Source organism: Olea europaea, chromosome 10, assembly GCF_002742605.1.
Source record: "Olea europaea var. sylvestris chromosome 10, O_europaea_v1, whole genome shotgun sequence".
Classification (NCBI taxonomy): Eukaryota; Viridiplantae; Streptophyta; class Magnoliopsida; order Lamiales; family Oleaceae; genus Olea; species Olea europaea.
Genome location: NC_036246.1, coordinates 20802420 through 20874508, shown reverse-complemented (window position 1 = coordinate 20874508; position 72089 = coordinate 20802420). Strand labels below are relative to the sequence as shown.

Below are 72089 nucleotides of genomic sequence, written 5' to 3'. Positions count from 1 at the left end.
TTTATTCACGACATCAATCCATTTTTAAGAATTATTCCTTTGCATTGCATGATGAAAGTTGATTGATCAAATCTTCTTTCATCAATACATTACCATCCTTATTTTCTTAGAGAAAGACTATAAAATGATTTGAATTGTCCTTTTCTTTAGTGGATTTCCTTGATGATATTTGTTCTTGAGGTTGTTCATTTTTTTTAAACAATCTTTTGATTGTGTACGAGAGATTTTATAATATTGTTTGAATCTGAAATTGTTTCTTAAACAAGATCTGGAGTAAGAATTTGTCCTTATTCCAGATCATAGTCAATTAAAATGGAAGGAATATTTAAATGTTCCTCTTCAAAGACAAAATCTCTAACTTTATCTCCCCCCATAAGCTATACATCCTCAAAGAATTGGGCAATTTTCGTTTCAAAAACTAACTTTGCAGTGGGATAATAAAACTTGTAACCCCTTGAAAGTTGTTTTACTTGGAACTTTATTGTGTATTCAAGCTGCAGTCTTTTGCGCTTATCCCCAAAGAGATTCTGGCAAGATGGAATGACTAATCATACTCCTTACCATATCTTTAAGTGTTTTGTTTCGTCTTTCAATAACACCGTTTATACTAGGAAAACCTAACATGGTGTATTGTGGACAATTCCACATTTCTCTAGGAATATAGGAAAAGGTCTTGAACATTGTTCTCCTGATTCGGCATATCTGGTATAGTATTCACTACAACGATCAGATCTAACGTGTTTTATTTTTTTGCCAAGTTAGTTTTCAACTTCAATCTTATAAGTCTTGAACATGTCCAGTGATTAAGATTTCTCATGAATGAGATATAGGTAGTTATAGTGAGAATAATTGTCTATAAATGTAATAAATAACTGTTAACCATTCCAAGAAGCCGAAGGAAATGGTGCATAGATATCCGTATGAATTTGTTCTAAGACATCTGAAGTTCTATTGGCACTTAATCTCTTTAAGTTTGTTTGTTTCCCCCCAATATGATTAACATAAACACTTGAGTCTGAAAACTTAAGAAAATCAAGAATTCATTCTGACATAAGATTTTTCATTCTCTTTTGAGATATGTGACCTAATCACTTATATCATAACGAAGCAGAATTCTCACCCATTAATTTATGTTTAATACTACGTGAATTTACATGTAAGGCTTCTTTATAAGATGCAACATATTAACCAAATATAGGTTATCATAACCGTATAAAAAAGTAGTACCGACAATATTTGAATTAAGAAAAAGACTAAACTTACTATTTTCAATTGAACAAAAGTAACCGAATTCGTCTAATGTAGAAACAGAAACCAAATTTCATCCAAAAGGACGGTACTGCAAATGTCTCTTTTAAATCCAAATAATAGCCTAAAAGTTCTTATAGCTTCAACTTTAACTAATTTGCCATCACCCCCAAATAGATGGATCTTTTAGCACTATTTGGCTTTCGACAGTTTAGGTAACCCCACATAGACACGCTTATGTAAGTAGTGACAACAAAATTTATCTACCAAATATTTCTTGGTATAAAACTAAATTAATCTCAGACCATACCAAAATGAGAAGTGTACTTGACTTTACACACCAAGCATTGTGTTTAGTACACTTTCTCTTCATGTATCCCAAAATTTCACAAAAGTAACAGCAAGATGATTTATCTTTTTCAGGCGTTTGCTTTTTTTTTTTTTTTTGAATCGAACTGGATGCATCTTTCTTATTCTTTAACTTATCTTTAGAGGTACTTGCCAAGTGAGTACTTCCAATTCTCTCTTGCTTTAAACTTTCTTCTTCTTACACGCAATATGAAATGAGCTCACTAAGACTCCACTTTCCATTTTGACAATTGTAATTGACCATAAATTAATCGAATTGTTTAGGAAGAGAAATCAAAATCATATGCACGAACAAGTTGTCAGCTAGCCCAAACTTTAATGCTGTTGATTTTGAAACAAGATAGACACATCCAAAATGTGCTCACTATTTTAGTTAGCCTTATAATTTAGTAAATCAAGTTTTCTACAAGCATACTAGTTTCGACCTTATTGTCTTTTCACAAAGCATTTTGTAATATTTTTTTATTTTTTGGTAGTTACCTTATTGAGCAGAGTGTCCCTAAATGTTGCCGGAATTTTATACTTCATGATCATAAGACTTATGTACTTTGAACGATATATTACCGGAACCCTTATCCGTAAGAGTAGTGGATAGTTTAGTTCTTAAAATAAAGTTTAAATTCCTATCGCCAAGAACGATACAAACATTCTCTTTCCAGACCTTAAACTTTAGTTCAATCACATATTTTAAATAACTATTGACAGATATTATAGAAGTGGATGAATTAACCGAATAGAGAACCTAAACCTAAATAACATGTTCACATGAAAATTCATATTGGACTATCAATAATTCAAATAGTGGTGGGCCTCATCACAAGAGATCGAGTATAAATATTGATATTTAGTCTTTGGACAGAAATATTAACTTGTAAGTGATGCTCTTAGTATAGTAATCAAATAAAGTCTATCTTTGGACTCGCTCTACATTCACATAATGGAAAACTTTACAATTTTCACATATTTATTATCACAAGTGTGAAATAATTCTGTCAAATATTGACCTTTCTTTCGACTAGTGAATATTCGCATGAATTACATACACACCACCTTTTTAATATTCCAAGTAAATTAATTTAGGTAAGAGAGGTTACTTTGGTAACATGTTATTTCAACTCATCTGTTTTAGAAAATTAGTAATTTGAAAGAAACTTAAAATACCAAGATTTGAAATCCTTTTATTTTTTTTATTTTTTTGTTTTAAATTTAAAACAAAATAAAAAAATTAAAAACCTGCACAAACAGGCGCTACAGTGCCCAAGATTGAGCGATGCAACGCCTATCATCTGGGCATTGTGTGCGCCTAGTAGTTTGCTAGGCATTGCAGCACGAGGCAAACAAAATAAAAAAATTAAAAACCTGCACAAACAGGCGCTACAACGCCCAAGATTGAGCGATGCAACGCCCACCATCTGGTCGCAGTGTACGCCTAGTAGTTTACTGGGCATTGCAATGCCTGGGCTCATGCCCTGCCTTTTTTTCAATCACGGTGATGTAGCATCGCGTTTGGGCACCCCAGTGCTGCAGTGATTCTTTGATGCCGAAAAAATTAACTTGAGCCCAGAAATTTAGATGTATTGGGTTTGAAATTCACATCCAATTTTTTTTTTTTTTTTTTTATATGAACGTTAATTATGAATTTCAACATTAAAATTCTTTCTTGAATAATTCTGAATCAAAATTTATGGCTAAAAATTCATATTCCGAGGTAGTTAGATTTTGAAGCTCTTATGGGATGATTTTTAATATCTCTTTCGATTTTTGATTCTTTTGATAGGGAATTATTAGTGAGTTCAAAATCCCGAAATCTGAGGACCCCAATTCTGATAAATACCAGTTCCAATGGCTTTATACAAATGGTTTACTTGGAGTTATCTTTTCATTTGGCCTTCTCTACACTTCCTTAAAAAGCAGAAGAGCCAGATCATGGTGGTATGGCACAGGTTTGTGGTGTTAACCTTTTGTTGATTCGTTTAGAGCTAAATAAAATCTAGAATCTGAAATGTCACAACAATTTCTGAAACAGGTTGGCTTAGAAGCTTTATTGCAGACTATGGGGTGCCTCTAATGGTCTTAGCGTGGACAACAATGTCATTTGGCATATCGAAAAATGTTCCATCCGGCATTCCTAGAAGGCTTTTTAGTCCCCTTCCATGGCAATCTGTATCTATATACCATTGGACCGTAATTAAGGTACACCAAATAGTATACAAATGTAAATGAATAATGCTCCTTGAACAGGGGCTTTTGACAGGGATGGGGTAAATGAGGTGGAGCGCCAGCACCTAACTGGATTTTATTTTTTATTTTTTCAAACTGTCCAATTATGTTTTGACACATGTTCTCCTTGTTTTTGAATCTGTCATTGAGTCTGTCATGGTAACAAGTTTGAATGAAAATATCCTATTCATAAAGTGCATGTTACGTACATGTTACTTGACAAGAATGTCCATTACAATGGATGCGATTATAGTTTCTTTTTCTTCCTTACTACTGTCCAGTACTCCATAATACACCTTTCTAAATAAGCCAAAACTGTTTGGGTAACTATATTTCGAGTTATGGTAAACTATTCACTTTCTCATGCCAAATGTGCAGGATATGGGGAAGGTTCCAACAATCTATATCTTTGCAGCCATTGTCCCGGCTGTAATGATAGCCGGACTCTATTTTTTCGATCATAGTGTTGCATCGCAATTAGCACAACAAAAGGAATTCAATATTAAGAACCCCTCTGCCTATCATTATGACATCTTGTTGCTTGGATTTATGGTATGCCATAGTTTATTTTTCTCACTGATTCCCTTTATTTCAATTTAAACTCATCAAGTCTCATAAGTACTTGTATTGGTATGATGTTCTTAGACTTTGTTTTGCGGTTTGATTGGATTGCCTCCTTCAAATGGAGTCTTGCCACAATCTCCAATGCATACAAAAAGCCTAGCAGTTCTTAAAAGACAGGTTTGTGTGCCAAACAGAAGACAAACTATGTTCTGCGGTAATGTGACTTTTCAGATGCCTAAAATCCTAATTTTGGTTAGCAGTTGATTCGAAGGAAGATGATTGAAAGTGCTAAGGAAAGTATAAACCGTAAAGCTTCCGATTCTGAAATCTATGGTGAGATGCAAGCCGTTTTCATAGAGATAGACAAACCTCCAATTAATGTAAGTCTCCACTTGAATTTAATCCTGATTCAGGTAAAGTTACTGTTCAAATCCTTCGAAAATGATATTGAGGTATCTTATTGCAGGCAACTTCAGTGGTTAAAGAGCTGGAAAATTTGAAAGAGGCAGTAACGAAAAATGAAAACGGAGAACAAACAAAGGAAAAATTTGATCCCGAAAAACATATTGATGACTACTTGCCAGTTCGCGTAAATGAGCAAAGAGTGAGCAATCTGCTGCAATCATTACTTGTTGCAGCATCAGTATGTGCCATGCCTGTGATTAAGTTGATACCAAAATCAGTTCTTTGGGGCTATTTTGCCTATATGGCTATTGACAGCCTCCCTGGAAATCAATTCTGGGAAAGGATTTTGCTTCTCTTCATTGCCCCAAACCGTTGTTACAAGTAAGTTCAAATTCATATTGCTCATTGAATTCATGCCGTAGAATTATAGTTTCAATGATTGATAGGTAATACAAATTTATTTATTTTTTCATTTTTTTCAGTACCTTGTTGAGTTGTTTGATTATTTTGGCAGGGTTCTTGAGGGAGTTCATGCTTCATTTGTGGAGTCAGTGCCATTCAGATATATTGCAATCTTCACAATGTTTCAGATTGTATATTTACTTTTATGCTTAGGAGTGACTTGGATTCCTGTAGCTGGAATTCTCTTTCCATTGCCTTTTTTCCTTCTTTTAAGCATAAGACAACATTTTCTCCCCAAGCTGTTTAAGGCTCATCATCTGCGTGAGCTCGACGCTGCCGAGTACGAGGAAATAGAAGGAGCTCCACATCATTCTCGAAGTCTTTCTTTCACTGTACGTATGCCTAAACGTTAATATTTTTCACAACAATGATGATAAGAAGGAGAATAATCAACCAAGCCAAGAATAGGAAATAAAATGACACACAAATCAGCATAATTCGACAAAACACAATCTAAATCGTACATCCATAAGCATAGACGACAAAAGTATTAGAATCAGGCCACAACTCGTGCCCGGATAGGATACATAAGAACTGAACTGATTTACAGCTTATTAACTATGTTTTTATCAGGAAAATGAGGGAACTCATGTTGGGAATGAAGGTGAAGAGAAAATTTGTGATGCTGAGATATTGGATGAACTGACAACCAGTAGAGGAGAACTGAAGCTGAGAACAGTGAGTTTCAGAGAGGAAAAAATCCCTCAGGTATTAAAAACTAATAGAATATTCTTTAGTTCATGATGAAATGCCATGCACAAAATATTCCAAAGACAATACATGTACATATGCCCAATGAATTAATGAGGAACCAATTTTAAGCCCCGGTTTGATTCCCATTCTTTTGCCACAAAAAAGAAAAATATGAACGTTATCCATCATATCAAATTAATATATTTGACTTTTTATCTCTTGTGTGGGTCCCGTAATGGCTATATTTTTCATTCTCATATTTAGGAAAAAGGGTACCAAACTGGGCCTAAGTAAAAACATAATTTAATGAAACTGAAAAGAATATTGGCTAAAGATTTTTGGAGTTTATGATTTGCAGGTTCATCCAAAGGTCGAAGAAACAGATTAAAAGGGGAACACTTTTAGGATGGCCAAACTTCAATGATGAAACCACTTATGTTTGTTAAAATTGTATTGTACTTTGTGTTCTATCTACTGTACCTGTATTTTGCTCCGTAGAGTCGTACTGTTTTTGTCAGTTATAGTTGTACGGACATGTCGTTGACATTTTAGATCAGTCATGTCTTTAGCTGATGTGTGCAACTCTAGTCAGTCCTAGTACAAATAGTGACACACTTAGATTCATATATAATTAACTCAATTTTAGTAAAATTCTCAGTGAGATTCTTCCAAGTTCTTTCTGATGCAGCAACAAATCTCGAGTGCACATTTACACAAGTTCTGTGACTTCACTACGATCGTCGAAGAGTCATGACTTCAACTTCAGCACCATCTTTATATTGAGTTTGTTATATAACCTTTTAACTTGCTTGAGAATCATGCATTTTATTTTGTTTGTTTCGTGTTTTGATCTTCTTGCCATTTGAACTTCATGTGGAAGTGTTAAAACACCAATTCCAACATTCATCGTAAGGGACCTTGAAAACTAAATTGAATCAATGACATTGAACTTCTCAACAATTCTTCTTGCGTCTCTCTTGTTCGTTTTGGCATTTACACCATTCGGATGTCAACACTATATGGAACCTTTTCATCCCTTTTGTGTTGGTTTGGGCGAGGATTACGAGGTCCGTCAAGTTTCAACATAATTCAAGACCTTTAGCTCCTGTTTGACAACCATTATTTCAAAATTCTTCATTATACAAACTCATTTTCAACTATACATTCAGATAATAAAATATTTTGCACTTAAACTAAAAAAAAATTCGTACTTCTTGGCCACACATTTTCCAAAAATTCATTTTTCAAAACTATGTTTTAACCAAATAATGGTTGTCAAATAGGGGCGTAGTTTCAAGATTGTTAAATTTATTGTTGTAAATGGTTCAATAAATTAGTGAAGTGGGTTAGCTTTGAGATCAAATTTCAGTAGGACTCTTTATATGCATAAAAGTTATCTACTTGAAACTTGGAAAAGTAGAGAATTTAATTGAAATCATTTTTAAACCAACTTCATCAAAATTTTGGATCATATTAGTTAATTAAATTCTTTTGTACTTAGTAAAATTATTTATAACGGTGCTTTTCTGGAGCAGGCATTTGTTAACCGACTATAATAGATGCATGGTTTCGATCTAAACAAAGTCGTCATTTTTTAAAGGGAGTAGAAATAGTGACTATTGTCCTGAAAATTCTTGTATAGTGGTTGAATGGCCATGAATAAATCTATAAATAGTTTGCGTTTATGCAAGGGCAGACCCACATGGGGTCATGCGGGGTCATTTATAGATTGCATTTATGCAGGGGCAGACTCACATGGGGTCATGTGGGGTCAAATGACCCCACAAAATTTTGCCCCAGCTTATTATTATTATTATTATTTTATTTTATCCTTTACGATCTACTTTGATACACTTGTTACGGGATGTCAAATGAAGTCGAATTATGGCATTTTTAATATTATTTCGAAGTGCTCACGACCTAATTTTTCACTCATTAATGGATTTTGAAGTTGTCAATTATAGCAAAAGTTACGGCGTGTCAAAATAGGCCGTTTGAAATTAGTATTTTGAGAATTTCGATAATATCCTAACTTGTAAAATTTGTCGGCGATCACGTGTTATCCAAATTCACAAATCGTCTATGTCATGTAGAAGCTCGTTTCGAAAACTATATCGTTGTCATATCGAATGGTTCAAACGGATATCGAAAATAGTTAAATATATGTCAAACATACGTCTAAAAAAAGACGTTTAACTCGTATTTTCTTTTAAAAAATTCAATTATTTCATTAATGTTTATAATTTTTGCACGATAAATTTTTCAATATAATTTATATCATTTAATTAGAAAATTTTACATGGAATATGACATAAAAATTATTAGGATCGTTACAAATTAAATGTAATTTAAATTATTTTTGAATTACATTTTCTTTAAATTTGAATTTCATTTACTTCATGGATTGAACTTAAAATTTATTTCAATTCATTTATGAAATGGTAAACAAAACTATACAAGTAGCAAAATTTATTTAATAATATTAATAATGATGTAATTATGCGACGTTTTTATAGTATCAAAATATGTATTAACATATTTCCATTAATATTTTGTTGTTTTTAAAAATATATATATATTTAAATTTTTTACCCCACAACAGCAAAAGTCTGGGTCCGCCCCTGTGTTTATGTCAAAAAAATTACGTCATTTTTAATGCAAATTTTCCAATTTTGAATATCACTTCTCTCTCTATATACTAATACTATTTTTTAAGTACGAAATACAATTTTGAGTTCATTGAACTCTTACTAATTGTTGTGTTGCTTTCTTAAGAGACAGAATTCATTTTATCTTAAAAGACAATTACAATCGGCTTTAAGTAACATAGAAGGGAGTAAATTCATCATAAAGACGCAACGTAGTCAGCACGCTGCAATTAAAATTATGATTATGTTGATTATCATTTTACTCTGTTCAAATCTGTTCCAATAACTACAAGTGGAAGTATCTTTAGATTGTTCGAAGGAGAAAATGATATTCCATATACAAGAATCTTAAGATGATTCTATTATACTTCTACTCCTTATTCATTTATCTTTCAATTGTGAATAAAAAATGGTTACTTCAGTAATCGACTCTCTAATTCGACTGGGGAAATTTTTGAGAAATTGAGTAGGTAGATTTTTAAACATTGACAAAAGAAAATATTATTTTATTTGACAACATTAAATTTGGCGAAAATTGTTGAGGAAGATGCACCTTCATATAAAGAGGATGAAAGTGATGAGAGAAATTGTTCACAGTTGATGCATGGAAGCATTTGGACTTTGTATACGGAAACTATGTACTCAACATATTGGAAAGCACATTAAATAATATGTATTATAATTTGAAGTCTGCGAAAAAACTTTGGAAATATTATATCGAAGATGTTGGCACGCATTAATTCATTGTTGATCATTTTCAGGACCAAATGGTTGACAGCAAGACCATTATCTTCCAAGTTAAGAACTTCAAGTCATACTCATTGATATCTATGCGAAAGAAATATCTCTTGGCGAATTAGCCAAAGTTGCTGCATAGATTGAAAATTTAAAACTTTCATGAAAGTACATCAAGAATTATTTAAAGCATGAATGCAAGAAAGTAAATGAAGTTTGAAGATATCATTGTCTAGTTGATAATAGAAGAAGAGAATTGCAAACGTTCAAAGAGTGATGCATTTTATTCGATGGAATCGAATGCCAATATAGTGGAATGGGGCTCCAAGACTAACAAAAAAGAGGAAGCACGCAGCGAAAGGAAATCTTGTTCTTCAAAAGCTCATAAAAAGTTCAAAAGTAATTGATATAATTGTGGCAAGATGGGACATCGATTCAAGAATTGTCAAAAGCCAAAGAATGTCAAGGGAAAAAATGTCCAGGCTAATATAATGGAACATGAAAACTTTTCTAGCAAGGTACAAGATATGAATCTTTTTGCTATCGTTTCTAAATGTTACTCATTATGGAATGCTACGAAATTGTGGGTGGCTACTGAAGTGACTCGCCATATATGTGCAAACCACTCGATATTCTCTACCTACATGACGATGGATCATGATGGACAACTCTATATGAGAAAATCTTCATCTTTCAAAGTTGAAGAACATAGAAAGATCAAGCTGAAATCGGCTAGTGGAAAGGAGATTACATTGAATGACATTCTTAATTTGCCCGAGATTTGTAAGAATTTAGTATTCGGTTTTCTATTAAGTAAGAACATATTTAGGTCAGTTTTTGTATTGAAAAATATCTTTACAAAAAATGATATGTTTGTAGGAAATTGCTATCCAAATGAGGGGTTATTTAAAATGAATTTAATGACCGTCGTAACTCCATTGATGAATAAAATTACTTCTTCTACTTGCTTGAGTCATTAACATTTGGCATGAATAATTAGGATATCTAAATTTTAATATTTTGTAGATTAATAAAATTAGATTTTTTATATAAGTGTGATTTAGATCCTATTCATAAATACGTATGTGTGGAAGCCAAAATGACTCGTTACACTTTCATTATGTCAAAAAAAGTATTGAAATTCACACTGATATATGTAGTTTAAAGTTTGTTTTTAACTAGAGGTGATAAAAGTTATGATATAACTTTTATTAATGATGGCACACGATATTGCTGAGTATTTATTCATAAGAAAAGATGTTGACAATTGAAGTAATTAAACACTATAATTTAGAGGTTAAGAATCAATTGAGTAAAAATATTAAAGCAATAAGAGTGATATATGTGGTGAGTAGGAATCTCCATTTGAACAATTTTGCTCGGAATATGAAATTGTTCATCAAACAACTATGCCTTATTCTCGTCAATCTAATGATATTGTTGAATGCAAGAATCAAACATTAAAAGAGATGATGAATGTTATGTTGATAAGTTTGTTACTACCATATATTCTTGTGGAAAAAGCATCGCTCTCTGCCAATTACATTCTCAATATATTATCACATCAAAAAATGCACAATGTAGCTTACGAATTATGAAAATATCACAAACCTAACAATAAGTACTTAAACATGTGCAGATGCTTGATTAAGATAGCAATTTCTAAATCTAAAAAAAGTTAAGAACATTATTCAGTCTTAGTAAGAGGGTGAAGGATTAAAAATTTACCCGTGTAAGATATCACATTGTTTGAGGAACCTAGATGTTGTTGGACTAAAGGATCGTCAATAAGGGCATTTTATTGCATTGTAAAATCATATTCAAAGCTTGTGTCATTTGATGATGTCATGTTAAGTGTATGGCTAACCTAATAACGAAAATATCATAACGAGGTTGGAGCATGCTACCATGAGACAAAATATCTTTCTAATGAGATTCAATTCGAAACTCTTTTATGTTCAAGGCTTAATATAGAAATAATTTTAGAGTTTTCCATGACTTAGTTTTTGTCAACAAATAATCCGAAATACCTCGAATTTTTTAGAATAAGTCTGAGTCAAATAGCAATGATTTGAAGCACTATTTTTTTTTTTTTTTTTTTTACACTAATTTGAAAACCTAAGGACTCAATTGTATGGATATGTAAAGTACAACATTTTCAATCCTCACAGGAAAGGGAGAGAAATTTGTCCTCAATTTAAAGCGAGTAAACAGAATTACATACTCGATCTCAAAGATATATAGAGAATTTTACGAAATGCTATTTGATGAGAGTCATATGTACGGGTTGGAGGGAGATATTTCATATCTTCCAAGATCTATCCTACAATATTGGATAAAAAAGTCAAAATTAGTGATTTTAGCCCTCTTGCCACTATCATAAAAAAATGATCATGATTAGAGCGTGACATCTTCACCACATGATTAACCATTCTTGGAATGATAGTTGGCATTCATGATGTTAGCACCTTATTTTCAACCAATTAAAAATCATCAATGATTACCTAAGTGGCAGATAGTCATAACCTAGACCCCTTGATAACTTTGTTTGGCCAACCTCATCAACCAATGAGAAACATTGAGGTCGGAAGGTGGCATGAATTTCTAGCTCAGCATCGTAGCAGATGTGATGCTGAGCTACCAAGTTGACTGATTTCTAGGCCAATAAATGGGGGTAAATGATCTACTCTAGTCAAGTTAGATAGCTAGCTCTTTAGCGCACCTTGGCCTCCATCAACAGGAGCTTTCTTTTTCTAAGCCATCTTGGCGTCATCCTCTGTAACCTTGGAAACATTATACCCTAACATTTCTTTAATTTGGATTTAAAAGATATATATAAGAGAGAGAGAGAGAGAGAGAGAGAGAGAGAGAGAGAGAGAGAGAGAGATGGGGGAAGGAGTGTATACAACTCATTAGTTTGGAGAATCTACTTAAAGAAAACTGTAAATGACGCGGTGGCACGAAATTGTTGAGGAATAGCTCAACTCAAACAAGTTGGAAATCAAGATCGAGAAGGTGCATAACCTTTGGTCCCTATTCGGAGCTCGAATAGCTTCTCCTTAGTATCCAAGGTAACCTTGTAGATATGATTACATATAAAAGGAATGATAACAATCCAAGTTCGAAACGCATCATAATTTTCTAAAGATATGATCAAGATGGACTTACGTAGCTTACTATAATGAATAGAGAAAACATCTCTCATGTTTACTTCAGTTGAATGAAATTACCATTCTCCTTTAATGAAGAAAAAATTGGCCTTTCAACATTTGACTGAGGATGTTGTGTCTAACACTAAGAGCCCTCAATCTTACTCTTTACATTCCCATAGCACTAGCCTAATTTCTTATCATCATCTTTAAAGACATATGAAGAGTTGAATTGATCTATAGCCAATGTTGGAAAACCTAGTCTACACCAACGTAGTGAAGTGTTAAAAAGGTCGTCCATCCATTAGGACAGAGCCGTGTTGGAACTATTTCTCATGCTAAGAGAAATCATAGATAACCCTATGAAATGGCAGTCTCAGCTCAACATTCAAAATAGTACATCAGCTTGATTAGAAAGACTAAGTATAATCATTTCAACAGAGCTTGGTACACTATATTTACTTCTCCAAGATTCTGGCTTCTCTCCATTATGGACGACTTCATATTAGAGCACCCCTATTTTTCATCCAGGGGATTGTTGACCTTACTCTCACCATAATTACCACACCATCCTTATCTCTAAGCCTCCTAAACTTGCTGGGTTATACTCTTCTTCCAAAATGGGAAGCATATTATCAAGGTGGACGGTGTTATGGAGAATCAGCATAAAATCTCATGGACATCAAAATTAGATGAAGCGATAGGAGAAGGTAGGATGGACTCCTCATGTTGATTCACCTAAGAATGAACTCTATACTCATCCGAGCTCATTGTGGCAATGAAGAAAAAGAAAAAAAAGAAAGAAAAGAGGAGATGACAAAGGAAAAGAAAGTACATAGATAGAGAAGTCTTGTTGGGAATTCGCTTATCATGCAGTAGAAAATAAAACAAATTTAAATTCCCATCAAGGATATGCTCTGTGTTCAAGTAGAAATTATGATAGAATTATGCCTTTTGAGAAAATTGCAAACTCCTATGCTTTTCTTTTCTTCCAGCAACCTTGATCCATCATTCACAACTGTAAAATTGTCCAGCTTTCAATGAAATTCCACACAGAGAACAAGATTGTAGAGAACTATGATTTTCTCCTCTTGTGCTAGCAAGAATGATAAAATTCTCTACAAATTGAAAATCCTACCCACTTATTTATATAAGCCCAAATGTGCTTGGCTTGTTTCCTGACCTGGTCCAATATTTAATTTACCCATTTAATTAAATCTGGTCCCTGAATTAATTAAACTAATTAATTAGTTCGAGCATATGAATAAGCAACCCAATTAATTAATTTATCCAATGATTGTTAAGTTTTAATTGACAAATCACAATCTTTCAATTCTCATTTTGTGTACGACCTATCGGATTCCCAATCATGATGTCTAACGACGTAAATTTTTATTTTGATCTAATCAAAATTGATAAATTAAAATACCATTTTAATTTATCATCAATTCACGTTCGCCGTCCCAGATTAACACTAGCAATGTGTCAGGGCAATACATGTTAAGAAAAATGTCAAGTGGTACGACAAAATCAAACTCGTTCATTTACCGTGAAAGTATAATCCTTTCATCAATATGATCCCATCAATTACGAGATATAGATGTTTGTCAATCTTGATTATCGATTATTTAATATAAGTCAAAAACTCATTTTCGACTTAAGAGTACACCTTGGCCAATGATTTTGTTATGGACTTGATTGAATGAAATGTAGATTATAATCTCTTACATCTAAGAGTGACAAATCCTCTATTGGTCATCACAACCTTCATACAATTTTTCACATACACAAACGATGTTGTATTAACGGCTTTTGGTAGAGCAACATCCAATATCGTCAAAGCATGATTGTCCTCATATAAGGCACTATGATGACCTCAAGTCAAAGGACCAATTTCACTACCGAATGTTAGATATTAACCACTGACATTCAGATAGTTATCCATGTGGAATATCTTAGCGGATCTCCAATGTTTTGCTACAATAAAACATTCACATGTTCATTCAAGTGTCATCAAATTTTAATTTGAGAGATCAAATACTTACTTCACAAGTAAGAAATGCCACACGTGATGGTCTATCCGTAATAACGATATCTGTATCTCGTAATTACTTACAGCCACTGATGATTTAAAATTCAATCATATGTAATTTGTATCTCACAATCACAACTCCTTGTGATTAATAAATTACCAAGATTTGAATCTACAGACTCCATTATTTAATTCAAATGTATATTAATTAAATAATAGATCTACTGTAAATCGCATCAACTATTTATTAAAAGTGTTTATGTCCAAAAATGATTGGACTTAGGGCATAACACTTACAGTTTTGACTAACGATCTCGCAAACACAAAATCCCAACTAGAAGATGACACTCGAAGTGGAGCGAAGAAAGAAATCTAGAGAGTAAGGTGAATGAAATGAATAGAAAGAGGGAATAAAAAAAAAAAATGAAAACTCAAGAGGTTCCACCTAGGACATTGGATACAAAGATAGAGGGAAAATAGAAGGCCTGGATATAACCTCCCAAAACTACTTGGTTTTGACAAAAACTTCAATCGGAAGCTTTAAGGGACAATGGAACATGACAATCACTCATTAAAAGACATTTATCACCTATGGAGAGTGTTCAATGCGACTTTTGTCATCTATCTTAAAGACATTCAAATCAATTAGAGGGTAGGAAAAGCTTGAGGTCAGACCTTTGTAAGAAGGAACACTGAACTATTGGAGTCTAACCTAATTACTTTTCAAACTTTCATTTTAGAAGTGAGTATAGAAAACGTCACCATATCTAAGCGAGGTCATTAAAATTCACACGATATGCCAGACACAGCCTTCTGTCATAAAAAGAGATAAAATGATTAAGAATTGGTGAAAGCTGTCCTAGCTTGACATGCTCACCTCAAGATTAACAGTTCTCAAAATGACATGTGACGTTCATGATGTCAGTACCCCATTTTAAAACAATAGAAAATCATCAATGATTACCTATGTCGTAGGTAATTATAACCTAGGCCATCGCTATGACCTAGACCCCATGATGACTTGTTTGACTGACCTCATCAATGAATAAGAAATATTAAGATTGAGTGGTAGCATGGATTTGTAGGTCGACACTATAGAAAATATGACGCTGGACAGTCAAATGCTTGATTTTTGGGCCTATAAATGGGGTAAATGGTCTCTCTCCAAAAGCCAAACTCAATCTACTCTCCATAACACTCCAAACTTCAATCGACAAAATTAGCCTTTGATTCTCATAAATTTCAGCAATTACTACACTAAATTTCTATTAAGTTGGTTGCTACATTATTATAATGATAGACAAAATTGAATTATTTGTATTCTTCATCTAAATTGAGCCATTACACTGAATTATCAAGAATGCTCTTATTGACCTCGCGAATTGGACCTTTTATGTGGCCAATCGAGAGCCACTCCACGTATTACTATACTAAATTTCTATTAAGTTGGTTGCTACATTATTATAATGATAGACAAAATTGAATTATTTGTATTCTTCATCTAAATTGAGCCATTACACTGAATTATCAAGAATGCTCTTATTGACCTCGCGAATTGGACCTTTTATGTGGCCAATCGAGAGCCACTCCACGTGTTTCTCCCTGCGGACAAGAGAAAACGGTCATACGTACATGATCGATACCAGCGAGGTGGTGGCGACCGCATACACTTCGACGATCAAGTCAATGGATGATAACAGGGACGATGTCGTAATTGTGCAAGAGTGGGGGGAGGAGAATATATATTACTTGGTTGTGGAGTGCCCTGAATTAAAAAGATTACATTTATCAGACACCTCACGCCTTTGGTATTTATTGGCAAAGGGCACCGCTAGATTTTGCACACGTTTATGCATCTAACGGCTTGAGGTGTCTGCTCGTAGGCATCAATCAATTTATCAAGATAAGGGGATCTTGAAACAAAGATATATCTTCGAAACTAGTGGCAGAGGGGCCTCTGCACTCCTCTGCCGTATGGTGCCTTGTCTCCTCACACTTCAGTATCAGAGGACGCCTCAGATAATATCACTTAGGGAGTGTCTATGTCTCATAGCACGTCGAATTAAGGTTTGGGTGAGGCGTATATCACTTCAGTGATGCTTCAGATTGACATGTGGCACCTTATCGGAGAATGGCCTGATGCGCCGAAGTGGTTAGTGAGGGGCGTAAAAGTGGTCCCCCAAGTTTAGGAATGAATATTTATATCGTTCGTGGAATTTTTGACCGGTTGTGTATGGTTGTCATTCTAAGTGATTGGCTTGAAGCTTTGCAAAGCTTTCGCAACGCTTCGACCGAGACGCTGACCCACAGGGAATGATGCTTGGGAGATGGCTTGAAGCTGTGTAAAGCTTTTGTAACGCTTCGACGGAGGCGCTGACCCACAAGGGACTACGCGTTGGGAGGGTTGAAGCTTTGTAAAGCTGAGGAGTTCCAATTTGAAGAGTATGGAGTCTTGAATGATGTAACAGCCGTCGCGTGTTTCCAGGAGGACAGTTGGATGTGACACCTATTCCTAAAAAAGTTTGTTGCTGCTAATTATAGCAAATGACTGTTGGAGCTCGAGCAAATGCATTTGGGGATTGTGTGAGAGTTACAGTTAGATCCTAGGCATTGATCAAATCTGAAATTTTGTTTCAACGGTCTAGATTTGAGATGCGATTAACGGCCCAGGTCTACAACGTTTGAATTGGACGGTTAAGGTTGTTCTAAGCTTCCTATAAAAGTTGCACCCTTTTCCATTTGAAGGTTTTTGCTTTGGTAACTTAAAACTCTTGCATTCATATTTCTTTGGCGATTTTCGACGGGTTTTTTTTTACCACTATCACATTTTTCGACCACCGTTTGACGTTCTTCAAGTTTCTCGATGACTTTCGTAGAGTCCATTCGACTTTTCTGGCGAAAAAGCCCATTTTTAATCAACTCTCGTAAGTGTTTCCCAAGTTTTTCACCTTTTTCATCATACAAAATGGCTTCTGAAAGTGGAGGTCTTCTGGGAGGGATTTAGAGGTTGTTAGGATTGTTGAGCCCACTTTGGCCAGTTCGGCTGAAATTAAACATTTGAGGATGACTAGACAGCCCCGTGGACACTTCTATGCATAGGGAAGGCGTCTGATTACCTTTCCAAACTAAAATTCGCCGACCTGGCCAAGCTTAAGACTGAATACAGGATCCTAGATAGTGTAGGTCTGATATTGCTAGACCGGATGAGCGACCCTGCTACCTAAGGCCAGGGTACATGGCTGTTAGTGAGGCCATCCTTAGGGTGGGACTTAGGCTACCCATTCACCCCTCTTTCGATACGTACTTAGGTCCTATAGCCTAGCTCCAACCTAGCTTAACCCAAACTCATGGAGTCAAATGGTGGAGTCGTGGATCCCATGGAAGGAGGCGTCCTACGGGATGAAGATGCCCTTCTCCGTCTTTTAAACTTCATACATTTCTAAGGTAGCTGCGGGGGCAATAAAATGAAGGAGTGGCATTACTTAACTTTTTGGGGAGCCCATACTCCTTTCGTTCTCGACCTGTCGAGCTCAATCAAAGACTAGAAGAGTTCGTGGTGCTGGGCCTCAGGACGGTGGGCTACAATGGAGGGGGACCCCTTGGCACCTCTAATAGCTCCCACCAAATATTTAGCTCTTAGTGAATACTAGAACTTTGGATTTTCATGCATGTTTGTTTACTTGAGTTCGAACTCTAACTCTTGCTTGTTCTTGCAGGTACCCTTCCTCGGTGTGACTTGTCCACTGAGGATTTCGTCACCATCTACATTGTATATCAGCTCTTTCCGAAAAGGACATCATATAATGAGCTGATAAGAAAGAATATCCACTTCGTGACTCACGAACTGATGGCAGCCCAGGGTAAAATTCCAAAGCGACTTCTTTATAGTTGATTTTCAGGCTCATCATACTTTGGTGATAATTTTTGTGATTTACTGCAGATAACCTCAACACGAAGAGACCTTTGAGGCCTGACTTTGTTGCCATCTAAAGGATGATGACCGAGACTAGGGCGCTGAAGAACTCCTCATCGGCCTACAAGAAATATACAAATGATTTGGTGGCTGCGAGTAAGAAGCTCCAACCTATTGGTGGCAAGGAGGAGGAGCTTGAAGTCCTCCGGCTGAAGAAGAAGAAACAAGCAATCGGGTCTTCGAAAGGCCCTACCATGGTGAGGGTCGCCAAACAGGCCATGATCCCAATCGGGATCGCAATAAAGGAAAAGGCGGTCCGACTGCTGGAGGTAACCCTAGCAACTCATCTGCACCTGCTTCTACCATTCCGCCTCCAGTGGCCCATCAACCTTGAGCTCCTAAGCAGGCTAGAACAAAGAGGCCGCACTTCGACAAGGAAGAAGATTTCTTAAGCACTAACTTTGAGGAGCTCGTGAAGAACTGTTGGAGGCTTTGTCTCTTGAGACCGTAGCCTTGACAGTGGTCCACAACAAGTATTGGAGAGATCACTCTGCATCCTACACTGTGGAGGACTTGGTTACAGCCAACAATGTCTGTATCATCCTGGGCCTTGAGTACCAGCGTCCAACTTGAAGGGTCTAGTGAAGGACCTCAGGGCGAAGAATATCGAATTAGCTCAACGACTGGAGGAGAACCCGCACTATAGGAATGCAGTGCGGGATGTAGAGGGTGAGGCATCGGAGGCAGAGAAGAGAAGGTTGGAGACGGAGGGCCAACTGAGGAAGGCAACGCTGATGTAGAGCGACTGAGAAAGGAGCTCCATGAGATGGAGTGCCAGGTGCTGCTCTTATTAGGTGACTTGACCGCGCTAATGAGCACCATCGTCTGGCAACGAAATCTCTAGAGGCCTCGAACAAAGAAAGATCACAGCTGAGGCAATCGGTGGAGGACCAGTTTGAGGAGATCGAATCTCTGAAGGCTTAGGCAAATGTGGTTGGGGAGATAGCGGTTTAGCACTTTATTGATCACTTTGAGGAGCACCCATTGGACGACATGTTTGTCAACTTCTGGACCTCCTGGAATGCCCAAGCGATGTTGGAGCGGCTAAGAGAGGTTCATCCAACCCTGGACATTTCTACACTTGAAGCAGAGTTCGGAAGACCTACTGGAGGTCGGCCAGACGTCACAGCTGCTAACGAGGCTGCTGAGACTCCCCAAGAGGCAGGAGTGGAGGTGGGAGATAGGGCCATAATGCCAATAGAGTAGGGTATATATTAATGAAATGAAATTACCAATGAAATGAAATTTTTTTCAAGTGTTATGACATTTTCCATTCACGTTCGAATTGTCTCTATTGTATTATTGTAAATGCTTCAAGTCAATAAACATTACTTACTAATCACCAATAAGTAGAAGCGTATGAGAACTAGTCACCAGTAGAACACATCGATGAGATGAACTTCCATTAATAATTTGAACTTAACATTGTCATAAGCTGTGTTAGCACTTAAGTCAGATAAAGTTGCTTTGTTTCTAAGCACTTCTTGGGGACATCTTCAGTTCGAAATAAAACATACATTTATTGGTAATACTTCCTCAAGTGCTCAATGTTCAACTGATGAGGCATTTATTCTTTCTGTCATGTCTTTAATTTGATAAGTTTCATGTTGGGATTCCTTGGTGATGCGATAAGGTCTCTTCCAGTTCAGCCCTAGCACTCTGGACCCTATTGGTTTAGTGCTGGAAAGAGCCTCCTAAGTACCTGGTCTTCCAAACGTAGAGTTCGATTCCTGAACTTTGCATTGTAATAGCAGGTCATTTTTCTCTGATATGTGACTAGCTTGACTTGGGAGGAATACCTCTTTTCTTCCAAAAGATGGAGCCCGCACATTCGCGCTTCATCGTTCCTGTTCTCGTTAAAGTGTGTACGACGATGAGAGAGGACTCCAACCTTAATTGGGTTCAGCTCCATAGGTCATGGAAAAAGGGGTCTCTCCTATTCCATTGTCGAACACAAGAGAATGGTGAAGTAGTCAATAGCAACGATGGCAAAGGTTGCGCTTCCTCTCTCTTTCGGGAGGGGGCCAATGAAGTCTATTTCTCATTTGGAAAACTGTCAGGGGCTAATGACCACATAGAGGCTTTGGAAAGGCTATTTTTGAACATTGGAGAACCGCTCGCACTTGTCACATATTTGAATAAACTGGCGCGCATCCTTTTTCAGGGTTGGCCAAAGGTAGCCTTGTTTAAGCACTTTATATGCTAAAGATGTTCCTCTGGAATGGTTTCCACAGACTTCCTTGTGGATTTCCCTTAATATGTACGTAGCTTCTTCTCTTCCAACGCATCGGAGAAGAGGCGATGCGAAACCTCTTTTGTACAGCACATCATCCTGGAGGATGAAATGAGCAGCTCATCTCCTCAACCTTTTGGCTTCGTTCTTCGAGCCCCGCACTGATTGGCCTTTGAGGTAGGCTATGATAGGTTGTATCCAGGGTAGAGTACCTTCAATCTAAATTACCTCTTCGCCTCCGACAATGGAGGGCTTTAGAAGATGCTCAATTAGAACAATTTTTAATAGCTCGGAGTCTTTACTGCTGGCCAGCTTGGACAGGACATCTGCATGAATGTTCTCAAGGCATAAGACATGCACTAGTTCAAACTTCTCGAAGTGGGGAACGAGGCTCAAAACTAACTTCAAATAAGCGGCCATGACACTATCCTTGGCTGCGAACCTTCCATTGACCTGACTTACTACGAGCTGAGAATCATTGCTGGCTAGGAGTCTTTTGACTTGTATTTCTTTGACCAGTCTAAGGCTTGTTAAAAGGGCCTCATACTCAATAGCATTGTTTGGGGCCTTGAAACCGAATATGATTGTATAGTTTAGTTTTTGGCCTTCTAAGCTTTCTAGAATGAGCCTTACCCCTGAACCGACCTCTCTGGACGTACCGTCCATAAAGAGGCTCCATGTAGGGGGACTCACTGGTTCCATGGTCACTTTCATTTCTGGGACTTTAGCAAACTCCACTACAAAATCTGCGAGGGCTTGTCCTTTGATAGCACTACAAGGCTTGAAAAGTAGGTCGAACTCGCTGAGCTCAATTACCCATTTTAATGTGCGACCCAAAGCGTCTGCCTTCTATAGCACTTGTTTGAGCAAAAAATTGGTTAGAACTTCAATGGAGTGGGCCTGGAAGTATGGCCTCGATTTCCTTGATGCAGTAAGAAGAGAAAGAACGAGCTTTTCCATGTCTGGGTAGCGAGCTTCTGCTGGCAGTAAGGCCTTGCTCATGTAATATACTGGCAGTTGACGTGTCTCTTCTTCTCTAACAAAGACCGCTGGCTGCGTCCTCCGAGATTGCCAAATAGAAGGGGCTCGAGTAGTTTAGGCCTCGACAATAGAAATGATCCTCCCAAGTACTTTTTCAGCGCCTGGAAGGCTACCTCACATTCTTCTGTCCATTGAAACTTTTTCCCTTTCTTCAAAACCTTGAAGAAGGGTAAACTTTTGTCTGTGTCCTTGAGATGAAACGGCTAAGTGCAAAATTCGCTCGTTAAGGCTTTGCACCTCTTTCGATTTTTGAGGTGATCTCATCTTTAACAATGCCTTTATTTTTTCAAGGTTTGCTTCAATTCTCCTTTGATTGATAATGTATCCCAAAAATTGACCCAATGCTATTCCAAAGGTACACTTCAATGGGTTCAACTTCATTTGTTTTCTCAGAATTTGAAAAGCGTTGTTGAGGTAACTTACATGATCCCTTGCCTGGGGTATATTCCCACCATATCCTTATGTTTCCATGTGAAGATGTGCAAGTTCTTTTGCAGGAAGTTCATTAATTCCTCTTTGATCTCAAGATGTAGTACTTTCCCTATCCGTAAGACCTGAGGTCTTGAGGGTTGGCAGGAAAGGTTTCTAGTTCTCGCATTGGGTTGTGTTCAGCTCAAATTCAATGATATGAGGATCCAATTCATCTAGAGGGTGCCCTTTTTCAGAGGCCTCGACCTTGTCGACGTCTTCCTCCTATTCGGAGGCATGCCTTTGTTCAGGGACATCGGCCATTTCTACATCCACACTGGCTTCGTTTACAATATCAATTATGATATTATTTAAAGTATGGGGCTCAGACTTTTGCAATGAGTTGATGTAGCATTCCCTTGAGCTCATTTGGTTGCCTCAGACTGTGGCAATCCCATGCTCGATTGGGAACTTCATACATAAGTAGTGAATCGAGGTGACAGCTCAAAGCTCCTTAGGGCAGGTCGGCCTAGTACTTCGTCGTAAGCTGATCTATGGTCTACCACAAGGAATTCCATGAAGTGGTGGGCCACCAGGGGGCTGATCTCATCTCAACAGCCAAAGTTATCTGTCCTTGTGGGACGATGCTGTCACCAGTGAATTCGTATAGTGGGTTGGTCATGGGGACCAAGCCATGCTTAATTTGCATTTTATCAACAGTTGACCTGAACAGTATGTTCATCGAACTTTCATTGTCAACAAGCATATGCTTTAGTCCATCCCAAGCTACTATAGCTCTTACTACCAATACATCATAATGAGGGTAATGTACACCTCGTGCATCGTCTTGGGAAAATGTAATTGGTGCCATCCTATTCGCTACTTGTGATCGGTTGACAAAGTAGCTAGTCATTGAAGGATCATTTGCTTCCCTTTTATAGTTTCTTTGCGCATTCTGAGTGTTGCCTCTGACATAAGGGCCTCCTATGATTGTGTCTATTTTACAGATTGGTCCGCCTTTAGCTGTCAGAGTCGAACTTTTCTGCCTAGACTCTCCTCGTGCTCTATTTTTCATTTTCCTTTTTCGAGGCACATGGTCCCTTTATCACCTAGCATCCTTGGCAGGCGAGGTGGACCACTGAGAAGATTCATGATATTGGTCCCCTTAGAGGAGCGCGAGTTACTTCTCTATAAGGATCGAGGACCGTCTATGCATTCGCTGGTGTCGTGGCTATAGAAACAATGGAAGATACACTACTTTGCACCTACTAATGGCTAGTTTGCATATTTATTCTTACGTCGGTTCCTACGTTTCGTCCCCGGATGGCCCCGCTTTGGCATTTGCATTTTCATATACCAATACTAATATTGCATTTAGTGTGGTAGAGGCCAAAGCTTGTCCGGACGTGGAAGCTACTGCATGTTCGGCTTGGGTCTATTGCTGGGTGACGAGGTGTGTGGTCAGTCCTTGACCAACTTGCCTCTGAGGCAGTAAGAATCCCTGGGATGCGCAGTTCTGATGGTCGATCATCTCTTCATTGACGATCTCCACTCTCATCATCTCTACCAGCTCGTCATAAGTGGTTAGATTTCTACTTCGCATATCTCGCCAAAACAAAGTGTTCATGTTGAGGCCTTCTTTTAGGGCTTAAAGTGCCTCTCTATCTGTAACTTGCTCACAATAGGTTATTTTTCGGTGAATCTAGCGAGGTAGTTTTTGAGAAGTCTCTCCAGGAGCTTGCCTCATGTCTTGTAAGTGCTGTACCTGGGCCTCCTTCCCTTCGTGAGAGATATTGGTTCAAAAAGGCTTTTTTTAGGTCGAGCTAGCTCCTAATGCTCAGAGGTGGTAGCCAACTGTACCATATCTCGGCTGCTCCGACAAAGGTCAAATAAAAGCCTTGCACTTCAATGTCGGTGAGGCTCCTCTCAGACTTATTTGCGTCATGTATTTGGTGAGGTGTTTTTCTGGGTCTTCTTTTCCCTCATACTTAGGAATTTTAGCGAGTATGAAATTCCCAGGCATTGGGAAGTTTCGGATTTCTCTAGAAAATGGGAGGTTATCCTCATCATCGTCTATCTCATAGGATTGACATGGTCTTTTAGAGTTGTCTCCATTTGGCACATCTTGGGGAAGGTGGAGGTGCTCCTCCTCGACTCCCTCAATCCACCAAATTCATCCTTTCATGCTTATTTCTAGGCAGAGGAGGTGCTTTCTGCTCCTGTTCCTGCTCTTGCTAAGTTGGTCTTTACATGGAATAAAGCCTGCTGTTGGGACTTTGTCCTATCCGGTCAAAAATACTGACCTACTTTTGTGGCTCATACTCTGGTGGGAAGTTTTCTCCCAACTAGGGTTCGGTTGCCTGGGTGCCTTATGCATAAGAAGTTACGTCAACCCCTACTTTTCTCTCCAAGAGGGCTCTCTTTGATGACTCGAATGGCCTCGGCTATGAGACACAGGAAGTTCCTAAGCTGGGTGGGACCTTTGTGGTACTTGGAAGCCCTGCTGACCTTGAACCTGCATGAAGAATTTACTCATCGCTATATTTTGGGCTGCGATGCCCCTCATTCCGGTAGCTATTTGGGCCATTCCTGCAGTTAGCGTTACTGTGACCCTACTACCTCGGTGGCGTCAATGGTGGGGTTGGGTTGGGTGACATTTGTCTGGAGCACCTCTTCTTCAGAGGTGTCCCTTAGTCTTTCAGGATTTGTGTCATTATTGCTAGAACTCATTTTACTACTCCTTTTTCAAGGGTGTTCAAAACTGGATCGCTAATTTTGACTTGGGTTCTTTTTCAAGAACGTCCCTTTTTCAAAGAGAGTTACTGATTTTTCGATGGCTTTTTTCAGTGGTTAATAGGGAACTCTAGAACGAAGATTTCCCACAGACGGCGTCAATCTACTGACCTCGCAAATTAGACCTTTCACGCGGCCAACTGAGAGCCACTTCACTTGTTCCTCCCGCGCACAAGAGCAAACGACTAGACGTACACAATCGATAGTAGTCAGGGGTGGTGGCAGTTGTATACACGCCGAAGGTCAAGTCAGTGGATGGTAATAGAGGCGATGCCAGAACTGTACAAGAGAGGGCGAAGGAGAATATATATTACTTTGTTGTGGAGTGCCCCAAATTAAAAAGATTAGCTTTGTCTCTTGCCAAACCTTTATTTATAGGCAAAGGGCACCGCTGGATGTTGGACACGTGTATGCATTTGACGATGTGAAACGTCTGCTCGTAGGGTTTAATTAGCCGCATCCTGGGGGGTGGGTAATTAATTATTTTGATATGTAAGTTGACATAAGGCTAAGATGGCACATCAATCAATTCATAAGGATAAGGAAATCCTACTACTGAGATACATCTTTGAAACTGGCGACGGAGGGCAGGGGCGGACCCACATGGGAAATTTTGCCTCAGTTTTTTTTCTACAATTTACTTTGATACACTCGTTTGGGAATGCCAAATGAAGTTGAAATATTGCATTATTAATACATTTCAAAATGCTCATGGCCTAGTTTTTTACTCATTAATAGCGTGCGAAATGGTTAACTATAGCAAAAGTAGGCCATTTGAAATTGATATTTTCATAATTTCAATAATATCCTAACTTGTAAAATTCGTCGACGATAATGTGCTATCAGAATCCACAAATTGTCTATATCATGTAGAAGCTTGCTTCAAAAACTATATTGTTGTCATATCGAATAGTCCAAACGGATAACGTATGTCTCAAAAAAGACATCTAACTCGTTTTTTCTTTTAAAAAATTCAATTATTTCATTAACGTTTATTATTTTTGCATGATAAATTTTTCATTATAATTTATATCGTTGTATTATGACATTTTACATGGAATGACATAAAAAAAATTTTACATTTGTTACGGGTCAAATGTAATTTAAATTACTTTCGAATTACATTTTTTTTTTAATTTGAATTTCATTTACATTTTGGATTAAACTTGAAATTTATTTCAATTCATTTTCGAAATGGTAAACAAAACTAAACAAATAACAAAATTTATTTAATAATATTGATAATGATATAATTATACGACATTTAAAAAGAGGTAGGTATAATGCACGCAAGCCAAGTCAAGAAAAGGACTTCCTTACTTTTCTTTCATAGTAGTCTTAATGACTAGTTGTTTGAAGCCTTAAGAAAGCGATTAAGTATCAAAATATGTATTAATTTATTTCCATTAATATTATTTTGTTTTTTTTTAACAATTATATTTAAATTTTTGACCCCACAACAATAAAAGTTTGGGTCCGTCCCTGACAAAGGGGCCTCTGCACTCCTCCGCCGTAAGGTGCCTCATCTCCTCACACTTTGGTATCAGAGGATGCCTTTGATAATATCACTTAGGTAGTGTCTGTGCCTCACGGCACGTCGACTTGAGATTCGGGTGAGGCATATATCACTTCGATGACGCCTCAGATTGACACAGGGCACCTTGATGGAGAGTGGATTTGACGCACCGAGGTAGTTAGTGAGGAGCGTAACAGCTCCTTCTCTTCTATTCAATTATTGCACATTACTGGATTGGATGTGACATAAAATTATCGCCGACCAAAAAGGAAAGGAGCAAAATCTTGAAGCTTAAACAGGAATGCACTCAATTTTATGCCAATTTCTAATAAACAATATATCCTTAGTTTTATTTGCACATGGGGTGCCTGCCTGCTATCAGATCTTGGACCGATTTTCTTTTCTTTATTTTTTATTTTAATGATTTGATATTTGATGATTGTTAGATTAATATTCACAAACAATGACGATAATTTCTTCTTCACTCAATCATGTATTATTTTTATCACAGGCATGTGGTGTCGCTGACTAATTTCTAGGGGCTTCAAATGTCATTTCGTTTATATTATGAAATCAAAATTATCTTGTCGAAAATTGTAGCTTTGTAACATGGTGTCAAGAGTGGTTCTTGTCACTTTATTCCCGAAAATAAGAATAAAGTGGCTCATGAGTTGACATCGCCACATTAGATATGAATCTATTCCTGAGTCGATTGTATTCCTCAATTTATGTCACTGCCATTTTGCAACGATTTTATTTATTTGTTTACGAAAATGAGAGTAAAGCGATAAAAGTAAAAATAAGCGAGATTAAGATGATATCTTCCTCTCTCATGTTCTCATGTAAAGAGGGAATTCATTCCATACTCGATAAGAATTGATACCACCTATCTTCAACGACCTAAAGATGAATGATTATGTAAATGATAACATTTACCCTTCTTGTGCGATAAGGAAATCCACTTCACACCCGATAAATATTTTCAACAATCTATCTTCAATGACCTAAAGATGAATGATTGTGCAAAGGACAACCTACAGAACCTGTTGGAGAAAAAGATCTATAGTATAAATGTTGGTATTTTTTATTTTTATTTTTTCTGAAAAATATTTATATCATAATATTTGCCAATTTTTAAAAAGTTATTAGCACAAAACATCCATACGTTTGAATTTCACTGTGCAAAACGTCTCGAGGTTTCATATATATATATGCCGAAATCGTCATTTTCATCAATTTTTATCCAATTTCTCAATAAAAAACTATGAAATAACGAATATATTCTTATGTTTAAATAAAACAAAACAAAAAGAAAACGAAAAAAAATTAAACATAAGGGGGTATATTCGTTATTGCATAACTTTTTATTGAAAAGTTGGATGAAATTGATGATTTCGACATTGAAAGGTGTAAATATGGGTGAAAATGCAAAAAAATATAGTAATGAAAAATTGGGACGTTTTGGACAATGAACTTCAAATGTAGGGACATTTTGTGCTAATAGCCTTTTTTAAATATTTTGTTTAGGATTAATTACAGCATAGGCTTCCAAACTTTGCACTTTTTAACACTTTCACCCACATTTTTTTTTGTAGTACTTTCATCCCGACATTTAGTAATTTATAGGAATGGCAATTGACGTAATGTGAACAAGGTATGGCGGAGTAAAATTAAAATATCTCAAGTATCACCCTGTTTACTTATTTGTTTACTTTTTTTATAATTAAACACAAATTAAATCTAAAAACCTAAAATAAAATAAAATAGAAAAATCAAGGCTCTGTCCTGATTCTCCAACAGGATGGTACGAGATATTTTTGACATCCCTAATAATTCACTCAGATCGTCAACACCAACATGTAGGCTTTTACCAACAAACAACAACAAAATTAGAGGTTAGTCATATCGATCGATAAAGTGAAATGACGAATGGAACGTTGAGCTGTGAATGCCATATGCCTTGAACCTTCACCATATGAAACTATAAATAATTTTAAAATATTTAAGATTCAATTAATTTGATGTTGCTTAAATAATAGGATTTTTCATTAAAATAAACCTAATTCGAATATATTGTGCCCGTCCATCCCTACAATCATCCTGATTATTTATTTAATTATTCGTTTCAACTTTCCATTCTCTTTCCTTTTCTTGGCCTAGTCTTCTGCTAGAATTGCACGTGCACATGTTATCGTTCTTGAGAGATTTTATATGCTATTGTTGCAAAGAAATCTTGTGGCATCCAACTTCTTTGAAGTAACTTTTTATTTTTAAATATGTTAAAATAAGTTACTGTTTTATATGAGTAAAAATGATTTTATATTCTTTTTTATTTATATGAAACTAACTTATTTTATTATATTTCAAAATAAAAATTTCCACATTTTTAAATCATTTTAACTTTTAGTAAACACAATACTTTATTATTGTATGAATAGACAATTATTAAAAATAAAAATTAATTATAATGATCTCTTTATGTACTATTATCATCAATCATAATTCAAAATTTAATCTTACTTTTATATAACTTATATACTATTATTAAATACTTATCTAAGACAATATATTCACCACAGTAATTTAAATTGAAAATGTTAATATTTACTAAAACTCAAAATTTTTTTAAAAAAAATTTGAAAATAAAAATAGATAATTTTATTGATTAGGTTTAAAATTAAAATTTTAAAAATGGGCTATAGAGGAATTTAAAAGCATGCAACTACCTTTTCGTTGTTTCATAAATGACTTGTTTGACATAACTTTTGAAAAATTTAAAGTAGTTTTTGAACTCACTTAACTAATTTTATGAAAGCAGTTTTTCAAGTTAAAAAAACGTTAAAAGAAGTTGATCCAATTTAGCTTTCTTAAGTACTTTCAAAATAAAAATTTCTTTTAAAAATTAGTTTTCAAACAAAAATTAAGATTAATTTCTTCGGAAACTCTTTAAAAAAAAAAAGGCAAAATCATGCCAAATGGACTCAAAATCTATAGTCAAAAATTTAAAATTCTTTCATGATCAATATTTTATTATATTTACTAAACACCTAAAATAATTGTGATTGTTTAGAAAGCTCAAAAAGAAATCTTTGATGGGGCTTTATTTACATATAAGTAAATTGAGAAAAGTAACCAGCAGTTAATTGCATTAGGTTGTAATTTTATCAAAATTTGGGGGCTTTCTCACCAAGTGAAACCCATAAAATCCCACTGGCTTCTTCATTTTCGATCCAATCCTCTCTCTCTCTCTCCCTCCCTCCCTCTCCCCCATAATTTCTCTTACGCACTCAACTCAATACACATACTGAAGTACATTGTATTGTTATTACAACATGAAGAAGATGAACCTGTTGTTGCTTCTGCTCTGCGCCGCCTTCTCTTTTGCATTATCTTTCAACGATGGTAACCTTCCAATACTTCACATCAATTAATTTCTCTTCTTACTTTCATGAGATTAAATTCATATTTTGTCTTAAATTCGCTGCATTTATAAGAATCTATTACTGAACAAATCTCTCAAGAGTATATGAATTTAATCATTTGGTACATGGGAAGAAACAAAGAAATAAAAAAACTTGAGTACTAGCCAATGGCAGACTTAGACATTTGGAGTTGGTGGGACACAATTAAATTTATTAAAAAGTTAAAAAAAAATTATGTATTCTACAAAAACACATACACATGATCACTATCATAGATTCACAAATCTCATATATATGATAAATAACAATTTCCAAAGAATTTCAAATAATCTCACATGTATGATGAATAAATTTTTTTAAAGAATTTTCAAATTAAATCTGACAAATGACAAAATAATTTCAACCTCACTCTCTCAATTGTTCGGTCATTGTTGGAACTCTATTTTAATAAAAAAGCACAACTACTATTATTGCCCAATTCTAATTTTTGGTTCTTCCACAAAAAACAAAAAAAAAAAAAAGGGACCTTGAAGCTAGTGGATCAAGTGACCCACTAGGGCCTTGTGTAGGTCCGCCAATGGTACTAGCAATGGCTACCTATGCCAAATCTACCAAAATAAGAGAACTGACAGCTCTCTCTCTCTCCCCCCCGCCCCCCTTCTCAGAGAGAGAAATGATCATAATGATCACCCGTGGTCATCTTATATTAAACATGGTCATTGGTGGACAACAAAATTTAATATATATCTCTCATTTATTACAAAATGTTCAATAGTTGCCATAGTGGTCAAGCTTCTATTATAGGAAGTACAAGTTTGAATCTTTCCTAGTTCAAATATGATATTAAATTTGGATTAAACTCCTTTATATACAAGGGCCACATAGGCCCTGGTTAGCTGGCCACAACCGGTTTTGATCTTTGCTAAACTCGTTCGATTCAGAGTTCAGACGATTATGGACTGGTTTTAGCGATTCTTGATCGATTCCTTTGTTAATAGACCAACGCATGCCAACTTAACCATACCACTCTTCGTCCAATTTTAATTACTATGGTAAAATGTGAATTTTCCAAATAACAATAACGTTTTTATGCGTTTCTCCTATGTTTGTGCAATTGTACCCTTGTCTTAAGGTGTACAAAATCTGAATAATGAAGTCTTGATAGCAAGAAGCCATAATTCTTAAGTATAGACCTTTGTTGGAATTTTGTGTCATCTGCACCTTTTAACACAAATAATAAAATATTGCCCAAGTGGATCCAGCATCTTGTGAATTAATTCCTAGTTATTAATTCACGGACTATACATTCTAGATATTAAAATGTGTGAATTGATAGCCCCAAGGCACATCTCCAATTGGTAAAAGGGGGTGGAGAAATCCAGCTTTGCTTGAAGCTGCTGCGTCAAGGGTTCGAATCCTGAAATATGGATTTGGCTCTTGGGTAAGTGTAAGTGTAAGTGTAAGTGTACAAGCAGCCTTCCACCCTATATTATTGGAGGCATAACCTGCAATTTACCTCCCTCACGATATTCCAGGACAGGGGCGGTGGAAGGCCGTTAAGGTTGGGGTTCAACCTTTTTTTTTTTTTCCATCAAAATCATAATTAAATATTCTGTTAGGATCTGCATGTTTACTTTTCATTGTTTATTTAAGATAAAATTGATCCACTCTTTAGCTGTAGTTGAACCACATAATCTAATGCAATTTAAAAAAATTCCAGGATTATTGCCTAATGGGAACTTCGAGTTCGGTCCAAAGCCATCTCAAATCAAAGGGACCAAAGTGATGGACCCAAAAGCCATACCCAACTGGGAAATTTCGGGTTTTGTCGAATACATAAAATGGGGCCAAAAACAAGGTGACATGTTGCTGGTGGTGCCGGAGTGAGCCTCGGCTGTGAGGCTGGGGGACGAGGCATCGATTAAGACAAAGGTTAAGGTCACAAATGGGATGTTTTACTCGATATCGTTTAGTGCTGCAAGAACTTGTGCACAGGACGAGAAATTGAATATTTCAGTGTCACCAAAGGACTGGGGAATTCTACCTATTCAGACAATGTATAGTAGTGAGGGTTGGGATACATATTGTTGGGGATTCTTGGCAGAGTTCAATGAAATTGAGATAATTTTGCATAATCCAGGAAAAGAGAAGGACCCAGCTTGTGGACCAGTCATTGATTCAGTGGCACTCAAGGCTTTGAACCCACCTAAAAGGCTAAGAGGTAAACTTCCTTACACCTAAAAATAAGAAGTTAGCAAATAAAACTGAATTTTATTTATTTATTTATTTTATTTTTTTTGGGACTACCATCACATAAAATAGGAGAGTCAAATCAGTTGTCACGTGTACCTTTGTTTTCGATTGACACGTAAAAAAAAAATTGTTGTTTCCATGGTGAACAAGTTGATGTGGGCATAGTGTTTTTCTATTAATTTTTAGGTTGTAAAAACAATCTATTTCCGTTGCTCCGATCCCTTTAAATACTAAATTTTTCGTTAGTTACATACAATTCATATGGTCAATGAGTCATTGATAACTAGTAAAACGTAGTGCGAGCATTTTCGTTGGTCTACACATGATAGTTCTTGTGTTTGACTATATAGATTTTGCTTGAACCATTTATCAAAGATTTATATTATCTAATACCAATGGTACTAGAGAGCACCAATTTATGTAGCCATATTTGATAAGTTCAATTAAATAAATCATATGACATTGCATTTACGTAAATCTATCATTTAATGTCATGCAGTTGCCACCTAAATTAGTACTTGACATGAGTGGTACTGAATAACATTACTCACTACTATATGTGAGTTGTCCCATTGATTTGACAAGTAAGCATAGATACATATCATTGATTATTCTTTAGTAAAAGGTTATCAATGCAAATACACCACTCAGGCATGCAAGGATTTTTCATTTTCTATTGATTATTACTTTCCAAAACCTTAGCAGTTTATATCAAACAATTATGCAGGCAACATGCTGAAGAATGGGAATTTTGAAGAGGGTCCATATATTTTCCACAACACATCCTGGGGTGTCCTAATTCCTCCCAATATTGAGGATGATCACTCACCACTTCCTGGATGGATTATCGAATCCCTTAAGGCCGTAAAGTACATAGATTCCGACCATTTTTCAGTTCCCGGGGGCAAACGGGCAGTCGAACTGGTGGCAGGAAGAGAGAGTGCACTTACACAAGTCGTAAGAACCGTTCCCGACAAGACTTATGATCTATTTTTCTCACTAGGAGATGCCAAAAATTCATGCCAAGGATCAATGTTGGTTGAAGCAAGTGCAGCCAGAGACATTGTTCAGGTTCCTTATGAATCCAAAGGCAATGGTGGATTCAAACGTGCAAGGCTAAGGTTCAAGGCAATCTCGACACGCACTAGGGTTAGGTTTTTGAGCTCATTTTATCACATGAAGAGTGACAATTCCGGTTCAATGTGTGGTCCTGTGATTGATGATATGAGATTGGTTAGTGTTCGTCACATTTGATTTATTTTCCGTACTGAACAGGATTAGATACTACCTTCTAATCCCGTCAAATACTACTTATAAAACATGTTGATATACGATATTTATGATCCTACTTTAGTCAACAAGGTGTAATTAGGCTTTTTTTTCTTGTAACGTGAAGAAGCTAGATTAATGTTACATAGTGTTCATTTGGCTTGTCTGGAGAAAAATAAATAAATAAATAAATAAAATAAGAATCTACATAATGATCATGCCTTCAAATAATTGATTTCCTGTTTTTGCTTACCAAATTAATTTAACTTCAACTTTAATTTTCAGCTTTGAATTTATTTATTTATTATTATTATTTTATTTTATTTTATTTTATTTTATTTTCAATTCACTCTAATTGTCTGATCCATTACGTCGAGAATCCACGAGTATTCGATTTGTTAAACATGTCTTTGCTTAGGGACGCAGAAGTTGGTCAATCCCATCAAAAAATATGTGTCACTTCAAATAATCTAAACATTGATATTTATTTTCTTTGTAATTGATAGCATTAAAACAAAGAAATTAAAATTTTCTCCATATCATTTGAGAGTTGATTGGTGTTTTAGGTCGAGCAACCAAGCTTTGTCTTCTTGTTTTTTCTAGAATATAAAGAGTCGTGACCATAATTTTATCCATCTATATTTTCTATTCAAACACAGCGTCAAGCTCTCAGAGAGATGGTCAAAATTCTTAAAATTAAGAACGATGCCACTCTGTTAATCATACTATTTGTTTCTCATTTCGAGATGCATTTGATGTGAATTTTCTTCATAGTATGTACTTTGTTACTTCCGTACAATTTTTTTGTTACTTTTGTGAAACATCTAAAATTAGATCCTATTTTGTAGAGATTAAAATCAAAATTTTAGCAAATTTTGATAATAAAAAAAAAATTATGGAATGTGTGGTAGAAAATTTGAAGGTCCTATGAAATGTGTGGTTAAAATTAATTGTTAACTTTGATTTAAATTTTAATCAGATTTTTAGTGATACCAAACAATGACTACAAGGATATGAATTAAAGAATGGGTATGGGTATTAACTGTTCTATTAAAAGAAACCAAATCAAAATTACTAGAACCCTCATTCGCACTTTACTTGAGCTTGAAAATTGTGCGAATCAAGTTTTTTTTATCATATGGCTTATCCAAATTTTGAGGGTTATAATCCCATCGAGGCATGTAGTAAAGTAACCAGTAAACATTTCCAACATCCCATAAAACTTAGCTCCAACCAACTCTCTCTACCATGCAAAGTTTCACTTAACATCATTGCTTATATCATTGTTCCTAGGAAATGTCAACTTGATGGTCGAGCGTAAATTAGATTTTTCGTCTATTATCATTGGTCACATGAACGTTGTTCACACCACTACTAAGAGTCAAGGCTTTATCCTTTGGTTTTGGTATGCTTCTCACCAAAAATTTTTAAACATTTTGAGGTATCTTTGAATGGTGAGGTTTCTATTTCTCAACGTCCTACAGATATAATAAATATTCAAACTTTCAAAAAAATGAGAGTTAATGCGTGGTTAGAACCAAGGGGTTTGATATGAAGTCGGACCCTCAACTCTATCCTTTGAAGATGATGAAGATACGATCAATGATTATCAAGATAAGGATGATGTGCCAATCCCTCCAAGCCCTCATCACAATGTTCCAAGCTCAAGCTTTCCATGTTCGATCTCTGGCTTTACATTCACTTAGGATAACTACAATCTCTTGAACTTCCATATCGACTCTCTTACTTCCTCCACCAATGGAATTGTCGAGTTGTTTCAATAAGTGCTTGCTTTACAAAATGCATCAACTCACTCTTTCCTCCTCCACCTTTTTCAGAGTATTGATTTGTTGTTAAGTACTCTTAACATTTGGTATCTACTTTATGTATTATGAAACCTTCTAAATAATCATTAAACTTTGATTATGCTTTTGATACTTCATCCATCATGTTTTGATATGCATTTTGCGACGAATGTGATGATTGATCTCTTGTTTCATCTTGCATATATTTGGCATTTTATAGTTTTTTGAGGAAAAATATTATTCCTTCCTATGGTTGATTATTAAGTTTTTATCATAAATGCCGCACTCATGCTCTCCTATGTGCTATCTTTTTGTTTATGTTGAAAGGGGGACATGAGAGATAGATTTGATATGAATTGAATATACTTTAAATTATCTATATGCTTTGAATGAATGACAATTGATTTTTATAAGATAGGAAAAATATATGGAATAGTGAATTTAATATTTTTATTCCTTATCAAATGTTGATATTACTTTGCAAATCATTTTATTTATTATAATCAGAAAGAGAGAAATTGTTGACATATGATTGACTTTATTCTTATTGTTTTAATCCTAACAAACAAGTTAATCTTATTTACTAGTAATTGAATTTAAGTGACAATAGTTTTCATAGTATTATATGATAAATTGATCGATCTGGTTAAAAGATAATAATCAAAGACTATCATTACTAATCGAACTCATAAAAAAGATCAAGATTGAAATCAAGCATTCAAAACAAATCCTCCGAGACAAGTACTTAAAAGTTAAATGTCTAAAAAAGATCAAGACAAGAGACTAAAAGCCAAACTTCGAAAAAAGATCAAAGACTAGACTTTTTAATTCGAATGTACAGGTTCTAATATTTAGATATTTAGCAATGAATGGATTAAAGCTTAAAAATCATTTTATGCACTGAAAGCTATTTTGATTAGCACTTGCAAAAATATTTTGTTAACAGGTAAGATTGATTTTCAAAAGTGAAATTTGAAGTTATATCATATCTTTAAAATATCACTTACCTTGAAAACTAGTTAAAAACACTTTTAAAGTTTATATTTTTCAAAACATTTAAATTGGATCAAACAAGGTCGAAATCAGGTCAATTAGGCGGATGTGATCGATTGGCCGGACTATCCAATCAACCAACAATCTTAATAGTAAAAAAATTTGACCATTCTGATTTCTGAATTTTTGTCCAATGACTATATTTTGATCATCTCTATTGTCACTGTCAATCGAAGAATCATCCGAACTCCCAGACTGTTTTGCAAATTCTTCTCGATAAATAGGTTCTCTTTTTGTATTCAATGTAAGGTCTTTCAAATGCATTTAAGAGAAAAATATTTTGAAAAAAAAATATTATTAAGCTTACATTATATTTATTTCTTCTATTTCTTCATATCAAAAGTTTTGATTAATTGAATCAAACTTTTAAATCATCATATTCATCAAAGTTTTTCAACTAACATTTGAGCTATTATTCATTGTTATTTATTGAAGTGTTAACATCTTTTGGTACTTAATTTATTTGTATCATTTATTAAAAGAAAAGTTTTATTATAAATCAATTCGTTAAATTTATAGGTTATATTGAGGTCCTGTGAAAACTCAATATTGTATAAATATCAATACTCATTAATTGTAAGTTATTAGAAGAGTTGTAAGGATTGTGATTGCACCATAAATCAATCAATACAGCGAAAATGACTTACGCGAAGAGCTTGTTAACGAATGACATATATCATTGGTTTGAATTGAACCTACAAAATTATATTGTTTGCATCCTCTCTTTTCTTTTTTTACTTATCGTTATTTTATTTATGTTTATTATTTGATTGATCTACTTGCCCTTAACTTGATTTAAGATTAATTTTTTAAAAAAAATTTAAAACTAATTTACCCCTTCTTTGTTAGTCATTTTTAGTTCATGTTTGGTACCAATTCAAAGCTAGATTTTAATTTAAGTCAACGCCAACAATTCATTTTAATAACATATTTTATTGGTCTCACAACTTTTCAATTACACATTTCATCAACTTCTATTTAAATTTATTAAAAATCTAATTTTAATCCTGATGAAACATAGGCTTAGGCTATCATAAATGTCTTTCAGCCAACTATTTTCTCAAAGGTTTGAGACGCCTTCACAAAGGGTAAATAGCACAAAATGTCCCTACCTTTTAATGTCATTGTTCAAAACGTCCTTATCTTTCATTTTTTAGCATTTTTACCCCCTATTTCCATCTTTCATTACGCAAAAAGTTATTTTCATTCATTTTTTTTAATAAAGGGATGATTTTACCCTCTTATTCAAATATAACAAAAAGAAAAGAAATGAAAGGTTAAACAATTAATTGCAACAATAGTCCCAAATTTTCAAAAATTTATTTAACTTTCCATTTCAATAATCCCCTCCCCCTCTCATTCAAAAAAAAAAAAAAAAAAAACCTATGACTCTCTCTCTCTCTCTCTCCATCCGACCCCACCATCAACTCCAACCGTTGTAACCGGAAACCAAATACCCAACTACCCTCTACTCCCACGCCTTTATCATTTAATCAACTTCCCCCAAATTTTCAAATCTATAATATGCCTTCTAGCTTCATTTACCACTTGCTATTTGTCTCTATCACCGCCTCCGAAGGTCCTTCTCTGGTGGAACTCTCATGCACCCCATAGGAAATTTGCCACCAAAGTTGTTGAAGCATAAGGGGCATTTGACTCATTGCACATGGTGGACTAAAAATAAAAATCAAATTTCAAAGTCCAACCATCTCATGAATTGATACAGCAGCATTGTCATCAGTGAAGCTCCGTCGTCATAACTCAAGATTAACTTTGGTGTCGAAAATAGCTGCCCAATGAAGTAGAAGTCAGCAGTATTTGTTGTAGTTGACTGTGGAAGACGGGTGGTGGTGAGCTATGAAAAAGATGAAGAGGGATGGCTCTAGAAGATGAGATGAGAAGATGAGATGACGATAGTTGACTGTAGAAGATAGGTGGTTGTGGGCTGTGAAAGGGATGAAGATGGGTGCTGATGGTGGATTTGAAGTGAGGGTGGTGGTGATGGTTTGAGGCAGATGAGGTGGTGGTTGTTGTGAATTTGAAATGAAGGTGACGATGGTGCATCAAGAATTTGAGGTGACAATGATGATTTGAATGGTGTTGATAGTAGTGGGGTGGGTGTGGTGGTTGGGCAATTTCAGTGATGATATGTTAATTTTTGTAATTTCTTGAAAATTGGGATTATTGTTGCAATTAATTGTTTAAACTTTCATTTCATTTCTTTTTTGTTTTATTTGAATAAGAGGGTAAAATCATCTCTTATTGAAAAAAAAAATAGATGGAAATGATCTTTTGCATAATAAAAGGTGGAAATAGGAGTGAAAATATCAAAAAAATGAAAGGTAAGTACATTTTGTGCTATTTACTACCTTGCAAATATTTAAAGGTTAAAGAACCGTTGCACAGTTGCACTTTTTGAAAATTTTAGGAAAACCTAATTGCAATTTTCTGATATTCCAAAAACAGTATGGCCTCGTTTTCCATCAAGGACACGTGAACGGCCAAGACTAACGCGCCAAGATTAAGCCAAACAGAATCCTACGGCTGAAAAAATCCGCGTATTCAAGCGAAAAGCACACCTCCTCCTCTATAAATAAATAAATCCCTCTGCGCTTCTATTCTCCCTCCATTCAAAATCACGAATAGTTTCTCTCTCGCTATGGTAAATCTTCTGTAATCACTCAAATTTAATTATGCATATTGAATTTCCGCAAATTTTGCACACATTGATCTGCATTCATGTATGTATGTACGTACTTACATGTTTGTGTGTAGGCACTTCCGAATCAACAGCCAGTGGATTACCCAAACTTCAAGCTTGTCGTCGTGGGCGATGGCGGTACAGGTGATTTTACTAAGTTTTCTGATATTTTTCACTTAATTATCAAATTTTATACCATGCTTTTATTTTTGGATCTTTAATTCCATATAATTGAGAGCTGAAATGAGTATTGTGTTGATTATTTTGTGGTTTAATGACGTTAGGGAAAACGACGTTTGTTAAACGCCATCTTACTGGAGAATTCGAGAAGAAATATGAGCGTAAGTGTCGGTTCTATTTCTGTATATGAGCATATAATGTTATTGCTTAGAAATCAACGTATTTCTTCATGTATATACAATAGGATATGAATATCTATTTACGCATGTGAATATTTTTTTCATCTATATACATATGTCTAGCTTGTCTTAGTCGGAATGATAAGGTTAGATATACTTTACTGATCCCTATAACATATTGATACATGTATATGTGCATATACATGTATATGCAGTCTCCCGAGGCATAGTCTAGTGGTACAAAGGACAGGAGTGAGGTTATCTCACGCCTTGCTGACAGCCGCAGTGTGGGGATTCGATTCCTGAAACATGGAATTTGACTCTTTGTAGGCGCAGTCTACAGGCAGCTCTTGTTCCCTGGCCTGCTGGAACACATCCCGTGATTTACCTCCCTCCGAAAGCTCTAGAGGCAAGGCAAGGCGGTGGAGGCTGTCAAGATTGAGATTCAACTTTTATATACATGTATATGCACAGAGTACGAATGTAATATCTTGCGCCTATTTTTTATTTTTGGCTTTTTAGTCCGTATGAATCTGTCCCCCTTGGTGTGCATCAAAGTACGAATGTAATATCTTGTGCCTATTTAGGAGTAGGCGGACGCAATTTTTATAGTTTAATCAAATTATGTGCATTGAGTTGATGTAGTGAATGACTATTATGCTTCTATTTTGGATTGCAGCTACAATTGGTGTAGAGGTATATCCATTGGACTTCTTTACAAACTGCGGCAAAATAAGGTTCTACTATTGGGATACTGCTGGGCAAGAGAAGTTTGGAGGACTTCGAGATAATTACTAGTAAGTTTATATTTCATGGACCGTGCTACTCTACCAGATCTGTAAATGATCTGATAGAGCAACTCTACTCACATTTGGAGGTGGGGGTGGGTGTTTTTTGACATTTTTTTAATAATAGGTCCCAATGCTGTGAGAGAGGCTCCTCTACCAAATCATTTACAAGTCTGGTAGAGGAGCAAAATCCATATTTCATTGGAGAGTCATTATTACTATTCCTACTTTGTGAATGCTATTAGATATTGTCTGGTACAATATTATGGTTATGATGAATTAAAGATGAACAAAAAGGAAAGACAATGACATAATTTTTTTCTTTACCAAGAAATTTAGGAATCTTTGGATCCATTTATGTTTCTCTTGGCATACATTTTTTATTCTGTAGTTTTGAATAATTTATATCAGCTACAAAGCTCATTTGTTTATGACATACGTCGTTGACAGGAATAAGCTCATAACATTTTTGGATGTTTAGTAACATCTAGAAGTAGTGCTCAATTTTTCCTATGTTTGCTTACGAATTTGACTTGTGCTATTACATGCCTCTAAAGGATTTCATATTTTGTTACTAATATAAAATTACAGGCAATAGGAATGTTCTTTTAACTCTTAATTTAGATTTATATGTGTGTTCATTATCTAGCGTTCACTGATGTTCCTTTTACGTTGAGATGGATCTTTCAGCAATGAATTTATTTTTTATTTTTTATTTTTTATTTTGTTAAAAACTCTTTCTTGGAACAGAGTCTTCCATAATAGATTGGCATTAGAAAGCTAGTTAAATTTCAGACTGCTAATATCTTTTTCATTTACTTTACAATTTGTGGTCAGTGCATAGTTTACATTGCCGTGGTTAAAGTTTGCAAAAACATTCCTCTGATTGATGCATGTAAATGCAGATTTGGACTTGCATTTTTCCTTTAGAAATAGCTGGAAGAACATGGTCTATGTTGGCCTTTTCAGTAATGACTGTGAGCTGCCTATGTTCTTTCTACATCTTGGAATGATTTTTAACACTAATATAATTCAATTTTTTTTTACCTATGCAGTATTCATGGGAATTGTGCTATCATAATGTTTGATGTAACAGGACGCCTTACCTACAAAAATGTTCCAACATGGCATCGGGATATCTGCAGGCTCTTTCAAGAAACTCCATGTTTCCCATAAAGTTGAATTATCCCGACTACAAATCAGATTTAAATATTCTTCTGTCAATTGCAGGGTGTGCGAGGATATTCCAATTGTACTGTGCGGAAATAAGATAGATCTCAAGAACAGGCAGGTGAAAGAGAAGCAGGTTACATTCCACCGGAAAAAGAATCTTCAGTACTATGAGATTTCAGCGAAGAGCAACTACAACTTTGAGAAGCCATTCCTGTATCTTGCTAGAAAACTTGCAGGGTAAAATATTGACAAACAAATCCACATCTGTTCTCTTTTGATGGTTCTTGTTTGTCAATGAATCTTTGGGTTTCTGCTGATACACATTACATTATTCTTCAGGGATTCTAATCTTCATTTTGTTGAGTCACCTGCTCTTGCTCCTCCTGAAGTTCAACTAAAGTAAGTGGCTTTTCCACTGGCAAAGGACGGACGCTATCAAACCTGGCAGAGCAGAGGTCGTGAGTTCGAAACATGGGGCTCTTGGAAGGCAATGATTTATTCTTGGAAGGCAAGGGAACATTTGGAAGGCAAGGATTTATTCTTGGAAGGCAAGTGGGAACTTGGAAGGCAAGGATTATTCTTGGAAGGCAAGGTGCAACTTGGATTGGCTTGCTTGACACTTTGTCAGACCAGGTGGGGAGCGCTCGGACCCTGGCCAGTTGGAGGCACATCCTGCGATTAACCGGACTGTGTGAAGAGGGGCCGGATCACAGACCCAAGGATTAGTCTAGAATAGGACACCTTGTAAAAAAAAAAAAAAAAAAAAAAAAAGTAAGTGGCTTTTCCATGTTCCTTTGATGTAGATTTAGCAATGTTTTGTCTTCCATACATATCGATGATAATTATGTTAAGATGACAACACAATCGTGACAATGAATGTTTTCATCATTGCAGGCATGAATCGGAACTAAATAATGCACGGAATCGGCCACTTCCCGATGACTAGGACGATGATGATTTCATTGGTTAGATCGAGTTTCCTATTCAATTTTAGGGAAACTGGTTGCAGATATCAATCTGATTAGGTTCCAAATGTCTAGATCACACGGAGTTCAGATTTCTACTTTGGTTCTCTCATTCATCTGTGATCTTGCAATTTCTTAGCTCTAAGAGAGGCACAAAATATTTGTTTTTTGTTTCTGTTTTTGTTTTTTAAACACTATTTTCCTAATAAATTGCTGCTCATGCATTGGAAGAACTTGCTCTTTACAGCAGAATTTTAATAGAAAATTGAGACAATATACACAAAATAAATAAACTTTCATTCAAAAGTTTTCCAAACGGTGCAACATACAGCACATCAAGATTGTTATAGAGAAACTAACCCTCAATTGTTACAGACACAAGGGCAGTGAATAAAAAGTAAAAACATACAGTGTATCCAAGTAGTATTTATTACTCAAAAAACATACTTATTATACTGATTAGCATAGGCTATAGAACGTGAAACCTAAAATTAATTTCCTATGTTAATTAACTACTAGTGCTTGAACATCTTGATAAAACTCTTCGAGGTTTAGTTGACAACATCGAGGACCAACTTCCGGGACTTGAAAACTGACCATTTCAAACGTCTATAGTAGCCTGCTTGGAGAAGTGCGAGAGACAATACGAAGATCCATTTGAAACCCATCTGTCAGCATTTCAATGGGAAGAAGGTTAGACAACCAAAACAAGGATTCGAACAAGAAGATTTGTATAATATCTCGACCGATTGGCTTTATTAATTGTTAACACTGTGAATGACCTTTAACCATGTACACTGAGACAATTAGCAATATAATTTTAACAAAAATAAAGAGAAAAAAAAATGAAAAAATAGTAAGGCGAACATTGGTTGTTCTAAAACTGCGTTAGGTTAATGATTTCAGATCATAAAGGATGTTTAGGGTTAGGGATAGTGTTCTGTTTAGGGTTCATTGATATGCTTCCCAGAGAGAGAGAGAGAGAGAGCACTCAAATGCAGTATAAGAAAACCGAAAAACTGGATTCAAAATTTCTGCAGAGCTTAAGCAGAAAGATACAGAGAGGGAGAAAGAGGCCTTACCAGCTTTCGTTCTTCCATTTCTGGTTCAGCAGCCCATGATAAAAATGATACGACATCTTTTCCCATCTGCACAATGAAGAAGCAACACTACATGATTTCCAGATGTAAAAGGTACGGATAATTATGCAACTCAAAGGCTAAGGAAGTCACCTGTGCCTCTGTTGCAGGGATACCATCTTCATATTCGACAGCACCGTCATTAAGCATTTTAGGCATAGCAATAGCTCCGCCAGGGAAATAAGGATTATAGTGTAGCCCATCTCGAATCTATGTAGGTATTAAAAATGTCAGGAAAAAATTCGCCTCAGCAGAATGGAAACATCAATGATCTATTCAGTTGTAATCTAAAAACCATAAACCGCACCAGAGTGGGAGCAATGTAGCTAGCGTGAAAAAAATTATTTAAAGGACTACATTATATGGACTCCTGAATGAAGGCTCGTGTACCTATATCAGTCACCCCAGACGCACACAACATTATGACATACGGATCCTTTCATCTTAAGCATATAAGAATCCATATTTTAACAAACTTGCCTTTACGTTCAATAAAAGAACTTCTTACCACACCTAATCAAGAGCTTCTACGAGCGAGAGTAGGAGCACGTGCACGACAGCATCAGACAACAGTAAAAATTTAGCTGCTCGTGCTACTCCCATTTAGAATGATGTCAGGATCCAAAATAGGTGCAATCAATATAAAATTTTACTCTACATCAATTTATGGATTAGATTATCCTGCAATAATGTAATAAAATTTATAAAGCCCCTTTTTGGTTGAGCTAAAAAAATTGATAAAAATTTAATTCAAAGTCAATAATTAATTTTAACTGCACATTTTATGGATTTCACAACTTCTATATCTTTTCAATCACACATTTTATCAAATTTTATCAAAATCTACTAAAAATATGATTTTTACTCTACCAAACAAGGGCAAAATATTTCACTACTATTTGCTCTCCAATATTTTATTTTTTATTTTTTATTTTTTTTAAACGGACAATTTAGAAGCAGAAATTACCATCACGCCAGCAGGAGGATCACGGTACCCAGTTAGAAGAGCAAAAACATAATTCTGACCATTATGGCGGGCCTGAGAGGAAAAATAATTAGCAACAGAGGTATAAAGGTTTCTCAATATTTCTTCAAATCAAGAGAGAGCAAAAGAATACCTTAGTGATAAGACTTAGATCAGGGGGATAGGCCCCTCCATTGGCAAACCTTGCAGCTTGTTCATTAGGATAAGGCTCAGGAAAACGATCACTCAGTTTCCCAGGGCGAGTGAACATCTCACCCTCATCATTTGGACCATCAACCACTTCAATCTCTGCTGCCATAGCTTTAGTTTCTTCCTCAGTGTAAGCCACACCAACCAGATCGCGATAAGAAATAAGAGACATTGAGTGGCATGATGCACAAACTTGCTGGTAAACCTGGTGACCACGACGAATCCTGCACACACAAACAGTGATTATGTTTCCAAATTCAATCAGGTAGATTAGCCTAGTGTAACCATTTCCCCAAACAGTTGAAGAAGAATGCTAGTGCACAAATCATTTACTTACGAAGCATGGTCATATGAACTGAGAATCCCTTTGTGGGGCCATGGATAGCTGGGACACTCTAACCCGTGCTCGGCCTCATCAGAAGAGTAAGCTACTGTTGCACAACTCAGGAGACCTGAAGCCCCAGCACCAAGAAGTGCAAATACTTTCAAGGACATCATTCCAGTAGACCCACTTCCATCTTGACCATGCTTTGAAAGAAGTGCAGGCGAGAGTGGAGCAGCCTGGAAATCATACGTACACATCATTAAAAAGAAGTGAAACTTACACAAGATAATTTCTGTAAAAGATCATGCTTCTGCGAAAGAAAACAATGTCGTAAGAAATTCACACAATAAAGTTATAAGCAAAGTAGGGCACAGAATTGAGCATTGGAAGACAATTAAATGGTTCTGAATCATGTGGCACAAAATGTGCAAGCTTTGTCATCCAAGTGAAAATGTGAAGTTTCGCCCTTATAGTAATTGTTGTAAGTCAATTGTACTCAATAAATGAAGAGGAATAGAATTTCCTCAAACCAGTAAATTCAGCATGATCTTGCATTAAATGGTCAAGAAATTAATTCATATGGAGTGAACAGATCTATTAACGCGAGTTAAAATCAATCAATGAAATGTCATACATTAGAATTATGAGAAATAAATTGAGCCTCCAACCATTATAGCAGGTAAGCAAAGTGCCTTATATGACAATAACAATGAAATTTGACGGATGAAGATTCAGTTCTTCAATCATATAAAAGGCTCATTAAATGGAGATCCACCTTTATGTAGAAAAGAACTCCCAATTTTCACAGTACCTCTCTGGAAGAATGATGACGACTTTATCATTAACCAGTAAGATGTCCAAATATGTGAGTCTGTCCGTCTAAATTGAAAACATAAACCATAAACATCTACATAAGAGTCCAAACATTCAAGTATTTCGGTAACCTTTTCAAGTATTTATATGTCAGATATAAATAGTGCTACACCATTCCCCTTTCATTAAATAAGCTAATTAGAATATGTAATCACCACCATGAAAAATAATCCATTCAAATAGTAAGTAACATATATTATTAGTAAATTTTAATTTGTATAATCTTCAAACTGGAAACTAGTGATGCAAGGCTTGAGCAACATTGGTGTATCTAACACATGCATTGATATTATTTAACCCAGTCAATTAAGCATCTTATTGAAAAAGTAATTAGTAACATCTTTGCAGGATCGACCATTCTGTTTCTGTCATGGTTGATTTAATGGCAAATCCACCACAAGGAACTAAAACCTGCCATGGAAGATTTTTTAAAAACAAACAAGGACAATTGTGCTTTGGGTGTTTATACTTTATAATTGATATACTTTTGCACTTCTAATAAAAAAACTGCAATTCCACAATCTTAAAAAGAAAAAATATAAATAAAGTAAAAGCATCTGTTAAAATACTCTCTACTTCTTCGAATAATTGACTTCATTCGAATCATAGACTTCAACCTGAATATAACATCTTTGATCAATTTTCAACTTTAATATTAAAGAGATCTTTATATCCAAATACTAGTGATAAGGGAACCAGTGTTAACCAACACAAAGGGATATTGGCAGAAATTGGCAGATATCGAAGTAAACACTAAAGGTTTAGTCCCAAGATTTAAATTCCAGCAAACCAGAAATTTTGGTTATTATTGTTTTATGGAACGACAAGGCCTTATTAGAGGCTTTATAACCCTTAGAGACTCCAAAACCAAGAGAAACCAGTCAAGCTTAAGTCACTAGGTTAGTTTAAAAACTACTGTAACTAGGAAAGTAATCATAATTATTGTTCGAAACCTAAAAGAAACAATAACTTAAGAGTCCATATAAAATCTAATCCCCAACCAACTAAAATTCAAGTCCAATAAGAACAGAAATACTTTTACAAGAAGGATTTGAAAATAATAAACTCTTGCCTACATCAATTACTCTGGATTGAAGAGACTTAAATGAGTGGGCGTATAGCTTAGCTCTCCCTCAGATATCCAAGTGTTCTCCATAGAATGTTTACTCAATAATGTTCATACTAGGAAGAACAAAAGGTGAAGTAGCAATTGCCAGCGATGAAATGCGAACCTATATTTTGAAAATGAACTTAAACATTGGTTCTCTACCTCAATATATTGTGACATTTAATACGATAAATTTTGTTCCATCAAAGCTAAAGTCTCTTATCAACCAAAATGTCCACCTAAACCACGGCCATAGAGCTCATTAATAATTTTCTCCGTTTTAGAACCTGCAGCATGCACGGTTGATTACCTTGGAACATATAATCATCATGCATAACAAAAAAAGTCATTTTTCCCAATACTCTTAGTAAATCTTCTATTAACTCACTAAGGATATCCTCTTTTTACTGATTCTTAAAACTCTTCAAAGATTATTACTTAAGCATACATCAACTTTGTTACTCTTCACAAGTTGATGCTTGAATGAGAACGAGAATAAGAAAGAAAATTGCTGAATAAAATAATTCTAGTTAAGATGCTTTGGACTGAGCTTCTTAGAGAATTCAAATAACTAGGTGTAGTATGATATAAGTAACCATTAAAATCCACATACAACATACAATATTGCCAATGGTGAATATCTTGAGCATAGAATTCTAGATCATATGTTGAATACCCACAATTAGCATCCGACAACTTCTTAGTAAAGAAAGACATGTGTTTTCCGTATTGTTTTAGAACTACTCCTATAGCCACAAACACATCCTCCTCCATGGCAGAATTTGTCAAAAAATTTGGCATCACTAGAATCGGCACTTGTTTCAGGCAGTCTTGATTGGTGCAAAGTCCCTTGGATCAAATTAGCACACGTCTGGCAAAGATTAAAACTTCTTAGAAGTATATTTATTTTTATCCACACATTTCATAGGATCCACAACTTTTGTCTACACTTTAACCATACATTCCTTCCTTGGGGCCCACTTCCTATAATCACTCTAAAACTTAGTGAAGTAAGCACTTAATCAGTTAATTGCATGTTGGATATCCCTCATTGGTGGGCAGAACATTCATCAAGCTTCATCTTGGTAAACAGTACCGTCTATCAAATAAAAAAAAAAAAATCTCTGAGTGATCCAAATATCAACATCCTATCAAATCCAAAAAGGATGAAGTTTCAACTATGGTTAATGCTTCTTTAGAATTTCCATATCTCTGTTGCAGCTATCACGCTACACAACATTCATCTACAATTGATAACTATTAACTAAGCACCTCCATTTTTCCATTTCCTCAGGTGACCACTAATTAAGAGCTGTCAAATGAACTACCAGATTACTGCTTACCAGATTCCCAGGAAAAAAGTGAACAGCAAAACTAATAATCAATTCTGGCACTCAGCCAATCTATTCGTTGCGGTCACAATTCAGATCATTAGTATAATTAGTTATAGATGCAGCTATTATTTCTAGATTTAATAAAATACGAAGAAATTGCATTTTTTATCATGATACCTTAAAATCGGAGGCTGTACGATTCACACCACTTTGGCGAATGATTTGGTCAATAAATCTGCCGACTTTTCCAAATCCTGATTTATAAAAGAAGAGAGATGAAAACAAACAATATCAATGTCTATAAGTCATTCATTTTGTTGATTAAATTAAATAATAATGACTAAAAAAATTACCAAAAACACAAAACATCAATCGTAATTAATGGAAAAACATAAACCAAACTAGAGATCAAGGAAAGAGTACGAAATCTTACTCATCTTTTCAATTCAGAGAAAAGGAGTGTGGTAGCAGGGTAAAAGAGATGATTGAAGCGTGTGTTTCTCTGTTGCTGGGTTGCGGGGGGCGTGGAGCTATAAGGAGCGAGCAAATGAGCGGTCCAGAATTGACAGTAAACCGGTCTGATGAGGGTTCAGGACTTCGGGAAATAAAGTTAATTTCACCAATAGTCACTGAAGTTTGTATAAAATTTCAAGTTAGTCATTCAAATTTTTTTTAACCTATTAGTCAATAGCTTATGAAGGTTTTCACCATTAATCACTTCATTAGAAAAAATTAAGAACAATGAGAGGGTCGACAAACACTTCATTAGTCATTCAATTTTTTTTCGTTACCTATTAGTCATGATGCCAACATTTTTAACCTTCCATTGAGCCAACTCCTTGAAATTTATAGCCGTTGAAACACTCTCATTTATATGACCCTATAAATTTTTTCCATAGCAAAGAGTTGAAACTGAGATTCCCTGAATAGTTTTTACTCGTGAAGAGCACACCAAAAGAATCAAAATTATTGGTTGACATGATGCACAAAAATGATAATATATCGGCCAAAATTTATGGTAATAAAATAAGAGAAAATCATGTCACACGCCTATTTTTTAATAAATATTTAAAATATACTACGTAACTTTCTTTAACCATAAATGTTGTTTTTATATACTAAAATAGAAATGTGAAAAACTAATTAAATCATATATGACATTCATTATTTGGCTAATTTTACTACAACAAACGTGTCTTTTAATTGCGTTCCAACAAACGTGTGCTTAACATGTCAAATTAATTACAAAATCCTTAAAATCGTGTATTTTCATATTCCAAACCAAAATCTCCACCAGATCGTCCTTCTCTTGAATCATCCACCAAGAAATTTCCTAAACCTAATTACCAATTTGATCTTCTATAGATCTATCGTCAACAAATAATATGCACATATCCAACATTTTATTCTCATTTTCAGATTTTATTTTTTTATTTTTCTATAATGTGAAAATCATAATGAAGACACCGTGGAATTGTGTATGGAAATTTATGTTCATGCTTCAATATAATTAATTGTGCCTTGATATTCTCCGGAAATTCAATTTATTTCATAATAGTGTATGTATTTGTGTATGCAATCCGAAATCTTGTTAAAAAAATGTTTTTCATTTTATCATCTTACACAATGATATTGAAGCCTATAATGCTAGTATGGAATCACATGGGAGTTATTCAACAGACTGACAATTATTGTTTTTGCGTTTTTAGCCATCATCATTTTTTGAATTGCTTATTAGGAAACGACATTAATGGAGAACATGAAATATGTTGAATTCAAAAAGGGGTCAATTACTGAATATGGTGTATGATTTATTTTTAGAATGAAGTATATGTATTTCATGTGTCATCTAGCATTTTTTATTTTAGTAATGTAACATGGTAAATTATGAAATCATTTTTTGGAATAATGCAGATACCAAATTTTCTGATAAAATAACCCCAATAAATCAACCCAAGAATCAGCTCAACACACTAAGCTGCCAACACTATGATAACAAAGCGGCCCAACTATAATCCGGACACGTAAAACAACCAACTCTTAAGATCACGTAATAATAGATAAACACATAATTTCACATTTCTATATGTTTTGTACTATAATTGAAAACATTAAGAATTTTACAATTTATACCCGGGCGTTGACACACCTGATTACACACACCCTCATAAGAAGGGGGGCCCGTACCGAATAAAAAGATGCGCAGCCCCCCTACTATGAGGGGCGCAAACATTAAACACCTGTTTCGCAATATATTGATTTAAAATATGCATTAAGTTAAGAATTCTAAATTAGTCACATTATTACATACCATATCGCAACTTACATGTCTAAAACTAGAGCTTAAGAGGTGATTGAAGGGTGTTGACCTATGACTAAACTTATGTTAGGTGAGGATTAAAATTAAATTTTTAGCAGATTTTTATAAAAGTTGATAAAATATATGTTTGAAAAATTGTAGATCTTGTAAAATGTGTTATTAGAATTAACTGTTGATTTTGAGTTATAGAATTTAAATTTAAATTCGGACCCAATAGGGACTAAATAAAAAAAAAAATGAATTTTTTATTGTCAATATTTTTCATGAAAAATATGTTTTTCACCTAAAATCCTATTTTTGTGTTGTTTGATAAACATTTTTTTGATGGAAAACATTTTCATACTTTTGGCCACATGATCATATTTCCTCAAAATGAAGGAAAATATTTTCTTTAGGCGGAGTAGAATTTTATTTTCCAACGAATTCACTCTCTATTTCTCTCTCTCATATATTCCCTCTCTCATCTACCTACCAACGAAAAATGAACATGTATAATATTTTCTAGATTAAAAACTAAATCAATCAAACATATTTAATTAATAATTTTCATAATAAATTATAGGCAATTGAATTGTCTAGAATTTATTTTCTTTCCATGCAAATTTCATACTCTCAATCAAATGCACCCTTATTTTTATTTTTACGAAGAGATGTAAATAAAAATATCCTTCCCCATTTATAGGGGAGGATTAAGGGTCTTTAAGCAAATGTTATTTTTAAAATTACATTTTTGAGCTACAATCATAATTTTCTATAAAATTATTATATAAAATCAATAAAATTAGTAAAAAAATTATTATATAAAATCAATACCACAAAGGTACATCGAACAGTAAGTCAATGCCCCCTTATTGACATATCCCTCATCAATTGAACCTTCTGGACGAGCTTTATTTTTCACATATTTTTTTTTTTGTTCCTAAAGCTCTAAATTGAAATAAAATAACCATTAATTTGGATGTTACATATTTGCGAACATGATTATCTTAAAAGTGTTGATATTACCTTTCAAATGGATACATGCTACGATTATACATTGGTCCAGTCATCATCTCCTCATAGGGTAAATAGATAACTAAATGGACCATGATATCGAAGAAGGCAGGAGGAAAAATCTCTTCCAACTTGCACAATGCAAGTACAATCCTATATTGCATTGCATCTAAGTCCGAAACAGAAAGCTTTCGAGCGCAAATTTTTTGGAAGAACGTGGCTAGCTTAATAATTGTAGTACTAACATCCTTATTGACATAAGGTCTTATACCTATTCGAAAAAGCCACTAGAATAGAACATGACTTTTCAAATACGTGATCTTACCATCCTTGGCATTCACATTCTTTGAAATATTTGTATCAAATCGATCTGGACATTGGGCATATTTTTTAAACTTACAAAACTCTCTTTTCTCATTCAATGCCAACGAATAACATCCTATTGGCTTCACAACTCGATTACCATGACATTGCAAATGTAAATGCTTCCAAATACCTAAGAATAACTAACCAAAAGGGGGTAAATTGGTTAGCTAAACCTTTTTCAAAGATAATTGCAAATTTAAACAATTAGCAAAAATAATATGCAAACAAGATAACACAAGAAAATAATGAGTAGAAGGAAAGAGATGTACAAACGATGTAATTAAGGAGGTTCGATCCAAACAACGATCTATGTCCCACGTTCCAAGCTCTCCGTCACGAGCAAGGCCTTTTTCACTATTTTTAATTGACTTATGGCACAATTCAATCCTTACAATGCTTCCGGTGACTTGCAATCAAGGAGCACCAATCCTTTTACAACGTTGAAATTTTCGATACTTCAACACGATCCACAATAAAAAAAAATTACAAGTGAAAACTTCTCTCTTAATAAATTATATGAACACAATTAAATATTAAGAGAGAAGTATGCTCAAGTGTTTGTTGAAAAACTTTGATTGAGATAAAATATTTTTTACAAACTTTGATCACTCAAAAAGCTTTTCAAGAATTAAATATTTTAATCTTCTAAAGATTGAAAAATAGGATAGTAAAAATCAATAAATGCCTCTCTTAAATGCTCGAAGAAAGTTATTGCAAACGAGGTAGAGAAAGGGATATTTATAGTACTCAAACGATCAAAAATTTGTCAATCCGGACATAGCATCTGGACGTCCGATTGGGATCCGGACAAGGTAAACACTAGCCATTTGAGAACGGTCAAAAAAATGACCGTTGGGGCATCCAGATGTCTGAACGGGCAGAGAACTGTCTTCGGACGTTTCCTTCGTGATAAGTTTTATCTATATAGGTCTTCGAAAGATTTTCTCATTTATTTTGTATGGATAAGTATTTTTATAAATGTTTGATTACGAAATCGAGATACTTATCTTTTAAAATTAATTTTTATGCAAGTAGTCTTTTGTCACGTGAAAATGTTATTGTGCATAAGGAAGTTTTTGAGCTATAATCGATGTGAAGAATTGAAGTTAATACCTTTACATTTGAATTAAAAAACTCATTATATTTAATGTCTTCAATTTGGTAATCAATGTTTCTCCAATGTGATTTTTGACGTCAAGACTCGATGTTTATCAATTTGCCAACTAGTTGATTGTCAAGTGCCAAAATCGTTTGTCCATGTTCATGTCTTTCGATCTTGATTTTCATGTCTTCATTCTTCGTTGATTTTCAATAATCACTGACAACGGTCGAATTCAATTTGTTAGAAATAAACGCAATTTGTTTGTAATAATTAAAACGAGAAGTCAACTATTAGGTCAACGCAACCAATTATTAAGTGGAAGAATGAGGTTGGAAACTTCTCACTCGACTTCATTTGGTAGAGGAAATATAGTTTTGGCATATGTTGCTCTTTAATAATTAGCCATGTAATAATAAGTGCATAGGTTGTGTGGTGGAAATCCTCTATACATAGATATTGCGACTACATGCGCACATGAAAAAGCTCTCTAATTGAAATTGTCTATACATGCATGTATTATGAAGTTTATGATATATCCGATATTACGTTCGCATCTCACAGATAAATGAAATTGATCCAATGGTTCTACAATTAGCTTTCTCGCTATCTCTAGAGTTTTGAAGAATTTATCTTCATGAACCAAGTTTAGCCCACTCGTGCAGTTCTGTAATTCCTTACGTTGTTTGTAAAATCATTACTACAACTTGTTACAAATGTGCTCAATCATTGCGAAAATTGGTAACACTCGATCATTCTTAAATAATGCATTGAACGACTATGTATTGTTCAAAATCATCATGTTGTATCGACGTCTTGAAAATTGTGATCATGCCCAATGTTTGATCCCCCATCTCTATTAGATAATCTCATGTATCATGTGATTTATTTTCTATTTCAGTCATAAACTTATCAAACTCTTTGAAATTGTAAGTCTTTGTTGCTCTATTAAATAATGCAACGATATTATTGCCTCGATATTTAGATTTTAGGTTGCCCTGTATATAGCACTGCAATAACGATGATGTACCTTGGAAAAAACTTCAACTATACAAATGCAAGGTTTTTGACGCACCTAATTACTTCTCTTAGTTTTGTAAAGAACAATCACATCTCTAGATCATTCTCCCTATCAACTATGTCAAATACAAGAAGGTAAATTTGGATGTTGACATCTTAACATATAACAATAAATCGACTTTCCTTCATATATAGCTCTTAGTATTGTACCATTAATTAGAATTAAGGGTCGTACTACATTTTGAAATCTTCGAATGCATTGTTCAAGAGTTATACAAAAATACTTGAAGTGATTCTTACAATCAGTCTCAATAAAAAATGTTGAGTTATGATTAGTTCTCTTCATATTATGGCAATACCTTGGTATAATTCTCCTCCATCAAACCATTAAATCCTCCAATATATATTCTTTAGAGTTATAGGCCTTCTGGTAGCTAATGACTAACCCATACTCTCGACGAATGCCATTGATGATATCTACAGGTTCGTAAATCATCTGTGCATTATCTATCGACCAAGAAACCATACCACTTCACAAGTATGTTTCCGTACATACTTGTGAACTACAAAGAACTCATTCGTATCCATCTTCTTCGCTTTCAAATGTCAATTGCAATTGTTATCCACAAAAATAATTGTGTATGTAAACTTGTTTGATTTCTTTACTTTAAACTCAAAGTTATGTTTCATTACAATTTGGTACACATCTTTTCTCTTCGTGTCAAGCAATCGATCAACATGCAAATCTTCATCATCGAAAGCCACACTGAACTATTAGAAGTTCATGTATTCGGCCCAACTGTGAACTCTCATCCCACTCATGTCTCTGTTTGGATAAAGCAGTCAAATCCTAATTTGTAAATCCCTTTTCATCCTCATTGTCTTGAACTTCCTTATGGATTCTATGTGGAACGATGAGATCATAGTGAGTAGCAGTTGTCTCGAAAATACCCACATTATCCTCATGAGCTATTTCCATTGTATCTTAAAAATTATTTAAATTAGGATCCCTCCATCAGAATCTTCATATTCACTCTCGAGGATATTCTTCCTTAATAAATTTACACAAAAGGGAGTTCATTGGCAGCCTTGATTCAATTTAATTAGCAACTTCATTTGCACTTAGAAGTAATTTCACGGGTGGAATCAGAATGGTTGAATGCTAGTGAAATAAAAATCTCAATTCCAAATCATACTGAGAGAGATTGACATTGATTATGTTGTGTATATCATGGTATATTTTTTGTAAACAATGTACTTGATGTTATCAAAATTCAACCAAATCTCCTTCACTTGTCCATTTATATTTCTGTTGACCATTTTTATTCCTTTGAAATTCACCAAAGTAACAAATCAGGATACATGTTAATGCCACATCTGCATTACGAATCAAAATATTAGAAAAAAATTAGATTAAACATAAATAATTAATTAATAAGTGTAAAAAGAGAAGAAGAGGAAAAAAAGAAAGAGCTGTCGGACTTTCCGTCGATGAATGGCAAGGGCATTTGGCCTTAATATTATTTTTTCTCATTTTTTATAAAATTATCTGTGTATGCTATAATGTTTGTTGAAATAAAATTTAATGATTTAAAAATATACTAATTTAACAAAAAAAATTAAATGTACATAAATATACTTATCGATTCGAAGTGTTTGATATAAAAAAAATATTTTTGTTGAACATTTGATAAGTTTATGAGAATTTAAAGTTGAAGCAGATGAAAGTTGAAAAAAATTTTGTCTGTGTTGGAGTAAATAGACAAGGAAAGTGACTTGATTTTGAAATTTTAAGTTAAAAGTGTTTAGTTTTTACTGTAATTTAAAGGGTATTTTTGTCTTTTTAAATAAACTTATATTTTGTAATTGTGTAATCATATTATCACTACAAATTTTATTAAGTGCACCACGATTTTTAGCATTTTTTTATTTACGTAAATAGCCTTAAGTAAAATTACATAGTTAGGGTTTTAACAAACTTTTTAATAAAATAAATTATTATTCCACCACAAATATAAACCTCATTTTTTCTCTCTTTTTCATCAACATCAGATCGTACATAATTTTTTTGTTGACAAAAGCTTTTGCTTTCTTTCATGATGGCGAAATAATTTTCTTTTCGTCATGGTAAAAGGATTTACCATTGATGTCAATTTTCAATACAAATGTTGCTCATATTTGGAGAGTTTGTCAATGCAAGAGTATTAGAAGGGTTGCAAATTGTTGTAAGGAATATCATAAGGACAGTTGTTTTTTTTCCTCCCACTGAAATTTGATGTTCTATGTTCAGAAATCTGGAAATTATGTAAAAGATTTTCTTCCGTTTGGAACCGTCTTGCTTCATTATAATTACATTTAAATTTATCATAATAATAATAATAATCATATAATGCCTTGACTCATCCATTATATCCTTGCCATAGTTACAGGTTTTGGAATTAACATTGATCAAGAAAGCAATATGCTAAAGGGAGGGAAGGGGGAGAGAACATTGACTTGAGAAAATTAGCTAATGGGTATTTACTTGATATTCAAAATCCTTAACAATTGGAAAACCAATTTCAAGAGTGAATATGACCTCGTGCCCTCCTTTGATCTTCCAATAGTGAATAGCGTTTCCGGTGGCTGTAAAAAAAGAAGAAAGAAACTAGATATATTTGCTTTCAAAAAATTTAGAATGGATGCAAACGATGAGAAAAATGAGGAGTAATATTGGGATTATGAGTACATCACAATATGTATTTTTTATTTTTCATTTTCATTTTTATTAGATTAGGAGTATAATTGTAAATTTGTTGTTGTATATTTATTAAAAATATATTTTAATTGTGGCGTGATTATAACGTGGTGTAATAAGTAAATTTTGTTGTAGTAATACGATTACCTTTGTGTAAAATACTTAAAGGGTATTCTTATCTTTTAATCAACAAAAGATCATTATGGTGAATGATAAATATTTTTGACCGATGTGAAAAAGTGGTTATAAGGCCAAGTCATCATTGAAAGTACCCCGTGTGAAGAATCACGATACCACTTTATAGTACTCTTTCCGTCCCAATTATATAGGCATATTTCGTTTCTCACACAGATTAAAAAACCTTTTTTAATGTCATTGAAAAATTAATTTTTGCCAAAATCTTTCATAGCTTACCCCTATTTAATTTTTCAATATGTAATAGTAAATTATTGTTGAAATTTGTAAAGAATTTGAATGATTTAATTTGAAAAAGAAAAAATGAGAGTTGTTCTATATTTTCAAGAAGTAAGAAATGTGTGTATTTGGATGATTTCAAAAAGTTGATATTTTAAGTGAGAAAAATTGAATAAGGGTATATTACTAAAATAACAAAATAAAATATTTTAAATTAGGAAACATACATATATATTTGGAACTGGGACAGACGGAGTACTAAAATATTGTCAACTCCCCACCTTTGATAAGATAGATACAAGTTAAACAAATTGTAATGATTAGTAAATACAAAAAAGATGTTAAAATTATAAATATTTCATCTTCCTCATTTATCTAGTCATCCTCATCAATCTCGACGAGGACGATGATGATTTGAACACCAAAATACAAAAATATTTAAAAGTAATTTTAAGGTATAATTGTAGCAGCGATCTCAAACCTATCACATTTTTTACAGATTTTACCTTAACTTTCATTTTGTGTCACTCACAGTTCCAAATCTTTCAAAAATTAGCACCTGAAGTCCAAATGGATGGTTTCTGTTAGTTTGACCGTTAATTGACTCAATAAATTTTTTTTTTACCAGTTTTGATCAAATTGAAAAGGGTAAAATGGTAAAATTATATTTTTCATAAAAACACAATTATGATAATTAAATCAAGAAAAAAAATTCTGCACCAACTCTTCCAAACGACAAATCTCACCCCCATCCCCGCGTCCAGACTTCATCTTCATCATCGTATCCCCAACCCCCCACCCCACCCCACCCCACCGAGCAAAACCAGTCGCTATCACCACCTCCACCATCATCTTCTTCCCCAACCATTCTTCCTTTTTCTCTATTTTCTGCCACCAAATCAAATCCATCTTCTTCGAACAATTTTTAGATCTTTTAAACTTCAAAATTGTTCGAAAAGTTGAGGAATGCACATTGAAAAACCCAACAATTTGTTAATGATGTTGAAATCAAGGTAGTAATAAGTCGTAGAAATCAAGGGACCCTTTTTTCAACTACTTGCAAGTATTTATACTGTCCAAGAATGGCGGTGATATTAAGTATTACGCCCCTATCTGAACCACTTTGGAAAGTCTACCACCGAGTCACGCTAGGTGTTTAATACTCATCCGAAGTGGTTCCGAAGTGACACCACCACCGATGTCGTCGATCTACCAACGCACTGATAGGACAGACAATCTACTTAACCGAAGCATCCTTACCCCTGAAGCCGAGTCTCTGTATATTCCGAGGTTCTCTATCAGAATCCACCACCAATTTCAGAAAGAAATCTATTTCAAGATCCTTTCTGCCCCCAAATTTTAATTGACTTGACGTCTCCGTGAGCCTAATTGATGTGACGTATCAACTTTATGTCAACTTAACTCGGGATAAGTAATTACCCACCCACTCTATAGACGCGGCCGATTGACGCCTATGAGAAGACGCCTCACACCGTCAAATGTATACACGTGTTCCACATCCAACGGTTCTCCTCACCTATAAATACCCAAAGTTTGACAAGAGGCAAAGGTAATGAAACTCTTATGACATAGCTTTCCATAACAAGCAAATATATATTCTTCTCCCCACTATTTCGCACGACCTTTGCATTGTTCCGATCACATGAGGCCAACTTGACCGTCGGAGTGTATGCGGCCACCACCACCCCCGCTGGTTCCGACCGTGTCCATCTGACCATGCATTGACTGTGTGCAGGAAGGAATATGTGGAGTAGCTATCGGTTGGCCACGTGGAGGGTCCAATTTGTGAGGTCAACAGATTGACGTCATCTGTGAGAAACTTTTTGTCCAAAGTTATGCATTCTCCACCGGAGAAACCACCAGAAAACTAGTGAATTAACTTGAAATGGCACGTTCTTGAAAAAGAACAAAGTCGAGTTATAATCAAAGTTCTTATCACCCTTGAAAAGGGAAATAAGATGAGTTATAGCCATGAAGACGAAAATCCTATGAGAGAGGCCTCTGAAGAAGAGGTGCTCCGTAACAATGTCACTCTCCAGAGACCCCATCACCGACGTCGCCGAGGTGAAAGAACAGACATGCTCACTGAAGGAATAACTCAAATAGCTACGGACATGAGAGACATCGCAGCCTAGAATATGGCGATGCATGAACTTCTCATGCAAGCCCGAGGTCACCAGGGCTCTCAAATGCCTCAAAGATCTTACCCAACTAAGAAAGCCCCAGCATCTCATTCCTGAGGCCATATGAGCCAGCACAGAGAGCACCGTCTCGAAAGAGAAGTGGTTGCGGAAGCCACATCCTATGTGCAAAGGAGCCAGCCAACAAAACCACAATTGGAGGACAATTTTTCTCAAGAATATGAAGCACAAAGGTCAGTCAGCGTCTTCAACCGAATAAGGCAGGACCCTAGTAATAGGGTCCACTCAGTGCGAAGATTAGTTCGACAAGAATAGAAGCAAGAACAAGTACCTCCTCCTCCTAGAAATAGGTAGGAGAGAAGGGACTTAGTTGATTGGGATAGTCGAGGAGCAGCACCTCCACCTTCTCGGAACATTCAAGATGATGAAGGGTCAGATGGGCCTTATCGATCCTATGAAATTGATGATGATGATGATAACCTCCATTTCTCAAGGGAAATCCGAAGTTTCCCAATACCTGCGAATTTTATGCCCCCTAAGATCCCCAAGTATGAAGGAAAGGGGGACCCAGAGAAGCACCTCACCAATTACATAACGCAAATGAGCCTCAGGGGAGCCTCGCCTGCTTTGAAGTGCAGAGCTTTCCACTTAACCTTAAGCGGAGCTGCTGAAGTTTGGTACAGCAGACTTCCTCCCCTGAGCATCAAGAGTTGGCCGGATCTGAAGAATGCATTCTCGAACCAGTACTTCTCACGCAGAGAAGAAGAGGCCCCGGTGCAACGCCTGTAAGATATGAGGCAAGCCCTTGGAAAGGGCAAGGTTTTGCACTTTCCACCAACTCTATGGCCATGACACCAGCGAGTGCAGAGACGCTCCTCAATGCACGGATCAAAGCGACCCACATCCCTCCAAGAGGAACGAATATTCTCCCAGATTCGCCTCCCTGAACAGGAGAGAGAGAAGGCATAGAGAGCAGTCACCCTAGAGAAGATAATCAAGGGACCGAGGAGAGTCCAGACAGAGAATTTAGGCCCACTTTTCTGGAGGCCAAATCATCAGGGAGATCGACACAATCATTGGGGGACCTCACATCGATGATAACACCAGGAACACCCAAAGGAATTATACAATAGAAGCAAAGGACCCGCCAATGCTCACCTACATTGTCAACGAGTCCCAAGTAGCCAATAGGATGGCCCCAATCACTTTCTCTCAGGAAGATGCACAAGAAGTTCACCACCCCCATTGTGACGCATTGATTGTGAGAGCCGTAGTAGCAAAAAATGGGCTCAAGCGCATGCTCGTCGACAATGGCAGTTCGGTAAATATACTATTTGGCTACACCTTCGACAAAATGCAAATTGAACATGGGTTGATCCCCATAACCGATCCACTGTTCGGTACTGGAGACAGTATTGTCCCACGAGGGCGAATTACTCTGCCAGTTGAGATGGGTTCAGCTCCTCTAGTGGCTCAACACTTCATGGACTTCTTGGTGATCGACCACAGATCAGCCTACCATGGAGTATTGGGAAGATCCGCCTTGAAAGATCTTTGGGCTATCACCTCCATCCACTACTTGTGTATGAAATTCCTAACTAAACATGGGATTGCAACAGTACGAGGCGACTAGATGGGCTTCAGGGCATGTTACTTAAACTCTCTACGAAAATCGGAGCCCTAAACTGTTAACGTGATCATAACTTAAGTTGCTAGTGAACCCAATTTGGACGTGAAAATGCTCGACACCCCTGAACAAGGGCATACCTCCTAATAGGAGAAAGACGTCGACATGGAAGAAGCCCCTGAGGAAGGGCACCCTTTTGATAAACTAGATCCCCGGATCATTGACTCCGAGCCAAAGGCAACGCCAATGGAAGAACTTGAGACCTTCTTCACCAACCCAGAGGACCCCAGTCAGGTCCTGTGAATAGGAAAGACACTGTCCCCCGAAGCAAAAAAAAAGAAAAGAAATGGTGAGCTTCCTGAAAAGGAACTTGGATGTCTTTGCTTGGAAGCATGAAGACATGGTAGGAATAGATCCAAGGACCAGTTGCCATCATCTTAACATCAACTCTTCCTGTGCCCCACATAGGTAGAAAAGACGTTCCCTCAACCCGGAACGGTATGAGGCACTGAAAGATGAAGTACACAAACTTAGCCGCAACGGCTTCATTAGAGAAGCAATCTATCCGAAGTGGATATCCAACCCGGTCCTGGTGAAGAAGCCGAGCGAAAAGTGGAGGGTGTACGTAGATTTCACAAACTTAAATAAGGCATGCCTAAAGATAGCTTCCCACTTCTGAAGATAGACCAACTTGTGGATTCCACCGCCGGACATGAACACTTGAGCTTCATGAATGCATACTCAGGGTATAACCAAATACCCATGTTCCAACCCGATGAGGAGGCTACATCATTCATCACAGACATATGACTGTACTACTACAAAGTCATGCCATTCGGATTGAAAAATGCTGGAGCTACATATCAGAGGCTGGCCAACATGATGTTTGTCGAACTCATTGGCAAAACCATGGAGGTTTACGTGGACGACATGCTAGTCAAAAGCCTTTAGGCCAATGAACACGTAAGTCACCTCGACAAACCTTTCGGATACTTAGAAAATATAAAATGAAGTTGAACCCCTTCAAGTGCACCTTTGGAGTGGCTTCGGGTAAGTTTTTGGGATATATTGTAAACCAAAGAGGAATCCAAGCAAACCCAATGAAGATAATGGCCTTGCTTGAAATGAGGTCACCTCAGAAACCAAAGGAGGTCCAAAGCCTCAATGGTCGATGCACTCAGTCGCTTCATCTCCAGAGCTACAGATAAGAGCTTACCCTTCTTCACTGTGCTGAAGCAAGGAAAGAAGTTCCAATGGACTTCTGAGTGCGAAGAAGCCTTTCAAACGCTAAAGAAGCACTTAGGAAAGACACCCCTGTTGTCAAAACCTCAACCGGAAGAGCCATTACTGCTGTACTTGGCAGTTTCGAAAGAGGCGATCAACGCTGTCCTAGTTAGAGAAGAAAATGAGCACCAGTTATCGGTATACTATGTCAGCAAAGCACTCCTTCCAACTGAAACACACTACCCAGACATGAAGAAATTGGCACTCGCTCTCATCACAGCCTCAAGGAAACTGAGGCCATACTCCCAGGCCCACTCAATTGAAGTTCTCACTAACTTTCCATTAAAGCAAGTGCTGCAAAGGATAGATGCATCAGGACGCCTGCTAAAATGGGCGATCGAGCTTAGTGAGTTCGACATACTGTTCTGACCTCGACATGCCATCGAGGGCCAGGCCCTTGCAGATTTTGTGACTGAATTTGCCAAAGCCCCAGAAATGGAGGTAACAATGGAACCAGTCGAACTCCAAACGTGGAAACTGTTCGTAGATGGATTCTCAGAAGAGGCCGACTCCGGGGCAAGGATCGTCTTGGAAAGCCCCGAAGGCCACAAGCTAAATTGCGTAGTAAGGTTCGGCTTCAAAGCCTCAAACAACACCGCTGAATATGAGGCCCTTTTAGCAGGACTGACAAGGGAAATGCAGGTCAAAAGGCTCCTAGAGAGCAGATATTCTCAGCTTGTAGTGAGTCAGGTCAATGGAAATTTCACGGCCAAAGACAGTAGCATGGTTGCATACTTGAAATTAGTTCTGGACCTAGTTCCTCATTTTGAAAAGTTCGAGCTGATTCAAGTCTCACGTCTAGAGAATACTCATGCAGACGCCCTATCAAAACTGGCCAGCAGTAAGGATTCAGAACTACTAAAGATTGTACCCATTGAACACTTATTGAAGCCCCCATATCCAGAGGTGAAGAGGTGCTATGGATAGAAGACACCCGTTATAGATGCAGCCCATCTTCACCTATCTTAAGGACCAATCACTACCAGCTTCCAGAAGCGAGGCAAGGAAGTGAAGAAGAAGGGCTGCACACTTCGTCCTACAAGAAAATGTCCTCTACAAAAGAAGTTTCATCTCACCACTTTTTCGATGTGTAGGAGGCTAAGAGGCCATGTATATACTCAAGGAAATCCAGGAGGAAATCTGCGGGAATCACTCTAGAGAAACATCTATGGCACACAAAGTACTCCAGCAATGCTACTTTTGGCTGACCCTGAAAAGGGATGCTTGTCAGTTTGCCAGAAATGTGATAAGTGCCAACGCTTCTCAAATATTCAAATGCAACCTTCTCAAAGCCTCTCCGTAGTGACCAGTCCCTGGCTGTTCACCAAATGGGGCATCAAATTTATCGATCCACTCCTAAAAGAAAGATGAAGTGCGATTTTTGCCATTGTCGCCATCGACTATTTCACGAAGTGGGTCGAAGCTGAACCTCTTGCCAAGATCACCGAGGTGAGTAGTACAAAATTTGTCTGGAAGAACGTCATTTGCAGGTTCAGCAATCCCCACTCCTTAGTATCTGACAACGGGAGACAGTTCGACAACAAGAAAATGCGAGACTTATGCGACGAACTGGGCATAAAGAATGATTTCTCGATGCCTCATCATCCACAAGGAAATAGGCAGGTTGGGGCAGTAAACAAAACAATCAAACATACCCTAAAAAGGAAGCTTGACACCTCGAAAAGGCTTGGGTCGATGAGCTTTCCCACATCCTATGGGCCATCGAAACAACTAGCCGAATTGCAACGAGGGAGACACCCTTCTCCATGACCTACGAAGTCGAGGCCATGAGCCCGATTGAGGTAGGAATCTCATCACACCGCCAAATACACTTCAATGAGATCAGTAACGACGAAGCTCGAATGAAGAACTTCACCTCCCTGAAGAAAGGAGGGATGCCTCCCAGGTGAACTTGGTAAAGTATCATAGAAAGATGACCCGTTGTTATAACTCTAAGGTTAGAAATCGGACTCTTCGTCTGGGGGACCTCATCCTTAGATGGGTCTTCCAATCATCAAAGCCAACTGGGTCCAGAGTGTTAGGACCAAACTGGGAGGGTCCTTACCGCATCCGCAGGGAATCCCGACCAAGCACTTTTGAAATTGAAGACATGGCAGGGAAAGCAATACCTCATCAATGGAACATCGAACATTTGAGGAAATACTATCAATAATGAGTTTGTGTTCTGATCCGATCTCAATGATGTCTAGTAAACGTGTGTCATGATCCGATCTCATTTGTGACTTCCCTATCTTACTAAGTGCTGAAAATGCCTTAGTTAAGAGTGATGTAATTCCTCTTAAGTAATGATACTTCAGTTGTTTGTCACATTGGTTATTAAATTGTTACCTCAGTTCTTCAATATATTAATTGATCCCATCTTCTGTTATTAACTTGTTATTGGTAATAGGCGCTTAAGTGGTTGTCATTCATATACTTAAGTGTAAACAACTCAACACAATGAAAAGTAGAAACGACAATACTTAACAAAAATTCTTTTCATTCATTCGGAATTGGATTACAAAAGAGGCCGAAGCCATTACAAAAATTGATTAACCCTACTCTACTGGGGTATCTATCGCCTCGGCCTCCACCGCTCCTACCCCAAGGGCCTCTGGAGCGTCCTCGACGAACCTATCAAGTCGACCTCCAGTAGGCCCACCAAACTCTACCTCGAACGAAGATGTGTCCAGAGTAGGATGGATCTCTTTCAGCCGACCCAATATTCCTTGGGCGCTCCAAAAGGTCCAGAAGTTGGCGAAATCATCGTACAGGGGGTGCTCTTCAAAGTGGTCGATGAAGTTCTGTATGGCCACCTCCCCTGTCGACTTCAATTCCTCCTTCAGAGAGGTGATCTCCTCAGCTTGGGCATCCGTCCTCTGCCTCAACTCTGCCTTTTCTTTATTGGAGGCCTCCAGAGCCTCCGTGGCGAGCTGGTGGTGCTCGTTTGCATGATCAACCCTTCGGGTAACAGCAGCCACCTGGTACTCCACTTTATAAAGCTCCTTCTTCAGCCATTCTATGTCCCCCTTGGCAGTCTTTAGCTGGGCCTCAGTCTCCTTCCTCCCTCTCTCTTCCTCCTCGACCTTGGCCCAGGCCTCCCTCACTGCATCGCCATAGTACATCGCCTCCTCAAGGTGCTTAGTGAGGTCCTCCCTCTTAGCGTTGAGGTCTTTTACCAAGCCCTCGAGTTGAAAGCTTGTGTTTAAGGCCTGGGCCACGCAAGCACTATTGGCCGCAACCAAGTCATCGACAGTGCAGGAAGCGATGTGGTCTCTCTATTCCTCAGTCCAATACTTATTGTGGACCATCACCATCGCAGCCGTCTATGGAGGAAGAGCTTCCAGCACTTCCTTCACTAGATCCTCCGAATTGATGCCCAAGAAGTCACCTATTTCGAAGGACGGGCCCTTTTCCTCTTTGGCTGCCCCGGCGCTTGGGCAATGGGCACAGCGATGACTGGCGATGTGGCGACGTAGACCTCTTCTCCAGGATGACCACCCCTGTTGGAATTATTGTCTGCCTCAAAGCTGGAGGTGGCCTCGTCACAGTTGGGCCCTTCGAGGGGACGGCAGACCTCTTGCCTTTCCGCAACAGATTGGCGTTCGAGTCCTCTGCCACCTCCTCCTCAATGGGAAGCTGGAGCCTCTTGTTGGCCTCCGCCAGATCCTCCATCTACTTTTTGTACGCAAACGAGGAGGTCTTTAGGGCTCTCACCTCTGTCATCATCATTTGGATGGTTTTGAAGTCTGGCCTCAAAGGCAGCTTCTTATTAAAGTTATCTGCAAGGGAACAGGTAAATTAGTACAAGTGTAAAAAGTTCAGAAAGTACTGTAAGGCTTTCACTTCGGGACATTTAACTTGAGAGGCCATAAGGTCGTGTCATGAAGTGGATATTTTTCCTGATCAGCTCGTGATATGACCTCTTCTTCGAAGGTAGCTGATAAATGATACAAATGATGTCAAAGTCGTCGGTGGAAAGCTCACACCAAAGAAGAGTGCCTTCAAAAAACAAATAGATTAGTTAAGAACCGATCCATAGAAAAACAAACAAGAAACACAAATCCACAGTACTCACTAAGTGTTGAATACTTCATGGAGACCGTAAGAGGCGACCCTCCATCGTGTCCCATCTTCTGATAGCCCAGCACCACGAGTTCTTCCACTCCTTAATGGAGATCAGCAGATCAAGCACGAATGGAGTGTGGGAACCCCATGAGGTCAAGTAGTACCATCCCTAGTCTCATCTCCCCCAACCGCTACCTTGGGGATGTAGAGGGTCTGAAATATGGAAAAAGGCATCTCTACCACAAGCGATGCCTCCTTCCACAACATCCAAAGGAGTTTGGGTTCAATTGGGTAGGAGCTAAGCAGTATGACCTAAGTACCATACGGAAGAAGGAGTGGATTGGGAGCCTAGGACCAGCCCTAAGGATCGCCTCGCTTATTGCCACGCACCCTGGCCTAGGGTAGCAGGCCCGCTCATCAAGTTCTGGTATGATCAGATCTACACTATCTGGGATCCTATATTCAGCCCTAAGTCTATCCAGGTCGACACACTTTAGCTTAGAGGGATAATACAATGCCCCCCAATGTACAGATGTGTCTGCTGGGCTATCTGGCCTCTTCCATATGTTCTCCTCCCAATAATCTCCTTGGCTATCTCAGAGGAGATCGCCAAAATGTGCTCATCCATCCTCACTAGTTCCAACCCCCTACCCGAACTACCACTACCCTCGTTTCAAATACTTACTGAAACTTTCAAAATGGAGTGTCCCGCAGCTGGAAATGGTCAAGAAATGATTTAAGTCGCCAGAAACTAGGATTTCTCACCGAAAAGTGATTCAAGAACGCCAGAAAATGCAAAGATTTCGAGAAAAAATGGGGTTTTTGATTTCACAAAAGTGAAAAGCTCCAAAATCTCTCAAGTTCGCCTTTTATAGAGCGTCCCAGCTGATCTCCACCATTGAATTCAAATGTAATCAATCTAGGTCGTCTGTCGCATCATCAATCTAGGCCGTTGAAATGAAACGCCAGATTTGATATACGCCTAAGATCTAGCTGTGACCTTCACGCTCTCGCGAAACGCATTGCCTCGATCACCATCAGCTGTCTACAATAAGTAGCCACAGCTACCTTTTCTGGGAATTGGCATCGTGCCCAACTGTCACCTTGGGAATATGCGACAGCTGTCTAATCATTTAAAATCTGAGATGCCCGCCTCAGATTGGGCTCTTCACTCAGCTTTACTAAACTTAGACGCACTTGATGCGAAGTCCCTATGGGTCATCACCTCGGCAATAGCGTTCCCTCCTAAGCTTTACAAAGTTTTAACCATCTCCCAATGCGTCGTCCCCTATGGGTCGGTGCATCGGTGGCAGATGAGCTCCTCACTCAGCTTTACCAAGCTTAGACGCACCTAATGTGAAGTCCTTGTGGGTCATCGCCTCGGCTGCCATGTTCTCTCCTAAGCTTTACAAAGCTTTAGCCATCTCCCAAAGAGTCGTCCCCTGTGGGTCGACGCACTAGTGGCAGATAAGCTTCTCACTCAGCTTTAGTAAGCTTAGACGCACCTGATGCGAAGTTCTTGTGGGTCATCGCCTCGGCAACCGCGTTCCCTCTTAAGCTTTACAAAGCTTTAGCCATCTCCCAACGCGTCGTCCTCTATGGGTCAGCTCACCGGTGGCAGATGAGCTCCTCACTCAACTTTACTAAGTTTAGATGTACCTGACGTAGAGTCATCACTTCAGGGTAGCTTTCTGTCCTCCTAAACTTTACAAATCTTCTGCAGTCTCCCAAGGCATCATCCAGTTGGCAACACATCGGTCTCGAATAAGTCCTTTCCTTATGTAGTAACGAATCTTTAACGTGTCTGCCTAATGTCAATACTTCCGTGAACACAGAACCAACCCATCAGTTCTCACAAATCACGATCCCTGTCCCGACGCGGACATACCAGATCGAGAAAACAAGCCCACCCATGATATAAATATTCATGCCTGAATTTGGGGGGACCATTGTTACGCCCCTATCTGAACCACTTCGAAAAGTCTACCACCGAGTCATGCGAGGTGTTCAATACTCATTCGAAGTGGTTTCGAAGTGACACCACCACAAATGTCGTTGATCTACCAACGCACTGATAGGACAGACAATCTACTTAACCGAAGCGTCCTCGCCCCTGAAGCCGAGGCACAGTACATTCCTAAGTTCTCTATCAAAATCCGTCGCCAATTTCAAAAAGAAATCTATTTCAAGATTCTTTCTGCCCCCAAAGTTTAATTGACTTGAAGTCTCCATGAGCCTAATTGATGTGACGTATCAACTTTATGTCAACTCAACTCGGGAGAAGTAATTACCCACCCACTCTATAGACGCGGCTGATTGACGCCTATGAGTAGATGCTTCACACCGTCAGATGCATACACGTGTCCCATATCCAACGGTTCTCCTCACCTTCCAAGGTTTGACAAGAGACAAAGGTAATAAAACTCTTACGATATAGCTTTTCATAACAAGCAAATATATATTCTCTTCCCCACTATTTCGCACGACCATGGCATTGTTCCGATCACCTGAGGATAACTTGACTGTCGGAGTGTATGTGGCCGCCACCACCCCCGCTGGTTCCGACCTTGCGCATCTGACCATGCGTTGACTGTACGCAGAGATGAATACGTGAAGTAGCTATCGGTTGGTCACGTGGAGAACCAATTTGGGAGGTAATGAAATTCTTACGACATAGCTTTCCATAACAAGCAAATATATATTCTCCTCCCCACTATTTCGCACGACCTTGGCATTGTTCCGATTACCTGAGGCTAACTTGACCGTCGGAGTGTATGCAGCCCCCACCACCCCCGCTGGTTTCGGACGTGTGCATCTGACCGTGCGTTGACTGTGCACAGGGAGGAATACGTGGAGTAGCTATCGGTTGGCCATGTGGAGGGTCCAATTTACGAGGTCACCATTAAGTATAAGTTTACTAGCATCTATTAGGTCGAAAACAGTAAAAAATGGGATACCCACTCCACAGAATCTAAACCCACCAAGTGCAAAAACACTTCTCTCACTCTCTAAGCTTTCTTGGGTCATCAGAATAGAGGCGTCATTTAGTAAACCCTCTAACTAATTTATCACAAATTTCAGAACAGAGTCAAGTTGTTTTGTAAACCCTTTAATTGTTTTGTTTAGGTTAGTGTTGATTCTCTTTAGAGTCAGATTTAAATGGCTTTGGACTGAGTTGGAACAAGCAATTGGAACTAGGACCTAGAAATCAGAAGTTCTCCTTCCCACTTCCTAGTTTGATGGGGTTTTGGTTGATGCTGGCGACAAGCGGTGATGAGCCTGTGGTGGTTGGGTTCAGGATGAGGTGGGGATAAGGGTGTGGGTGTACGAAGGAGAAAATGAATAGGTTTTTTATTTTTTGTTTCCTTTTTTATTAAATTTTAATTCAATGTTACAATTTTACCCTTTTTAAAATTTGTCAAAGTCAATTTATCGGGTCAAACTAACAGCAACTATCCATTTGGACTTCGGTTGCTAATTTTTGAATGTGCATTGCACGTTATTTAGAAATAATTTATAAGTGCTATAAAAATAATATTTGATATCAATTTGTTGGAAGGATTTGATAGTCTCAAACAAATTAAGGAATATAAAACTTAAAATAGAAATTAAAGATAACAAAATTTTATTTTCAAAATTTAACTTGTATGATTCAAATTTTTGTGAAAATTTAATACTATAAATGATTAACATTTTTATATTACATTTGGTACATAAGAATTAGCTGTTAATCCATGAGTTTAAATATAGATACGTTATTCCTTGATCATAATTAATTGTTAACCATTTTTCGTTGCTATAAATATAGATACGTTATTCCTTGGTCATAATAATTTTGCTTTTTCCTGTAAAAGTTAGGAGCTACTTCGATTCGATTTGAATATAATCCAATTGAATTATGAATCAATGACTATCTTTCAATCGAACTTTTGATTCCATTTGTATAATTATGTAATTGAAACTGAAAACCCCCGATTTGATTTGGTTCGGTTATACAAAAAAAAATTTCAAATTATTGATCTATGTTTCAGTAAAATGTTTAATCACCAATTGTTAATACTCACATCTAAAATTAAAACAAGAAGTTTCTTTCAGTGCAAACAAGAAGTTCGATCTTCATTCCAAAAGGTTCTAATAAAGACCATTAACCAAATTAACATGTAAACACAATTAATATTAAGACAGTGAGGTTAAAACTAGTTCTTAATTCTAGGAATCAAAATCATTTAAAATTTAAACAGAATCGAATTGAATTGAATAATATCGATTAGTTCTGATTCAATTTGGTTGGTTCTTGTTAATTTGCCACACTTATGGGTGTTTGAGAGCCATTTTTATGTAAAAATGCACTTTGGAATAATAATTTGATGGGAAGTGTGTGGTTGAAAAATAAGGAATTTTTTTTTGATTTATGTGTAATATTATTATAGTTGAAAAGAAGAGAGATAAAAATATATTTTGAAAAAAATGGGTACCAAACGAGGGCTTAGTAAAGGCTAATAATAATAATAATAATAATAATAATAATAAATGCTCTAAGACATTGGCATTATGTTTCCGCATAAGATACATCAGTTTTAACATTTTTATATCCGTGATATTGATTCCTAAATTTCTTCGGGTAATAATAATAATAATACTCAACATATATTATTATTATTAAAACTCATCATGTTGACCCCAATAAATGTTGCTGACAGATATCGGACCCATCCGCGCACACGTGAGCGAAAGTCCAACACGCTAGGGCACGTGGACGGTCTAAAAAGGACAGATCAAGGGCATGAGAATAGCTCAACGACGCGGGACAAGAACGTTCGGGATCCAACGATATCATCGTAGATCGATTGTACAATAATTACCAATCGATGTTTGTAAAGGTGTATCTAAATATGTATGAACTCGTTTATCTTGCAGGATAATGATCAAGAGAGACTTGTAAAGTATGGTTTCTTGTATTGATTATTGCATTAGCCTTTGTATGGGATACATGGGGGAGTATTTATAGTGCCACAAGTTAGATCGTGACCTTTGGTTCGGGATACATATGGCCTCATCCGGTTGAGTTACATGTCAAATTGTAGGCATCAGCCGCACCTAGCCTGTTATACATTTATTGATTGGCAGAGCTGCCTCTACTAGTGACAAGACTTAACAAATACACTCATGACAAACGTCCTATCAATCATTCAAGTAAGATCTTTGCGCAGAAGATCTCTTGAGAGAGGTGTCTATGAGAGATGTTGCTTTATGCTTCGGATGCTGCCACCTCCGCAACAGAGTTTCGACAAATAGGGCCTCGCCACCTTCCAAAGGGGCCTCGGCGTATGGGCTTCGAAAGCTCCTTATGAGGTCATGATAAGTGGGCCTCGGTGTATATGGCCTAGGCATCTGTGGACCTTAGTTTGTGGGCCCTGGTAGGTTGCCCAAGTGTGCGAAAACGTAACAATAGTCCCACAAGTCTAAGTAAAGTCATTTATGTAATGCAAGGACTTTGATGAAGTAAAAGCCAGCCAGTTAAGTTGAAAGAAATTTTAAAAATTTTTGTTCCCCGAAATAATAATAGTCTCCCAAGTCCAAATATAGATATTTATATCATGGTTGGAGTTAGAGATTTGCTGTTGTCTGAAAAGTGATGAGAATGGTGAAGCCGAGATGTTTAGGAAGACTGAACCTGCGAGGCTTAAAGGCCGAATTTTGATGAAGAAGCCAAGGCGGTTGAAAAATCGAACCTACAAGGCCTGATGGCTGAATTCTGATGAAGAAGTC

The 72089-nt window shown here is 36.5% G+C and overlaps 4 protein-coding genes across 4 annotated transcripts in view; 3 read left to right on the top strand and 1 right to left on the bottom strand.

Annotated features, from left to right (window-relative positions):
* The window catches only part of LOC111401466 (boron transporter 4-like), a 10051-nt gene extending 3418 nt beyond the window's left edge, over window positions 1–6633 (top strand). Inside the window, exons 6-14 of the mRNA XM_023029205.1 lie at window positions 3395–3560; window positions 3644–3810; window positions 4216–4389; window positions 4483–4578; window positions 4662–4781; window positions 4868–5187; window positions 5321–5600; window positions 5842–5976; window positions 6320–6633. Of these exons, the coding sequence (XP_022884973.1) occupies window positions 3395–3560; window positions 3644–3810; window positions 4216–4389; window positions 4483–4578; window positions 4662–4781; window positions 4868–5187; window positions 5321–5600; window positions 5842–5976; window positions 6320–6349 (1488 nt within the window). The 3' untranslated portion in view covers window positions 6350–6633. The remainder of the gene's footprint in view (window positions 1–3394; window positions 3561–3643; window positions 3811–4215; window positions 4390–4482; window positions 4579–4661; window positions 4782–4867; window positions 5188–5320; window positions 5601–5841; window positions 5977–6319) is intronic.
* A 23110-nt stretch (window positions 6634–29743) lies between these two features.
* LOC111401465 lies at window positions 29744–33577 on the top strand. Its single transcript, XM_023029204.1, has 3 exons — window positions 29744–29891; window positions 31632–32132; window positions 32892–33577. Exons 2-3 carry the CDS (start codon window positions 31862–31864, stop codon window positions 33416–33418), a joined length of 798 nt encoding a protein of 265 aa, XP_022884972.1. The 5' UTR covers window positions 29744–29891; window positions 31632–31861; the 3' UTR covers window positions 33419–33577.
* Window positions 33578–38891: 5314 nt separating this feature from the next.
* On the top strand, window positions 38892–42712 carry LOC111401464 (GTP-binding nuclear protein Ran/TC4-like). The gene is made up of 8 exons (XM_023029203.1): window positions 38892–38953; window positions 39067–39136; window positions 39277–39333; window positions 40031–40148; window positions 41195–41284; window positions 41370–41549; window positions 41652–41711; window positions 42207–42712. The coding sequence occupies exons 1-8, from the start codon at window positions 38951–38953 to the stop codon at window positions 42256–42258; spliced, it is 630 nt and encodes a 209-aa protein (XP_022884971.1). The 5' UTR covers window positions 38892–38950; the 3' UTR covers window positions 42259–42712.
* On the bottom strand, window positions 42554–48776 carry LOC111401463 (cytochrome c1-2, heme protein, mitochondrial-like). The gene is made up of 8 exons (XM_023029202.1): window positions 48664–48776; window positions 48408–48484; window positions 44928–45151; window positions 44535–44814; window positions 44384–44455; window positions 43510–43626; window positions 43360–43425; window positions 42554–42945 (listed from the first exon to the last, which is right to left on the bottom strand). Exons 1-8 carry the CDS (start codon window positions 48665–48667, stop codon window positions 42829–42831), a joined length of 957 nt encoding a protein of 318 aa, XP_022884970.1. The 5' UTR covers window positions 48668–48776; the 3' UTR covers window positions 42554–42828.
* Between the last annotated feature and the right edge of the window lie 23313 nt (window positions 48777–72089).

Coding starts and splice junctions, on each gene's coding strand:
- LOC111401464 (XM_023029203.1), top strand. Junction 40,149..41,194: donor GGACTTCGAGATAATTACTA/GTAAGTTTATAT, acceptor TTACCTATGCAG/TATTCATGGGAATTGTGCTA. Junction 41,550..41,651: donor CTTGCTAGAAAACTTGCAGG/GTAAAATATTGA, acceptor ATTATTCTTCAG/GGATTCTAATCTTCATTTTG.
- LOC111401465 (XM_023029204.1), top strand. CDS start 31,862: ATGTTTTACTCGATATCGTTTAGTGCTGCAAGAACTTGTGCACAGGAC. Junction 32,133..32,891: donor CCCACCTAAAAGGCTAAGAG/GTAAACTTCCTT, acceptor ACAATTATGCAG/GCAACATGCTGAAGAATGGG.
- LOC111401463 (XM_023029202.1), bottom strand. Junction 45,152..48,407: donor GTACAGCCTCCGATTTTAAG/GTATCATGATAA, acceptor TATGATTTCCAG/GCTGCTCCACTCTCGCCTGC. Junction 44,815..44,927: donor AGTTCATATGACCATGCTTC/GTAAGTAAATGA, acceptor TTGTGTGTGCAG/GATTCGTCGTGGTCACCAGG.